Source organism: Nicotiana tabacum, chromosome 16, assembly GCF_000715075.1.
Source record: "Nicotiana tabacum cultivar K326 chromosome 16, ASM71507v2, whole genome shotgun sequence".
NCBI classification, from domain to species: domain Eukaryota; kingdom Viridiplantae; phylum Streptophyta; class Magnoliopsida; order Solanales; family Solanaceae; genus Nicotiana; species Nicotiana tabacum.
In genome coordinates, this window is record NC_134095.1 from 140,854,140 (window position 1) to 140,926,228 (window position 72,089).

At 36.9% G+C, this 72,089-nt stretch overlaps 1 protein-coding gene and 1 pseudogene across 1 annotated transcript; one reads left to right on the plus strand and one right to left on the minus strand.

The window, feature by feature from the left end:
- Window positions 1-24,923: 24,923 nt before the first annotated feature.
- On the plus strand, window positions 24,924-31,074 carry LOC107814899 (two-component response regulator ORR21-like; the record flags this gene model as incomplete). The annotated part of the gene is given in 6 exon segments (NM_001325936.1): window positions 24,924-25,143; window positions 26,966-27,118; window positions 27,190-27,588; window positions 27,681-27,757; window positions 28,157-29,347; window positions 30,792-31,074. Coding segments are annotated over 5 exon segments (1,965 nt in total). The 5' UTR covers window positions 24,924-24,998.
- Window positions 31,075-33,006: 1,932 nt separating this feature from the next.
- Window positions 33,007-38,236, minus strand: LOC107814896 (putative late blight resistance protein homolog R1B-8; annotated as a pseudogene).
- Between the last annotated feature and the right edge of the window lie 33,853 nt (window positions 38,237-72,089).

The window sequence follows — 72,089 nt, forward strand, 5'->3', positions numbered from 1 at the left end:
CCGCTTTGAGCATAAGGATTAAACCATGTTCCACCTTGAAAGTTGCAGCGCCAATGGCCGGATGTACAATAGCATTTGTATCCTCAATGTATTCCTCTATGTCCGCAAAAGGATTTTCTTCCATTTCTGCCTCAATTTCTTCTTCATATTCGGTCATATTTTCCTATCAACACCAAGCAAAACAAGCAAAGTGTGATGGAATAGACTAAGACGTAAAGTAAAGCACACACTAATTAGTAATTTCAAAACCGTATTCCCCGGCAAAGACGCCAAATTTGATACGCTTAAATTACACTTTAATTAAATAGTGTAAGGCGGTCAGTATCAAATATAATAACCCAACAAGGTTGGGGTCGAATCTCACATGGAATAGGTGTGAAAAGGTTACTCAAATAGTGTGTTACTTGACTAAAGTCGTAATTCTATTCGGTTAATGGTAACAAGAGTATGATTTGAGTTTTGTTTGAAGAAATAACTAATTGTGATATTGAGAATGTAAATAATTTGATAAAAGAAACCAAGGTTGTGTCCCCTTCAATGAAGTGTAATGCTATCGGTGTTAATATGATATATTTCTAATGGAAGGTTCTTTTGATATGCAAATGATTTCTAAATGACTACCCAATATTTTTCAATAATTGGGTAGTATTTCTTCCTTATGATTTTTTCAAATATAAAAGAATTGCAATAAAGAACAATCACTATATGCCAAATAAAACTCACTTATTCCTTAGCGATTCTATTAAATAAGGTTTAAAGCCTTGAGTCTTTGATATTTACTTCTACCAAATTCTAACTCACTTTCCCAAGCAAAGTAAGAATTTAATGGCACTTGTTAATGTTTGCAACCACCAACAATAAATAAAGAATGAGAAGTAAATAAATATCAACCAACCATTATACATATATTCAATGTTAAACACCCATTAACATAACACCCATTTAGGTCCACAACCTTAGTATTTAAAGTTAGCTACACATACTAGAATACAAAAGGATGAGAATATTTAATGCCATAAAACTTACAAAGTGCAAAATTCTTGACCCAAAAGCTTCCAAAAGAGAGGAATATTAAAGCCTTGTATTGTAGCTCCAAAATCAGACAAGATGCCCCCACAAATCCCCAATAAATCTATTTATAGTGGGTCAAAACTCAGGACAAAAATACCCTTTTCGGTTAAATATGCGACCGCATATGTGTCGCATAATAGACATGCGGTCCGCATTCTTGACATAGCCATTGCATCTTCTAACCCTAGTTTCCAGGCCTTCATCGCATTCACGTTCTGCGGTCCACATTGCAGATATGCGATCGCATTTCGCGTCGCATTTCCCACCTTTAGCAACCTTTATGTCGAGTTTGCGGTCTATTATGTGGCTCGCAAACAAGTTATGCGATCGCAGACTGGACCGCATTTCTTGCACTGGACTTTGCCCAAAATTCTGTTGTGGTTAGCGATTCCCTGGAGCATTTTGCGACCCACATGTTGGATTTGCGATCGCATATCCACATTTGCGAAGTATTTTGCTCTTTTCTTGTCTGTTTGTGGCTTTTTGATTTCATTTCCATGCTCCTAAGTCCTTAAACCTCATATACTGCAAAAATATTAAAATTACATAAGTATAAAAGATAATTGCATCTAAAACAAGCTAAAATCTAAGCAATTTGTATCAAATGTGCCGCAATTCTCCGACACATTAGGTTGCCACCTTGTGGTGTACATCATACTTCGCTAGCAACTTCTCAAAGGCTCGATTACAGAAGTGAGTGCCTTCGTCACTGATAATAGCTCTCGGTGTCCCAAAACGAGTGAATATATTCTTCTTCAAAAATCCCACCACCACTCTTGCATCATTGGTGGGAAATGCTGTAGCTTCTACCCATTTGGACACATAATCTACAGCAATAAGTATGTAGTTATTACCAAAGGAGCTAACGAAGGGGCCCATGAAGTCAATTCCCCAGACATCGAACACTTCAACCTCTTGAATTGGGTTCATGGGCATCTCATGGCGACGGGAAATGTTCCCGGTTCGCTGACATTCATTACAGCCCTTCACCCGTTGATGTGCATCCTTAAATACTGTTGGCCAGAAGAACCCGACCTCTAACACTTTTGCGGCCGTCCTGACTCCTCCAAAATGCCCTCCATACTCTGATGCGTGACATGCCTGCAAAACAGAATATTGTTCTATCTCGGGGAAACACCTTCGAATAATATTGTCAACACATATTCAAAACAGATAAGGTTTATCCCAATAATACATGCGACAGTCACGATAATCTCTTTATTTGTACAGAAGAAAGGTCATAGGGAACTATACCGCTTGCCAGGTAATTTGCAAAGTCTGCATACCATGGCACTTCCTCAAGACTTGTAGCGAGCAGTTTCTCGTCTGTAAAGGTTTCCAAAATATCCTCAACCTCAACTGAATTTTCAGCTCCCTCAAGTCGTGATAGATGATCCGCAACTTGGTTTATTGTGCCCTTACGGTCACGAATTTCAAGGTCAAACTTTTGCAGTAACAACACCTAACAAATCAGGCACGGTTTGGACTCCTTCTTCTCAATCAAGTACCTGAGATCTGCATGATCAGTATATACAATTACCTTAGATCCAATCAGGTATGATTTGAACTTGTCGAATGCAAATACCACAGTCAACATCTCCTTTTTAGTTACAGTGTAGTTCAGTTGGGCTCCACTCAGCGTTCTACTGCCATAGTAGATTGGGTTATTAGCTTGTCTTTCCACTGTCCCAGCATTGCCCCCACTGCATAGTCACTGGCATCACACATGAGTTCGAATGGTTGCTCCCAGTCGGGGGCGACAATAATGGTTGCTGTAACTAGCCTATTTTTCAACTCCTCGAATGCTACCCTGCAATCATCAGAAAACAAGAAGGGGTGATCTTTTTCTAACAACTTACAGAGAGGGTTAGCAATTTTTAAGAAGTCTCTTATGAATCTCCGGTAGAAACCGGCATGCCCGAAGAAGCTCCTGATTGCCTTGACTGAAGTGGGAGGTGGCAGCTTTGCTATCACGTCAACTTTAGCACGGTCCACCTCGATTCCCTTGCTTGATACTCGGTGTCCCAATACTATGCCCTCTTGTACCATGAAATGACACTTTTCCAAATTAAGTACCAAGTAAGTCTCAATACATCTTTTTAGCACACGGGTCAGATTTATAAGGCACTCATCGAATGAATTTTCCACCACTGAGAAATCATCCATGAACACCTCCATTATATCTTCGACTATGTCAGTGAATATGGCCATCATGCACCTTTGGAATGTGGCAAGTGCATTGCATAGGCCAAAGGGTATCCTCCGAAAAGCATAAATGCCATATGGGCAAGTGAATGAGGTCTTCTCTCTGTCCTCTGGTGCAATGGAGATTTGATTGTACCCTGAGTACCCATCCAAAAAACAGAAGTGAGACCTCCCTGCCCAATCTGTCTAGCATCTGATCAATGAAGGAAAGTGGGAAGTGGTCTTTCCAGGTAGCCAGATTTAATTTTCTGTAGTCCATGCAAATTCTCCAGCTTGTGACGGTTCTTGTAGAGATTAGCTCATTTTTATCATTTTTGACCACCGTCATTCCACCCTTCTTAGGAACACATCGCACCAGGCTAACCCAGTTGCTGTCAGAGATTGGGAAAATGATTCCCGCCTCCAACCACTTAATCACTTCTTTCTTCACCACTTCTTTCATGTTGGGGTTCAGCCTTCTTTGGTGCTCTCTAGAAGGTCTGTGTCCCTCTTCCAGCAAAATTTTATGCATACAATATGCCGGGTTGATCCTCTTAATGTCTGCCATGGTCCACCCAATGGTAGTCTTGCACTTCTTAAGTACTTGTAAAAGTTATTGTGCCTGCACATCTAACAAACTAGATGAGATAATAACAGGTAATGTGGAGTTAGGTCCTGGGAACTCATACCTGAGATGGGCAGGCAGAGGCTTCAATTCCAGCTTTGGTGGTTCTTCTATGGATGGCTTGGCTGGAGAAGTTTCTCTATTTTCCAAGTGCAGGGGCTCGAATTCAAGAGTTCTATCCCAAAACCCTCTGCCCTCTAAAGCCAACACCCATTCTGCCAGTTCTTTCTCATTCACCTCATCTAAATTTACTAGACATGCAGCAAGAGGATCCTCAATAGTTAGCATCTCATCATCAGCTTCTACGATTACATCCACGACATCAATAAGAGAACAATTGGCGAATTCACTTGATCGCCTCATAGATTTCTGCACATTGAATGTTATCTCCTCATCATTCAACCTCATCTTGAGCTTCCCAGTCTCACAATCAATGAGAGCTCTCCCAATGGCCAAGAATGGCCTTCCCAAAATTATGGGAATTCTTCATCCACCTTGCAATCTAGAATCACAAAATCTGCAGGGAACAAAAGTTTCCCTACCTAAATCAACACATCATCCAAGATACCAGAGGGTCTTTTCACGGTCCTGACAGCTAGCTGTAACAACATAGAAGTAGGTCTATCTCTTCCAATCCACAACCTCTTATAGATCGCTAGGGGCATAAGATTTATGCTAGCCCCCAAGTCACAAAGTGCTTTGGCAAAAGCAAAGTTACCAATGGTGCAGGGAATTATGAAACTCCCTGGGTCAGACAGCTTCTCAGCAATTGGTCTAGTCACCACCGTACTGCAGGTCTGAGTAAGAGTCACCATGGCCAAGTCTTGGAAATTGAATTTTCGGGACATCAAGTCCTTCATTATTTTTGCATAACTAGGCATCTCCTTCAAAGCATCAATCAATGGAATATTTACCTGGATTTGTTTCAGCATCTCCAAGAATTTCTTGTATTGTTCCTCTTTTTGGTGCTTGGCCAGCCTCTGTGGGAATGGTGAGGGGAGTCTCTTCGTTCCAATGATTTGGGTATTTTCTTTGTCAGCTACCACCTCAACTACCGGTTCCTAGGCTGTCTCAGCTTCTCTCTCAGCCTCAATCTGTATGTTATATTCTTCATGGGCAGGCTGTACTGTCACCTCTGTTAGTTTCGTTGACTCATCTAGCTCAATGGGCACTGGTACATGTGTCTCAGCTTGTATTCTTTCTCGATCCTTGTATTGCTCTAAGTCTAACTCTCTGCCATTACATTGACTCACTGCCATCGGCTGCTTCGAGCCTTGATCTTTTGGATTTACCTGTGTGTCTACAAGCAATGTCCCAAGAGGACGATTATTCAAAGACATCGAAATCTGGCCCATCTGCACTTCAATATTCTTAATAGCTGACTCATGTGCATCTACTCTTTCACTCATTTTTGCATTTGACCCAATAACCTGCTGCATCATTGCCTCGAGTCAAGCAAACCCATCTTCTTGTCTTCCACCATGCTGCTGCTGTGGAGGATGATAACCCTGCTGCTGATGTTGATTATTATATCCCTATGGCCTTTGGTAAGACACTATATTATTGTGAGGTCTCATACCTCCCATGTTTCCATTGTTGAGTTGTGGCTGGACTGGCCTGTACGACTGATTTTGTTGGCCCCAATTTTGACCACCCTATCTCTGGCCTCCATAATTAGACACATAATTCATGTCCTCAGGGTAGTGATGATGATCACTTTCACCATTCCACTGGTTACCAATTGGCTAACTAATGCAAGATGTGCATAAGCCTCCATTGGTAGTATTTACAATATGTACCTGCTGTTTCTGCCCTGACTCTTTCACCTTTTTGGTGAGTATACTCATCCGTGTCATTAATGTGGCCATGTTTTCAGCAAGAGTGATGGATGGATTTAAGGGCACTGAGTGAACCACTGGAGTGATCGGTTCATTCTTGGTTGTCCACCCCGAATTCTATGCCATCTTGTCAAGCAGACTCTGGATTTCTCTCCATGTTTTGCTCAATAATGCTCCACCAGCTGAAGCATCAACATTACCCTTCACACTATCTGCCAAACCCATGTAAAACCGCTGCCCCAACATCTGATCTGGAATACTGTGGTGCAGACATATAACCAGCATCCCTTTGAATCGTTCCCATGTTTCTTGCAGTGTCTCCATTGGTCTCTGTTTGAAACTCAAAATTTCATCAATTTATTGAGTAATCTTATTGGGTGGATGAAACATGTTCACAAATTGCTTGACTAACTCCTCCCAAGTCGTTATGGAATTAATGGGGAGTGAGTTTACCCAGGTCTGGGCAACTCCTATCACTAAAAATGGAAACAACAACAACTTTATTGCTTCCTGAGTTACGTTGGGCTGCCTTTGAGTTTTACAAATTGACAGGAAATTCTTCAAGTGCTGTTGAGGATCTTCGATTTGTGACCCCAAAAATAGTCCCTTGTTTTGCAACAAGTGCAGCATGTTGTTCGTGATTTGAAACGATTCAGCTTGTATCTACGAGACTAAAATCGTTGTGGCCAAGTTCTCTGTTGTGGGTTGTGCCTAGTCATATAGAGCAGCTTCTGGCACAAGAGGTGCCACTGGCACTAATGGCACAACTGGGTCTACTACATGATCCCCCATGTCTGGTTCGAATTGTTCAGTTGTTTGTTATTGTTTTCTTTTCCGGTTGGTCTGACTCAAAGCCTTGAAAACTTTTTTGGGATCTGATAATGCTTCAAATACTTCACCAGTTCTCGATGAGTTTCTAGGCAAGAACTTGTACAACCAAGTCAACAAACGTTAAAATTTCAATGTATAGATTGGATATAGAGAAAAATGACTCCACTAAGAATTTTTGCATTTCTTTCAATTGTAATTGATAACACAGTTAATTCCCCGACAACGACGCCAAAATTTGATCATGCCCAACTATGCCTTATAAAAAGGACTAAACGGACGTTGCAAATATAATCAGAGTATTTAGCCCAGAGTTGAACCCATAAGGAATTAACCTATCAATTACTCTTGTTAGACTTACTAAATTCTATGGAATCAACTTCCCAAATGTTTTGAATAACAATTGAGGATATTTCTACTAACTATACTGATTGCAATTAAGTAACTAAAGACTAACTATGATTAAGTTGTAAACAATTAAGAGAAGGATCTAAGGATGTGATTTCCCCTATTGATGAATCCCTTCCTGTTATGTTTCATACAGATTTGCATAATCATCTCTATCGATCATAAGCACTCTTATTACCGTAAATCTCCCCCGAGTAATTATGACAATTTACTAGACGTACTCTTCCGAGTTACGCTATCTGGCTTTGATTACAGCTCACTTTAGATCATACCCAAGGCTTCGTTATCCGTAATCCTGCCTTTAAACCCTCGATTATTGATCCCTCATATACTTTGGGAGTGGTGATGTTCAACAATTACCTAAATATGCACTCTATCCCGAGTAATACATACTAAATAGGCACAACTAATTGAGGATCCTATCAATTAACTACAACAAGAACGTAGTTGAACAAATAGAGATTAAATCAGGCAACTTATATTAACATAACATGAAGCTCATCCTTCAATGGGTTCCATCAAAACCCTAGACAAAATATTTAGCTACTCATAGCAAACAAGATAAAACTACAAAAGTATTCATAACGTGCAATTGAAATAACAAAAAGAAGATTGAAAAACTCTAATGGTTGATTGCTCTTCTCACACTTGTTCTTGCCTCCAAATCAGTCTAAAAACAAGCTTAACCTTTTCTTGGGCGAGTTTGTTGAGTTTATAAAGGGTTGGGATAAGTTTCCCCCGATCTACACTTTAGTCCCCAAATTCTTGGCAGTTACACAGTCTGCCGCGACAGAACGCAGCGTGACCGCGGTGAAACACAACTATTCTGCCTCGCTTGCTTGGCCTACTGCGGTCCAGCCACGGTCGACCGCGGTTGCGGTGGCATCCAACACAGTCCTCCTTTGCCTCTTCCTTGCTTATTTTCGCTCGGGTTCTTCTTGATTGACCTTTTACCCATATTCTTGACTCCAAAACACTCCATAGTCTCTTCCTAACTTGAATTAGTCCATGCGAAGCAAAAGAACACCAATTAGAGTATTTTGTTATCATTTAGACTTTAAAACAATATTAAAGCATGGCATATTTAGAGTGTAAATATCGTCTATATATCCTATTATCAGGCTTAATCCCAAAGCCTTGTCTATTCTTGTTACCATCTTACTCAACTTTTCTTATCCTTACTCCTATCTACCTAAAACTTTTTGCTCTATGATACTTTATCTTGCGACCTACACATATCTATATATTAGTCGCAACATTCGTTTAACTTACTAGCACCATAGATTTCATTTCGTGCCTTCTTAGTTTTCTTTAAATGTAAACAATTACTTTTCCTGGTCGTTCTGCCATTTGTTGCATGTATACTTGGCTTATCTTAATGCCTACGAATATTGGAATTCCTTGTAACTCATATGATCTCAAATATACTTTTGATTTTTTTTCTTCCCATTCATTAGCCACTATAAGCGCCACTTTCTTATGGAGTGCATCCAATATTATAGTGAGACTGTTGTTACCAAACCAATTCTTCTTCAGGTTAATATGCTTAGGTTGAAGCCCTCTTCCTTATTTCCTAAGCTAGTCTTTTGTGGTAGTACTTAGGGGAGATCCTCTAACTCCTGTAAAGCTACAAGCTTATTACACCGTATACCCGAAGAAATTTTTGATGTTGTCACTCACCTATAATTATCTTTTATTTTCGTAACACTTATACGGTACCTTTAACAACCTCAACTCCTATCTGAATATTTCTCAAGGATTACGACGTTATATCTGCGAGACTGAATTCATCATTTTGGGTTTCACTACGGTTATCTTGAACAATCTGCTGATTTGTCTGTATCCTCTTGTCTATCCATAACTAGGCTCTTCCTCAATCAACTACTAACTACTCGTTGGTCCATTCTCATATCTATATTCTGCGTAATCCCTCTTGGGTTATGTCCTTTGTTTTAACTTACCTCTTGCACTGGCTCCTAATGTATCAAGATTCTCGCACTTATTTATCAACAATATCCTAGCTGGGAACTCTTACTGCCTCTCCCCGGCGTCGTGGTTGCATAACTTTCTAGAGTCGCGACATATCGATAGGATCTGAATAAAGACAATCTCATTCATTTCGCCTTTCTACCACATTCTTCCTTTATTATTCCATAGCCACCTAAACCAATAACTCCGACTTAATACCATATCACACCATCTTCCCCCCCTTTAGGAGAGTACTAAGATTTAGTGCTACGAAGATCTACCTATAGATGTTTTACCTCTTCATCTTTGACGTCTTTTCACATCATCAATGATCCTTACTCGCCTTATGGTAACCTTTCTGTACCAGGGATAATTGGATTTCTTACACACGAAGGTGACACCTAGTGTAACTGGCACACTTAGTCCCTTAAGATTAACTCTGCTTAGAGTGCTTGCTTTAGGGAAGCGTCTTCCTAAATGACCTTTAAAGGTTATTCTTTTGTTGTCTATTCTATTATTGCTGAAACGCAATCTCTAAAATTTTCAGATGTCGAATATTATCAAATCTTCCAATTCCTAATTCATGTTCAATACATCTTGTTCACTAGCCCATGCTGATTTCTATTACTCAGGGGTTTAGTGTTTCCTTTTGGTAATCGCGTTCGACTCACCAACTCATTTCTCGAAGTGAAGGTATGAAATTATGGCTTATACTATTTTATTTTCTCAAGGCATGTCACCACTTGTATTTTTCTTCACTTGACTATAGATCTGTCATGTCATGTCATATTTTGACTTACCGTTATCACCTATTTATCATATCTTACTCATAATACTTCATTTACTCTCTTCTTATTCTCCAGCTAATATTTCTATCTATCACTTTATTCTAAAAAATTCAACAAAACGTTCTTTCACTTTTAGCTCCCTTTGCTTCATCTCACTAGCTCTTCAGGATGCCTAACATACTTTCTCCTTCTTTTTTTTACTAGGGACGAGATTCATACTAAGGTAAATATTTATCCCTTCTAGGATTCCAGTGCCAATCTTCTAAATTTTTCCAGACATTCTAGTATCATATCTAAATGTACTATTCTTGATTGCACCATTGGGGTGTCTCACAAGGAGAACTATTATGACATTTGTAATATCCTTCGGATATGTTAGCTAATGATAATAATCCATGTATCATTTTGGGTTACTCTAAACCCAACTGGATCTTGCTATCCCCTTCTTCTCCTAAATTATATCTGTCAACTCCATAGGGCATAACTAAGATGGGTGTGGCCAATTGTACATACCTTTGTTACTGTTGAAGGTAACTCAAAATGCTTATATTTCTCTGCCTGAATTGCAAATATTGATAATCTTCATTAGTTGGGTATCTCGTACTCTTTTTCAAGTTGTTTCTTTTACTTATTGAAACTTGTATCCACCTCCTAATTCACTCGTCGCTCTTTACCATATGGGTAGATAGATATTCATGCCTTGGAGCTCCTTATCGAGAAGCTCACACATCTTAGTAAACACATGATCTGATGAAGATCTAACATTTACGCATCATAAGCATGATGCAAAATCAAGTTCCTCTGATCAACTCTTCCACAACCACATTCAATCTCTTACCAATTGTATTTCTGGATGTAGGTATCCTTGTATTATGAATAAAATAGAATTTAGGAGTTTGAATCCTTACAACTGAGCTCTACTACACGATCTAGAGTAAGAAAGAAAGAGTGAAAGTCCTAAATGCCCTGTAGCATCCTGCTTATAAGTGTGGTGCACAACACACCCATAAATAAGACTCTACTAGACACGGCTTGTAGATTCCCTAAGACAAAACTGCTTTGATACCATTTTTGTCACGACCCAAAGCGGAGGGCCGCGACAGGCACCCAGTACATTACTCAACCAAGTACTAATGTAACGTATCTTTCTTATCACACCATCATGGGTAAATGGTCCAGAAGGGCCATCATGAGATAACCAGAATAAAACATAAGGGAATACTCGACATATGATGACCCAACATTATATACAAACTTATACATGTGACATACATGCCTATAAGGCCGAAATGATCATTTGGACACTCAAGACATAAGACGACAAGACCATACAAGTACCCATATATATGACATCTGTCTACAAGGCTCTAAGAGTACATAAACATCATAAAGGTTGGGACAAGGCCCCGCTATACCAATCAATACATATCCAAAGCATACTGACCAAATAAGCAACTCCGGAGCAAGTGGAGTGCACCAACACCTTCTACTGAGCTGATAGCCTACTAAGAGGATTGTTAACCTATCAATCGGGACCTGCAGGCATGAAACGCAACATCCCCAGGCAAAAGGGATGTTAGTACGAATAAAGTACCCAGTGTGTCAGGCAGGAAAGCTTAAATATGAACAATAATGTAAATAGTGGTAGAGAAGATACAACCTGTAACATCTGAGTGCCTCTAAAGGATACTGACATGAAATGCATGATACATATATATACATAAAATTTTAAAAAGCATAAGCTTTTGTGGGCATCATCATCATTATATCGTACCCGGCCTCGAAGAGGACTCTGTAAAAACGTACCCGGCCATCATAAGGCTCGGTAGAATCGTACCCGGCCACGTGGAGCTTAGTAAAACCCAACTGATCAGTGGTTGCACAATAAGTGCCGTACCCGACCGACTATAGCGCGGCTCGATAGAGTAAAATAGATACATATATATAATGCATGCTAGACTCATGGAATCACGTTCTAAACCTTTCGGAATGACATAAGGTCGTCGTACCATCCATTAACATTATTGACATCTATACCATCAATATGAACCTCAATAGGATTTAAGGATCATACATTATTGCTTAGAATAACTTTATAAGGAAAGAACAATACGGGCAGCCTTAGTTGTTAGGAGTAGATCCGTTGTGAAATAGCGTATCGTTCATGTTCATTTCATTTTAGATCATGCCAAAAGAAAGAAGGAAGTGCCTTAACATACCTTAAACAAGTTGAGTACTTAATACCTTCCAAGCAACTCTTCAAACAAGTCAACTCAATCTATCATAGCATAAGGAGATTCAAAATCAGTGTTGAGCAAAGGCTAAGTCTGTAACTTAAGCTAGTATCTCATTTACGTAAATTTGGGCAGCATATCCCTTGTAACAAGGGCCTCCTCTAGTACCATATACCAATAACAACAGCCAGAGAAATCCAGCGACACATAAATATCAATAACATGACACATATAACAACAACAAGTCACAACTACTTCACGACGAGCGACAAGCTCCGATTGGAATCCGTATAACCTATATCACCCCTTATATACTTCTTACATCAACTTAACAGCGACATTAACATGATAATGAATTATTTCATCAATGATTCCATCCTTATACCATATATATATAACAAAGGAAACTATCCACAACTCCAACTATCTTCAATTTAGAAACTTTATTCACTAGTTCATGTCTAGTCCAACTATTTAACTTAATCAACATAACAATATAACCTTAAGCACCTACAAGAACACAATACACATACCTCCTAAAGTAGCTTCAAGTCAAAATCCAAGTTATATTTAGCTTACAACAACCCTCAATGGCAATACAACACCATAGAAGTGACTTAAGCTGATCCAAGTATTATCTTGTAGTTTATCATCCTAACAATTTAACCAACATACAAGCAAGATTAATCATAATTAGTTGGCTATTATACTCACCTTAGCCAGTAGAAACAACTTAAAATTTTAGCACAAAACAGCCCACAACTATCCTCAATGACAACACAACCCCAAGGAGGTGTTATTCTTCACTAGAACTAACTTTTGATGTTGAAATATGGTGCAATCCATTTGCAAGACTTGAAATAACCTAGGGTTGATAGGAAAACCATGGATATTATTTTACAGAACATAAACCACTTAAAACAACCTCCCACACGACCTGGAACCACCCACAAATCAGCAACAACAAGAAGAACAAGAAACTTACTAGCGCCACGGGATTCCCGACACTTGATTTGTGTTGTTTGCCCTTTGTTTGGGTCTTGGATCATGAGAGAACCTTGATAGAGTGTTTCTAGGATTCTATGGTCTGAATATACTGAAAATAATGACTTCAAACGGGTTTGAGGGATCTTATATATATCCATATGTCTTAAACCGCCTATGTGGGCCCCATAGAGAGCTGCTTGGAGCAGTATCGCAAAAATGTGAATATATCCCTGCTCCGATATTGTATAGATGAACGGTTTAATGCATTGGAAACTAGACTCATATATCTTAAATTTGGTAGGTATATCACCCAATAAATCTAAGTATATTGGGAGAAAATCTCAGTTATATTTGACCTAATTTTAAGCACATTATGAATGTAACTTGTGATGACATTTGCCAGCTTTTGTTCTACAGGTTGCTTGACTTCAAAATATAGCACACGACTATCTTACGACTAAAATAACACATATCATAACCTCCTTATTATGTCAAGAACAATAGTCTCACCCCAAAGTACATGTTAAAACATTCCAAACTTGTCGACTTTCGACGAAACTTATATTCTTCAATTGGTTTAGCTTCTAAGCTTTCCAACCCTCTTGGTACTCGTTATTCATGATCTTAAATATTTGTAACTTCCAAGTTAACATGATTAAATTACTTTATTTGCTTCCAAATATAATCTTATTTCTGATCTTATGTCAGTTGACTTACGACGTACTCTCACTTACAAAAAAATGGGGTGTAACATCATTCCCTCCTTTGAAACATTCATCCTCGAATGTTGACGGCTGCTGCTGCGTCTTCATCGTCAACCCGTTGCCATGACTGCCATGGCTAGCACACGACTAGCAGCTCCGCCAACAAACCTTCCCAGCTCGTTGCTGCTACCTCCAGCTGCCTCGTCGAGCCCCCAGGTCCAGCAGTAGTAGTGGCTGCTATTTCACTGCCATCTCCGAGCTCCAGCCCGTCTCCAAATGGCACTTATCTGTCTCTTAAGAAATATCTCTTATGAATACTTTAATATCGTCTTTGCCATCTAGGGAGTTGTTCAGTAAATAAATCCAAAGGCTAAGGCATTTTCCCTTTTAGGCCACTTTCTCATGCCACGACTTGTTGTCGAAATTCTTCCAATATTGTAATATTTTCTACCTTCTTTCATGCAATATGCACGATTCTGACCTTGTATGTGCGCCTATGCGACTCTTCTCTCCTTTTTCCTCTAGCTTTTAGCGAATCTCTAAGCCTCACTTTGGGAAAATATACAGAAATTGACAAGTTGTCCCTCTGGGCATCTATAGGTGTGCTAAAGTTCTTCGCTCGGTACTTTGTCGAACTTACGACTATTGCTATACCTTGCTTCATAGCCTCGATTATCTATGCTTATGGTTCTACTACATCTAGGTAGGTTATACTATATCCTAACTCTTACTTCAATTTATTATTACCGAGGTCTGCTACCCAAATCCAGGTTACTCTCTTGATGCTTATCCTATATGTATAAATCTAAGCCATTTAATGCTTCCTTACTACTGTTCATCTAAATAATGGCATTATAATCTCCTCTCATACTTTGGAACTTTTATCCATCTATTGTTGATTCACCTTAATGTTGATCTATAATCTACCACTGATAACTTGAAACCTCTTATGTAATACATTGTCACTAGGGCTCACGTCTCATCGGGGAACATCTGAAATGGCTTTCCTTATCCACCTAGGGACAATACCATACTTCAATAACTGTATTTCATAGAATCCCAATGTGATTCGTCTTATGGGGATATTCTAATCCCGTGCCATCCATGAAATCTCTTCTCCTTGAATCATTACTCAATCGAAGTCCTAAATATCATCCTTTTATAGTTTACCACAATTACATCCTTACATTACGACCAGGGCAGCATTCCATCTCTTTTAAATACTCCTACTCTTAGACTCCTCCGTATTAATTCAAGTTATACTGAGCTTTCTATAACTTACGGAAATTGTCATATCTCTTGTTTTGATGGGCTTTGATCATGCCCAACTATGACTTATAAAAAGGACTAAACGGACGTTACAAATATAATCTATGTATTTAGCCCTGATATTCAAAATCAGTGTTGAGCAAATGCTAAGTCTGTAACTTAAGCTAGTAGCTCATTTATATAAATTCAGACAGCATCTCCCTTGTAACAAGGGCCTCCTCCAGTACCATATACCAACAACAACAGCCAGAGAAATCCAGCGATATATAAATATCAATAACAAGACACCATAATAACAACAAGTTACAACTACTTCACGACGAGCGACAAGCTCCGATTGAAATCCATATAACCCATATCACCCCTTATATACTTCTTACATCAACTTAACAACATCATTAACATGATAATGAATTAGTTCATCAATGATTCCATCCTTATACCATATATTTATAACAAAGGAAACTATCCACAACTTCAACTATCTTCAATTAGAAACTTTATTCACTTGTTCATGTCTAGTTCAACCATTTAACTTAATCAACATCAAGATAACCTTAAGCACTTTCAAGAACACAATACACATACCTCATAAAATAACTTCAAGTCGAAATCCAAGTTATATTTAGCTTACAACAGTCCTCAATGGCAATACAACACCATAGAAGTGACTTAAGTTAATCCAAGTATTATCTTGTAGTTTATCATCCTAACAACTTAGCCAACATACAAGCAAGCTTAAGCACAATTAGTAGGCTGTTATACTCACCTTTGCCAGTAGAAACAACTTGAAATTTCAGCACAAAACAGCCCACGACTATACTCAATGACAACACAACCCCAAAGAGGTGTTATTCTTCACTAGAACTAACTTTTGATGTTGAAATATGGTGCAATATATTTGCAAGACTTGAAATAACCTAGGGTTGATATGAAAACCATGGAGATTATTTTACAGAACACAAACCACTTAAAACAACCTCCCACACAAGCTGGAACCACTGAAAAAACAGCAACAACAAGAAGAACAAGAAACTTACTAGCGCCACGGGATTTCCGACATTTGTTTTGTTTTGTTTGCCCTTTGTTTGGATCTTGGATCATGAGAGAACCTTGAGAGAGTATTTCTAGGGTTCTAAGGCATGAATATACTGAAACTAATGATTTACTATACTATATATACATCTTATATATATATATATATATATATATATATATATATATATATATATATATATATATATATATATATATCCATATGTCATAAACCGCCTATGTGGGCCCCATAGAGAGCTGCTTGGAGCAGTCTCGCAAAAATATGAATATCTCCCTACTCCGATATCGTATATATAAATGGTTTAGTGCGTTGGAAACTAGACTCATAGATGTTCAATTTGGTAGGTATCACCCAATAAATCCAAGTATATTGGGAGAAAATCTCAGTTATATTTGACTTAATTTTCAGCACATTATGAATGTAACTTGTGATGACCTTTGCCAACTTTTGTTCCACAGGTTGCTTGACTTCAAAATGTTGCACACGACTATCTTACGACTAAAATAACACATATCATAACCTCCTTATCATGTCAAGAACCATAGTCTCACCCCAAAGTACATGTTATAACATTTCAAACTTGTCGACTTTCGACGAAACTTATATTCTTCAATTGGTTTAGCTTCTAAGCTTTCCAACCCTCTTGGTACTCGTTATTCATGATCTTAAATATTTGTAACTTCCAAGGTAACATGGTTAACTTACTTTATTTTCTTCCAAATATAATCTTATTTCTGAGCTTACATCAATTGACATACGACGTACTTTCATGTACGAAAAAAATGGGGTGTAACAAAAAAACTTTCAATTCAATTTGGGAGTATTATTAATTAAATTTCTCAAGTAGAAAATTTAATTAATAAATAGAACTCATAACTCCGTAATGAAAAATACAAAAATATAAAGATACTATTAGGATATTTATATATAAGATAATCATATTATATATATAACACAAAATAAAAATTATTAAAAATATTGGTAATTTTTTTACAAAAATAATAAAAGACTTATCTCTTTATACTTTTGATGAATTCAAAATTATAATTTAGTAAAAAAATTACATTATTTAAATTTTCAGTAAAATACAAAATGAGAAAACTAATCAAATATAACAATAGAAAGAACGTACGAAGAGAAGGGGATAAAGATAATTTTATGATATTTATAATTTGAATTAATTATAAAATAAAAAATAAGTAAATAAAATTCTTGAGCTCAGGAAATTTATTCTTGATCTACCTACTTTACAAGATGATCTGACTTCAAGACTAATGCAATTGTAATGCACTGATGGAAGATTCAGTATCAAGAAGCTATACCAGCTGCAGATTTCTCAATTCCAAAAGGTGCACTGGGAGAGCCTAACCTTACAACCACATTTACATCTTAGATCCAAGTTCAACTTATGGCTGGATGTACAAGGTAGATTACCTACTATCGTGAGGTTATAGAAGTTTGCTATTCAAGTACCCCAAACTTGTGTTTTCTATGGGCTAGATGATGAATAGTTCGAGCATTTATTCTTTGGCTGTGGTTATACAAAGAATATTATGGCAGAGGCTACTGACTTGGCTTGGATGTCCGAGGCAAATAACTAAATGGCAGGAAGAGATAAATTGGGTGTTCACGTGTGCCAGGAAGAATAAAGGCTATGTGACAATTATCTCGATTGTCTTTGGAATAATGGTATATATGGAGAGATAGGAACAAGATCAGATTTCAGAGTGGCACCTCATCCCCAGATAGACTTTGTAGAGAGATTGTAGTCCACATACACATCAGAGGCAACTTATACCCCAGCTGGTAGAAGCACTTAGAGGCATTGAACCGGTTTCCATATTATTATTTTAGTTTCTATGTTATGTCAAATGTAAGTTTCTGCAAACTTGTATAGTCAATATGATGCGTATAGGATATTGATGGCATCAAAATCTTGTACTAATCAAAACTTTTACTAGTAAGTAGAAGATAGTAGAGTACTGAATTGTCATACATAGTAAAGGAATTGGTCAGGAATTCCTGGTTTGTAATTATTGAGATTATTGTCTAATTATGTAAAGTGGCTAGGCTAGACATTTAGTTTTAGTTAATTAGTTAGGTCGTGTATATACACTGTTTATAGATGTCAATAATAGCTTGAGGTTTCATTTCCCATTTTCTGTTTCTCCTTCTTCTAGATTGTTCTCTCTTTCTCTCTCTTTACAACGACCTTCATGGCTGCACAAGCTAAGCTTGGACCAGCCTTCATCTTGAACATTTAACATGGTATCAGAGCTTGTTGTTTCGATCTATCATCTCTCTGTCATCTTCTCTGTATCCGTCAATTTTGAGTTTTTCCCCAAATCAATCGATCGCTGAATCAGTTTTATTTTTTGCCCTAATTTAGTGTCAGGGAAGGGGATTTTTCTCCCAAAGTGTAATACTCACACAATTAACTTTAATCACTAATGGATATTGATGATTTGAGCGATGTGTCTAGCACAGATGTGCATTTCGGAGTTCCAGGAACTTTCGGAATTGATCCAGATGATCCCTTGTATTTGTACCCATCGGAAAATCCCGGTGCTATGCTTGTTTCCGTTCCTTTTAGTAGTGCTGGTTATCGTTCATGGAGGCTTAGTGTGTTGTGAGGTCTGTCAGTGAAAAACAAGCTAGGGTTTATAAATGGCGAATGCAAGCGCCCAGATCACCAGTCACTCACATTCCGTTAATGGGAACATTGTGATGACATGGTGACTTCGTGGATTCTTAATTCCCTGTCAAAAGAGATCGCAGACAGTGTTGAATATGCAAATGATGCTATGGAGTTGTGGATCAAACTAGAAGATAGGTATGAACAGACAAATGGAGCTAGATTGTACCAAATTCAAAAAGAAATAAACGATACATCTCAGGGAACTCTTGACATTACCAACTACTACACCAAACTGAAGAAACTTTAGGAAGAGTTGAGCACCTTGAGTAAAAAGTCTCAATGCACTTGCAATTGTACTTATGGTGCAAAGGAAAACTTCTACAAAGCTGAGCAGGACAAGCGACTAATACAATTTCTTATGGAGTTGAATGAAACCTACACTGTGATTCGAGGAAGCATCCTCATGATGAATCTATTACCAAACTTAGCTCAAGCTTTTTCTCTCCTAATACAAGATGGCAAGCAGAGGGAAATCAAGTCGCACACTTAGTTGTTCATTGAATCAACCTCTATGAATGTTGCCAGTTCTAGGCCCAACACCTATAGTACTAACTATTCACCTAACAACAACAACTATAGTGGACAAGGAAGGGAAGACCTATATATGATTACTGTAAAAAGCCAGGGCACACCAAGGATAAATGTTTCAAACTACATGTCTACCCTGAGAATTCTGGATATCCCCGCAATCAAAATCACAATCCAAGCCAACATTTCAACCATAATCAGGGATTCAACTTCAACCAGAATTAGGGATTCGATCGCAACCAGAATTTTAACAAAGTAAAGAGAATAGTGGCTAATGTATATGGAAATCAGTCTTCTGACATGCTATACAACAAGGGAGAAGAACAAAACGATTTGAACGAAGACTAGAACATCAGCTTGTCAAAGGAGCACTATGGACAGATCCTGACTTTGCTCCAACACTTTCAAGCTGGCAATGAAGGAGAGAATGCAACTGCCATCAATCCTATCAATGGGGTTGTAAACTTTGCAGGTATAATAGTCTGTACTTCCTCTATAGATTTTGGTGAATTGTCGTGTCAATGTCTCAAAAACAAGACCGATTCCTGAATTTTAGACTCAGGGGCGTCAAACCATATGACCTTCAATAAGTCCCTACTAACTAATATCATAATACTACCTTATCCACTCCTAGTTGTCCTACCAAATGGATATAAAGTGAAAGTAACAGAAATTGATAGTGTAACACTTGTACCTGATATCATTTTACATAAAGTAATATTTGTACCTTTTTTCAAATACAATCTAATTTCCATTCATGGTCTAACCAGTGTGAATCCTAGAAGTACACTAGCCTTCACTAATAACTTTTGTATTTTGCAGGCCCCTTCAATGAAGAGGCCTTTGGAGATTGGTAAGGCTTGTGATGGATTGTACCTTCTCTGCGCAAAATGTCTGAGAAGCAAGTATTCAGGTTCTGTTGTTAGTAATTCACTCTTCTGCCTTGATAATAAGGCTCACTGCACACACAACTCACACTGTCATATTGATTCATCTGTACATAGTTCATTGTCCACAAATAAGTGTGTATCTCTTCCTTCACCTGTAAATGTTCTATATTTGAATAATAAAAATCTTAGTTTGAATTCCTATGTATCATCTAATAATGATGTAAATGTTCTGTGGCATAATAGACTTGGGCATGTACCCTTTGTCAAAATGAGAGGGATTACCTCTATCCCTGTCTCTTTTCCCCAAAACAACTCTTTCTTTGTTCCATTTGTCCAATGGCCAGGCAGGGAAGACTGCCATTTCCCCAGAAAATAATTTTTTCCACAAAAATCTTCCAAGTACTACACATAGACATATGGGGACCTTACCATGTGGCAACCCATGACAACTATAAATACTTCCTTACACTGGTGGATGATTACAGTAGGTCTACTTGGACTAACCCTCTTTCATGCAAAACCAATGCTATCATAAAAACATTATTTCTATGGTTGAAACCCAGTTCAATACAAAAGTTAAAATAATCAGGTCTGACAATGGCTCAAAGTTCACCAGTATAGAGGCAAATATATTTTTCCAATCCAAAGGCATCATTCACCAAAAGACTTGCCCTTATACACCTCAACAGAATGGGATAGTGGAAAGAAAACACAAATATCTCCTGAAAATTGCCAGGGCACTTCTATTCCAATCAAAATTACATATAAGATACTGGGGTGAATGCATCTTGTGTGCAACCTATATCATAAATAGATTACCCTCTTCCCACAGTCATCTTAAATCTCCATTTAAACTACTTCACATAAAAAAGCCAACATACTCTCACATGAGAAGCTTTGGATGCCTATGTTATCCTTTTGTATCAAAAGTGCACAGAGACAAGTTTGAACCTAGAACATCCCCACACATATTCATTGGTTATCCCTATTGTGTCAAAGGGTACAAGGTTTTAAGTCTTGGCACTAAGAAGATATCTATTTCTAGGGATGTTGTCTTTATTGAGAATGTGTTTCCCTTTGCTATATCCCCTGATAATTTCTCATTTCCCTCCATTCTCATCTCTGTTCTATTCATTGATAATATTCAAGAAGGCACTGGATTTGCTTATGATAGTGATAATGGCACCAGTGTTACACATGACCAATCCCAACATTTTGAGTCCAATACTAGTTCTGAGAGTCCTTCCAACTCTTTGCCACAATCTGAAACACTTCAACCTTCAAGCCATACTTCATCACCAATAGCCCACCAGCCTGTCAATACACCTGTTGTCCTAAGGAAATCACAAAGACCACCTAAGACACCTGCATATTTACAAGACTACCTATATTCACTCCCTACACTAAGACCATTACCATCTGTTGCTCACAATAGTTCTGTTACACCTTTCTCTCTTAATGAACTATTTTCTAACAACCACCATATCACCTCTGATGTTTTGATCCTGAGAGTCAAAGTCTTGTAAGGGATATCTGCAGTGACAGTGAACCCTCATCTTATGAAGAGGCAGCTATGAATCCTGCCTGGCAAACAGCTATGAATCAAGAGTTTGAAGCATTACATGCCAACCACACTTGGGATTTAGTTCCCTTACGTGCTGGGAAGAAAGCCATAGGATGTAAATGAGTGTATAAAATAAAACATAAGGTAGATGGTAGTGTAGAAAGACTCAAAGCTAGGCTGGTTGTAAAGGGATACACTCAATAAGCTGGAATTGATTATACAGAAACCTTCTCCCAATAGTTAAGATGACAAATATGAGATCCTTAATAGCTATAACTGTGAAGAAAGGGTGGTACATATCATAACTAGATGTAAATAATACATTCCTACATAGTGATCTAAATGAAGAGGTGTACATGGAGGTCCCACAGGGTTTAGCAGTTGACAACCCAGGTTTGGTTTGCAAACTCAACAAATCTCTCTATGGTCTAAAACATGCAAACATGCAATGGTATGCTAAACTAACTGAAGCTTTATGTTCAAGGGGTTATGCACATTCAATGTATGACTACTCTTTATTTTACAAGAAAACTAAACACTCTTTTGTTTACATAGCAGTGTATGTTGATGACATTGTAGTTACAGGAACTGACATTATGGAGATCATAGATTTAAAAAAATTCTTGAACAATAGCTTTAAAAAAGGATCTGGGAAGGCTGCATTACTTCTTGGGACTGGAAGTTCTATACAAAGATAATGGTGTAATAATTTCCCAGAGAAAGTTTACTCTTGACCTGTTGAAAGAATACTGATGCATGGATCACAACAACTTCAATTCTCCATTGAACCCCACTGTGAAACTTAAAGCTAAGGAAGGAAAAAGGTTGCCAGACCCCACTTACTACAGAAAATTGATAGGAAAGTTCAATTTCCTCACCAATACTAGACTATATATAGCTTATAGTGTGCAACACTTAAGCCAGTTCATGGATGACCCTAGAGAGCCTCACTTAACAGCAGCTTTCCATCTGCTCAGATACTTGAAGAGGGACCCCATCTTGGGCAAATTCCTGTTTAAGGATCAAGATTACACAATCAGAGCATATTGTGATTCAGATTGGGAAGCATACCCAGATTCCAGAAAATCTGTGAGTGATTACCTTGTGTTGATGGGGAGCAATCCAGTTAGTTGGAAGTCCAAAAACCAGGATACTATCTCCCTCTCCTCTGCAGAGGCAGAATACAGAGCCTTAAGAAAGGTAGTGGGAGAACTGGTGTGGCTCAACAGATTGTTTGAAGAACTTACATCACATGTTCTCAAGCCCATTGCAGTGTTCTGTGATAGTCAGTCTGCTATGCATATAACCAGGAATCCTGTATTCCATGAGAGAACCAAACATATAGAAGTTAACTGCCATTTTGTAAGAAGCAAGCTACATGAGGGATTGATTTCATTGCACCATGTGGGAACAACATACTAGCTTGCAGATGTTCTAACAAAAGGAGTTAAGTATTCAGCAGCTCTACACAAGTTGGCAATGTTTTCCATACCACCAACTTAAGGGGATGAGGGGTATTGAGATTATTGTCTAATTATGTAAAGTGGCTAGTTAGATGTAAAGTGGCTAGGCTAGACATTTAGTTTTAGTTAATTAGTTAGACTGTGTATATACACTGTTTACAGATGTCAATAATAGTTTGAGGTTTCATTTCCCATTTTTTGTTTCTCCTTCTTCTAAATTGTTCTCTCTTTCTCTCTTTACAACGACCTCCATGGCTGCACAAGCTAAGCTTGGACCAACCTTCATCTTGAACAATTAACAGCAATGAACTTCTTGGTTAAATAGGAAGTTATTTTTACCAAAAAAAAAGTAAATACCACTCAAGAAAATTATTGATAAATTTAGACAATTTAAGGATTTTGAACAGTATAGCATAAGTTTTAAAAATATAAAATATTTCAAGAGTAAGAAAATTTATATTTGTGTTATGTTAAAAGAGAAGTGATATCAAATTATTATGCCAATTTACAAGTTAATAAAAAATCACATTAGTAAATATAGGGTACTAAATACTTGCTAATTTAATAAAGGGTAAATAAGAAACAAATAATGTATTTGATTGCTACAAGAGTAATACATGTGAAGAGGAGAGACATATGCAGAGGATAAATTGCGGGAATCGAGGCTGAGATGGTTCGGGCATGTGAAGAAGATATAAATGCACCGGTCAGGAGGTGTGAGAGATTGTCCATGGCGGGTCTGAGAAAGGGAAGAGGTATGCCTAAGAAGTATTGGGGAGATGTAATTAGGCAGCACATATTATTGGTTCAGCTATATGACCCACGATAGGAAGGTGTGGAGGTCGAAGATTAGGGTTGTAGGTTGACAGATAGTAGTGTGTTCCTCCTAGGCTTACTAACAGTACTAGACCTATTTTGTAATTTCTTATTCATGGTTCTTTATTATTACATGATGTGGCATTCACGCCCGTTACCATATTACATTGTTGTTACTATTCTTTGCTACTTGGTTGCTTTATCTCTATTGTTCTTTGAACCGATGGTCTATTGAAAATATCCTCTCTATTTGTATAAGATAGGGGTAAGGTCTGTGTACACACTATCCTCCCCAGACCCCATTTATGGAATTAATTTTTTGTTGTTGTTGTTGTCATATGATTTGTTTCTTTTGATTTTGTATATATTTTGTTATATTTTTACACATTGCATTAAAAAATAAAATAACAACTACTATTACTCCTCCCGTTTCAATTTATGTGAACCATTTGACTAGGGACAAAGTTTACGAAAAAAGAAGACTTTTGAACTTGTGGTGTAAGATGAGGCATATATATTTTGTGTGATTATAAATCATTGCATAAAGGTAAATTGTTTTCAAATAAAAAATAAGTTATTTATTTGGCACAAAATAAAAAAAATAAATTCATATAAATTGAAATAGTGAGAGTATAATAATATGATATATCGGATCATAATTTTATAAGATTAATATTTTTTCAAATTATGCGGGCGACGGTAATTTTCTGTAATAATAGAAGCAAAAACAATAAAAAAAGAAAAGACACAAGTCTTCTGCAGCTTCCTTTCTGCGTGTCTCTCGCGATACACTTATCCTTCCCCATTTAAGACTTCCTTCCTCTTTCACCCACCCCCTCCCCATTAAAACCCCCACCCCATACCCCAGCTGCCCTTCTTCTTCTCCACATTTCTCAGTCATTAAAACCTAATTTCACCTTCCCTTGCTCTCCGTACACTATTATTATACCTCAGCTCCGCTCTGGATCTAAACCTTTTTCTTCACCAGTGGATCACTTGTCATATGGTAGTAGTTCAGTGGCAATTATGTAATTTAGCTGTTTTGTGAAGGTGGGTTTTGTTATTTTGTTGGTGTTCAATGGCAAGTATGAGTGGCGATGGTGCCACTTGTAAGTCGGAAGCTACAGATACGTTTCCAGTAGGGTTAAGAGTTCTTGTGGTTGATGACGACATCGTTTGCCTCAGAATTCTTGAGCAAATGCTTCGCAAATGCAAGTATTCAGGTGTGTTGCCTCAAACCCCCTTCATTTCAATTGTGGGTTCGTTTATTTGTAATTTCTTTTATTTTACGCATGAAGTTATTTTGTGCATGTTAACGTTGGGAGGTCATCTTTACCTATCTTTACCTGTTGTAGCGGGTAAAATATCTTATTTTCAAGATTACTAATCTCACATTTTAAGGTGGCTTATCAGTAGATATTTGTTGGCTGACCTAATAGTGTAAAAGGTCCTTACACTGATGGTGTGCATAACTTAATGATATATTTGGTGGTTGCATAAGAAAAAGATAATCTTGGCAAAACATTGTATTATTTGTTGGCGGTGCTAAACTTAATACCAGCAAAGTTTGTGAGTGAATTTATGTACTATTCACGAGATAGAATGTGGAACAAAACTACCTGGTTGAGTGGTCGAGTGCTTCAAGCTGGTCTAGTCACCACCATCAATAAAAAAGGAATGTGGAATTAGATTACTTTTATTAGCAAACATGGATAAGACTTAAGAGTATCTAAAGGCAAAAATGCCCTTGAAGCAGGGAATCCTTGCACAATATTCCATGCATTATTGTTCACCATATAATAATGCTTTACCATTCACTTCATTATAATTTTTTCATTATTGACTGCACGGCTTTGCTTCAATGATAAGGACTCGATGCCTGAAGTATGACTTAGGATCACGCCACGAGGTCGATTTATGTCACTGACTGAAGCTTGGGATTTAAGTGGGAGCAGGTATAGGGTTGGGACTCCCTTGAACTTAGAAACTGCGTGCATAACTGGGGTTGGATCAGCTAACGGACAATGGACTTCTTGGTTGTAGAAAATATTCCTGCACTATTACTCGTATAACTTATCCCTATATTATAATATTTATATAACTAGTAAATGAACCAAATGACCCATTAGTGTTAAGAGGATTACTCATTGCTGAACTTCTTTTAAGTCGGACAATCTAACATGCTCTCCTTTATCCGAGCTTGTGACTGGGTCGACTGGCCATGCTTTATTACTAATTGATTTTATTATTTTATATGTTCCAAATATTGTTGTGAATTCATGAGCAGATGCTTTCAAGTCCATCATTTCAGTTGTGAGTTTTTTTTCCTTCTTAGTTTCTCTTTTCGGACCATGAAGTTTTCGCCTTCACTTGAACTAAAGTTACTTTCAAGTTCAGCTAGTTTTAGACTTTTGGCATCCGTGACTTTGTTATCCATATATTATGTTTCTAAGTTTCGATCAATCAGTCAATTATCCTAATACCAAACAACATTAGGGTCTGCTATATGAATGCTCCCAATGATTACACTTCAATGGGGCTCAATTCATTCAAATTGTTCATAGCAATGAAGAATGATTGGCTATTTTTATGTACTGCCTCCTTTAAAATTTACTACTCATTAGGTATAATTTTTTTTTTTTTGGGTTTTGTGTGTGTGTGTGATTGGGGGGGGGGGGGGTTGGATTTGCCTTGCCTTGACTTGACTTGAACTCGCTCTTTGATCAGGTGAGTTTGATTTTTCCTAGGTGTTACTAGAACAAAGGGAAGTGGGAGTTAGAAGATTGCGCTTCTTCCCTACTCTCTTAATACGATATCCTTATTTTCTTTAGTGGCATTTACTCTTCCTACCTCGCTGAAATTCATGGACTAAATGGCAGAATTATGTAGAGCCATGACAGCTGCAGCTTTGGATTTGTTACTGTACTTGTTGAAGTTTTATATCATCTTAATGGTTGTTTTCATGCATATCTATTGATTATAAAAATAAAATCTAATTTTGCACCTTTCATCTAATGCATTGGCTCTTTTTTTAATTGCTTGCAGTTACCACTTGTACCCAAGCTACGGTGGCATTAAACCTATTACGGGAACGGAGGGGGTCTTTTGATGTTGTACTGAGTGATGTTCATATGCCTGATATGGATGGTTTTAAACTTCTTGAGCTTGTTGGGTTGGAAATGGACCTTCCAGTAATAAGTAAGTGATGCTTCTCCTGCTGTGGCAATGCGATGCTTCATCTCTAAACTAAACATTTTGTTGTTCTACAGTGATGTCAGGTGATGGAAGAACCAACCTCGTCATGAGAGGAGTTCAACATGGGGCTTGTGATTATTTGATTAAGCCTATACGTGACGAGGAGCTAAAGAATATCTGGCAGCATGTTGTTAGGAAAAAATGTAGCTTCAGTAAAGAGCCTGAATATTCTGGCAGCTTGGATGATAATGATCGGCATAAACGAGGAAATGATGATGCTGAATGTGCTTCTTCTGTAATTGAAGGAGCAGATAGAGTGCTAAAACCACAGAAAAAGAAAAGAGATGCAAAAGAGGAAGATGAAATGGAAATGGAAAATGATGACCCAACTACTGCAAAAAAGCCACGTGTAGTCTGGTCAGTGGAGCTTCATCAGCAATTTGTTAGTGCCGTCAACCAACTTGGGATTGATAGTATGAACGTTGACTATTTGACTTTTGCAGTTAGCTCAAGTCATATTCTTTCTTATTTATGTTTTTAATTTGCTTGCCTTCTTCCTTTGCAGAGGCTGTACCTAAGAGAATCCTTGAACTGATGAATGTTCCTGGTTTGACAAGAGAAAATGTGGCAAGCCATCTGCAGGTTCGAATCTATGCATGTTATAGGTTGTCATTGTACCCCTTTTTCTACCTAATGCAAGTGTTCTGGTTGCCTTTTCAGGAAAATCAGGTAAAGATGCTAGATACTTGGAACTAAAAGGCCCATATCTTCCTAATTCACCAAGACGAACCTACATCATGTAGCTTCGTGTTTTATCACCCATAAACCTAAATATGAAATATCGTGTCCTCAAATAGTGTTTGTTTTAGTCGCCCATGAACCTTACTTGTGCCATAGTCCTTTCAAGTCCTTGTGGGCATGTCATGGTGCTGTGTGATCAATTATCTGTGTTAGGACGCATGCTGTTTTTGGTTTTTTGGTGATCGATGTCTTGTTTGAACTGTAGAATGTTGTAACTCTTTCTGTTGACAAAATATGCAGAAATTTAGGCTGTATTTGAAGAGGCTAAGTGGAGTAGCTCAGCAACAGGGTGGCTTCCCCAGTACCTACTGCGGGCCAATAGAACAGAATCCAAAACTTGGTTCACTAGGGAGATTTGACATTCAAGCACTGGCAGCCTCTGGTCAAATTCCTCCTGAAACTTTGACAGCTCTTCATGCCGAGCTTTTAGGTCGATCGTCAGGTAACCTGGTTTTACCATCAGTAGAGCAGCCGGATCTCCTACAAGCATCCCTGCAGCAAGCAAAGTGCATACCTGTTGATCATGTTGTGGCCTATGGTCAGCCTCTGATGAAATGCCCTCCCAGCATTACTAATCCTAAACTTCTTTCTCAACCTACGATGTCTGCTGAGGATGTTCATTCAGGATTTGGATCCTGGCGAGCAAAAAATATATGTATGGTTCCTAGCAGCAATCTCACTGGGCTAGCTGCTCCAGACAGCAACATGTTAATGGCAATGATGCAACATCAGCAACAATGGCAAAAGCAGCAGCAGCTGGAACAGCAACAGAAACAATCTGGTCTTTCTGAGGCCAACCATTCAATTAATGTGAAACCTTCTTGCCTTGTATTGCCTTCTCAATCGCCAGGTAATTTCCAAGTGGGAGATAGTCCTGGCTCCATTAGCCAGGCCTGCAGTTTGAGTAAATCTTCAATAATTGATTATAGAGTTCTCTCGCCACAGTCTAATAATTCATCAGCTGTGGTGCAAGTGTTAGACAGGGAACTCAAACCAGCATGTGGCTTAAACAGGCTCTCCACTGCAGCTTCTTTCACTCCTTTAGTCTCAGCATGCTCTGTTCATGCTGACAATAGTGTTGGTCTGCAGCTTCATAACTCTAGCTCGGCATTTGGTGCTTCTAAACAACTGCCAGGCTTTGTTCCTAACCATCTGGGCTTTCCAGTTTCATGTTATAGTAAACCAAGTCAGATTCTTGACCAGGGACCTACGAGAAATCCTGGAGTTGGTAAAGCTGCCTCCATTCCCAGTCGTTTTGCTGTAGACGAGTCTGATTCGCCAATGTGCAATTTCAGTACTGCAAAAGTTTATACTGAGGACACTAAAGTTAAGCAGGAGCCTAACATGAATATCATGGAAAATGCTAAAGTTGGACCAGCTCTTTTTCAAAACTTTCCATCTGGTGATCTTATGAGTGTCTTCAGCGACTAGGTAAAACTACACCTTCTATAACCTTTATGTATAGTTTGTCTTTAATGTCAAAAGATGAATGGTTATCGCATAAAAGGCTTTAGTTTGGTTTCTTTTTGATAAGTAAAGAATTAAAAATCATATCCACTTTACTGTTGCCTTCTCCAAAAAATAAATGAAGAATCATATTGACTTGTCAGTTTATACTATGATTGTGCAAACAAACGTGTAACCCAGTGGGATAACAGTTTCTCATTGTCTAATGCTCCATTTGTCCCATTTATATGCCACTATTGCTATTTGGGGGTCAAACGGGTTCCTTTTTTCTGCAATATTTTCATACACTTAAAAAGTAATTCCATTGTTAAAAATAAAGTAATTCCATTGTTAAAAATCATATTGTCTTGTCAGTTTATATTATGAATGTATAAACTAGAGGATAACCTTTGCTTTAGTGTGATAACAGTTCTCGCTGACTAAGTGCTCCATTTGTCCTCTTTTATACTATTACTATTTGCTGGTAAAACCGATTTCTTTTTCGATACAATATTTTCATACACTTAAAGTTATTTCATTATTAAGAATTTTGATTTATAGTAATATCTATTTAGCTTTTTTGATATCAAGTCTTATTTAAAGGAATTAAACAATCGAAGTTAGATTTCACAGTTAAACTTAGGTCTTTAGCCCTTGTACTACTTATACCCCCCACCCCCACCCAAAAAGAAAAAAAAAGGAAGAGAGAAAGAGATGCTTTTGCTCTTGTACTTCAGAATGCGTCACTCATTTTGGATAGAGGGGGTGTCAATTTGTGGCAGGCCGATTTTGTTGTCCAACTATCAGCTGTAACTGGGTCTTGGTCCTTCGTGTTGAACATACTATTTGTTTTGCTTTGACAGGATGCTTATGCACATACGTTATTTATGAGTCACTCGCTATTAACCAATTGGTCTTCGTAGGTTTTCTCTCTTCTCTCCCCTTCAAGCCCCTCCCCCTCACCCAAAAGAAAAGAAAAAATACAACTCGTTGAAGGTGATTTGTGAAATAAGTAGTTATCTGTGGATTGCTTCATATTTACCTTGCCATTATCCCATTTTCTCATATTTATGACATATGCGCATTGATCCCCTCATACATATTACACAACCTTCCCAATTTGTGATGATGTACTTGGTCATAGGGATGACTTTACTGCCTCCTTTTGAAATGTCTCACATACTTCCATATTAGTTTTCATGGTCATAGTGGTTATGCATGTCGTCCACTAAAGGATGGTAGAAGTTGACATTTCACTGTTAGGACTTAGGAGCTTTCAAACCACGTTTTGGCCTCAATCTCTCTGGAATAAGATTGTTGAGTATTGTTATGATGGTGATTGTTATGTACTATGGTTTTGGATCTCGTGTGCGCACGTGCTTATATTATAACTCTGGCAAATAGCTAACTTTAGTTTGATGTTCTGCAGGTTTGCCGTTTGTCGGGGAAGGTTTCAAGTTCCCCATGAATCATAACATTTAGTTCTGCCAGTAAATGTCTGCAAGATCTTATATTTATTTTACAGTTTCACCTATAGTGCCGAAATCCATTAATTGCAATGCCCTTGATTGCAGAAATGTAGGTAAAGGCTATTTGCCTGTGTATTTATAAATCTAATATTTTAGGAAATGAATGTGAATGCAGTGGAATATTTTGGAAAAGTTGCATGTATTCTTCTGCAACATTTTTCCCTTTCCACTACTTATTAGGAATAAATTTGTGTTAAGAATTTCAACTGACTAAAAGTATCCCCTTGATTGTAACGCCCCTTTGTCATTGTGCAGTTGTTCAACATTAGTCTTGTAATTTTGGTGGTTAAGCTTTTGCAGATAACTAAAACGTCCAATATAAATTGAAATGCATGCATTATTACTTTGCTGAAAGTGGTCATAGGAGACCATTTTCTCTAAATTTAATACACCAGCATTCTGCAGAGTATCAATAGAGCTTTACATTTGCTGCAACGTGATAGCTGAAGTCAATCATTTATAAACATCCGACTAACATTTCCAGTATGGCTCGAAGTCGTGGAAAGTTCAACTTGGTCTTTGAGTTGCTAGCCATAAGAATAAAAATATATACTCATACTTGCGGTATGTTGTATCAAATTAATAAATGAATTTTCTCTTTTATATGAAATTGCATCACTTATATTAATAAATAAACTACTATGATGTCGTTATTTGTAAATATAATACTTTACTTCCCCAAAAAAAAAAAATTGAAATTAACTGAACGATTTTGTTTTTCTTAACAAACTATAATCTCTTTATTATAACACGATGAAGCAATGGCCATGGTAAAAGTACCCTGCTGTGCTCTCCTTGGATTTGGCTTCTCTAGAACCAAGTTCAAATCTGCTATTTAACAAAATGTTCTTATTATAGATGGTCCGTGCCATGAAAATGTGAATTACACTAAGACCTGCAAAAAAAAAAAGAAAAAAAAAGTAAGATCTGCAGCAATCTTTATGTGTCTAGGAAAAGCCAGATCGAAAGAAGAACTCCGTAACAGCAGGGAGGGGTTTTGCCTCGAATCCAAATGATTTTTCTTCTTTCTTGTAAGATATTTCTAATTATGTGATCGAGGGATCATTGACTCTGAAACTTAAAGTAACAAAATCATGTCCTTAGGATAAAATATAAAAAAGGAAGCAAGGATAGAACAAATTATCGTGCAGAAACCTGAATTTTAGGAGAACATGATGCTTGTGCAAGAAGGCGCGGGAAGGCTCATCATAAAAAAACAAAAAGAGTAAGAAACGGCTGATAGACATAACTAAATCAAGTAGAAGCATGAAGTAATAAGTGTAGTTGACCATGTGACGGATGCAAATGTTTATGAGTTTAAAAGGGACTCCATAACATAACAATCCCGCCATAAATGCGTCTATTATTACGACATAAGAACTATTTTAATTTAACAATAGAGTACAATAAAGTTATGCTTGTTTGGATGATTGCTACTTGTTGTATTGCATCGTATTGTTACTTTAAATACGATGTTTGTTTTGATTGTTCCTTAAATTTTATTATTGTCATATCGTTAAATCCACCATTACGTAACGATAAAAAGTTTCTCTTTATGAAATGACTGAATTAGTGCGGTCGCGTTGTTATCTTATTTTTTTCCCTCATCTTGCCTTTCCTTATTATTAAATAATTTTATTTTATCCTTTACCCTACCTTTTTATAATAATTTTACCTCGTACCTTACTTTTTTTTAATAATAATATTCCAAGTTTATTCTTGATAGTGTTGGTGCATAACATTATGAAACAACGACAAATAATACAATCTATCCAAACACTGTATACATAAAAAAGATACAGTACAATACAATACGATATACATTATGAAACGATACATAACAACCATCCAAACAAGCAAATATTGTATTTAAAACAACAATATAATACAATATAAGAACACACAATCCAAACAGGCTGAAGAATCTATCTCATGTCTCCATAGATATGCAGTTTACCACCTTTAGGCCGCACGGTGATTTTCACATAGGTAGATTTATAGCTTGAGAGGTTTCTGCCATTTAAGAGAACAAAGACACAATTTATATATGACATAGATAAAGCATATATAGGTGAAAAAAGAAATCAAACACATTCGTGTATACTTACAGATTCATCAATTTGAATAAAGTGATGTGACATCAAGTCTATCATATCCCGCAATTTCCTTTACACCGTCCTTAAGCTTCATGGCTGAATCAACAAAGTCACTCATCATATGAGTCAAGTGAATGGACTTTAAAGAGATAATATCCCCAAATTCAGAAGGAATCTCCTTGAGCTTTTTACAATCTTCTAGTATTAATTCCTCAAGCTTTGGAAATGTATCATCTTTTACTTGCCATTCGGAAAAGCGCACAGCGTCCAAACTCAATATTTTGAGATTTTCAAAGCTGTCATCTCCTGGAATCCACTTATTCTCAACAAAATAAGACCATTGAAACTTCAGTAATTCAAGTTCAGGCAATGCTGCAACTGCTGACAACAAAACAGGTGTCACAGGAAAATAATACAAGCGCAACTCTTTCAAGCTCGTAGGGAAGTGATATTAGAGAGAAGGTGGGACGTCGATCATTCTAATATACTCGCCTTGTAAAGCAGTGAAAAGATTCTGCCAGGAAAGTTCGGAATATAAAACAAAAAGTAGAGATTCAAGTTTAGTAAGGACATCTAACTTTGGAAACCAATTGCGGTTTTTAGGAGAATCGGATAGTTGCACAAAGGTACATTCAAAGTGCTGAAGATTTGGAAACCTCTGCAAAACATCTGTTGTGTCTTCAGAATATGGAATACCGACGTGGGATAAGGTTCTCAAATCTTCTAACTTTGAGTTCTCTTCCGATACTGCTGGCTCATGCATGTCCTTGCTAAAGAAAGTACAACTCTTGGTGATGCTCACATGTTTCAGCTTTGAGAGTTTCCATATTCTAGGCAGAATTACCAAGTTGGATTCCGATTTCACCTCCAGAGTTTCAAGATTCCTTAGGTTCGACCACGAACATGGGAGACCTTTCTCTTCAGTCCAAATTTTTAGGAGCCTCAAATGAACTAGATACCCTATTTCATTCACTGAACTATCTCCCAGAAGAACGTCGCCCAGTTGCAACACTCTAAGAAGCCTCAGATGTGTTATGTGATAAGAGAGAAAAGGGATCAAGCAAACCGCTCACTTTCAAAGAGATAACATGTTTCCTACTAGAAGATTTCTCATTTTCAGAATCGAACAAATTAATACATGAGTAGTTGTGGTCGAGTTGGTGGTCATTCATACTTTGAATGGTTAAACAACGGTGCATGAAATCTGAATCATGAACTGGAGTACCTGTACTGATGAAGTTGAAAAACCTTTCCTTTTTGGCTGTTATTGAACAGAATTCATGCACAATATCATGCACAGAGCAAACCCTGATGATACGAGAAAAAACTGCTTCCTTTTCGAAGACCATTACCAGGCTACTGGAAATTAAAGCATCCAAGTAAGTTTTAGTTGCTTCCTCTAAGATCTTCGATGGAATATCATCTACAAACCCTTCGGCCATTAGCAACCGTATCAACTCAGACTCTGGAGTTAGTTTGTTGTTTTGAGATCCTGCAAAGTAAAGCAAGCACGGCTTCACGTTGTCTGGTAAATGGTCATAACTCATTTGCATAACCTTCATCATTTGCTCTTCGTCCTCGAAAACAAAGTATTTCAGGTTACCTAGGATTTCAAGCCATGAATCCTCTTTCTCTTCTGTCCTTCTAATAACTCCAGCGATCAAAACAACAACCAAAGGAAGCCCTTGACATTTCTCAACTATTTTTTGTCCAACATCCAACAGTTCACCAGGGCATTTTTCTTCTCCAAAGACCTTTTTTTCAAATAACTCCCAACTTTCTTCAGGTGTTAAAAATCAAAGGTTGAGAGGAGAAGTATGACATTTGACTTTCGAAGCCACTTCAGCGCTTCGGCTAGTTAGAATAATTCTACTTCCATTCATAACATCAGGAAAACCCGCTGTTAATTCCTCCCATGATGCAATGTCCCACAAGTCATCCAGGACGATGAGGTACCTTTTCTTACGTAGTTCTTTTCGAAGCTTATCAGCAATGTCATTATGACCCTCCCGTGGTTTGTCTTTAGAACCAGTAACTTGATTAAAAATGTCATGCAACAACTTTGACTTGTTATATTTTTTTGAAACAGTGCACCATGCCCGAACGTTGAAATGACGAGCAACTAATGTATTCTTATACACTTTGTTGGCTAGAGTAGTTTTACCCAAACCCGGCAGTCCAACAATAGAAATGACATCACGCGCTTTTGGCCCTTTAATAATCTGTTCATGAATGATCGAATGCTTTTCTTTCTCAAGCCCTAGGTTCAATAGGCTCGTTGGAAGAATTTGCATCAAGAGGGTCTCCAATCTTAGCAGTATCCTCCAGCAGTAAACTGGTAACTTGTACTTCTACCACGATAAGCTTGATCTTATCGATGACACTGGGAAGTGAGAAAATAAGGTGCGATAGAGCATTATCTCTAACAAGAATGGAATTAATGACATGCTGTACCTCATGTGCCACATCTAAAGCACGCCCCCAAAGACCTTTAAGTGATCTATTGTCATCCATTGTTTGCTTAACTTTCCCGAAAAACGATCTTAGGAATTCAAGGTCTTCTTTCACTATCTCAATCTCTTGCTTTAATATCAAAGCAACTGTGGAAGCATTGGAATTGAACAAATTGTTTAAATGTCTGAGTAGAAGATCCATGAAGAGTATTCCAGCACCCATTGGGAAACAAAGTTGAGATGAGTCTGGGGCTTTCAAATGAATCTTGAGATCTCCTTTTATTTGTTCGATTTGTTGCAAGAAGTATGGAGCTGCAAAGTTTTCTTCATTTGAAGAGCTCTCCTCCAACTTGCGAACCAGAATAGACATCTCCCTAGTAAGTACACAGTACGTTCCAAGATATCGTTCAATTTGTCACAATAGATTAAGCACCTTGATATATCGGTGAAAAATATCAGTAGGAACTCCATCATGACATTAATGCTTTGAATTGGAGCGTTGACAGCCATTGCACCTGCCATGCGTCCTTTGAGAAGAATCAGATATCTTCCAAGAATCTGTGGTGTTGCTTCTAGGAGTTGCTTGACGAACCCTTTTACTTCTGTTGAAGTTGAATCTTTCAGCTTCGTAGAACAAATGTACAGAACCTCTAGCTCAACAGGGATTATCTCAAAGAGTAGAGAAGCGAACTTGCAGCAGTAATTTTCATCATTATCACCAGCACCAGCACCAGCACCAACATCCTCCTCATCAGAGTCATCCTCCTTGTCCTCCACCACCATCACCACCTCCTCTTCTTTTTCGTTACACTTTTCATTCGTCCAAAGATCAAGACAGAACTGTCTTACTCTATCAGCTGTATGTTGAAATTGAGGAGAGAGATATTCAATTGTCTTGTTCCAGATGCATCCTTTAATTTTCAACTCACTGAAACCTCTTAGATGTGTACATACTTCCAGAAGAACTCTGTATTCGTTCATCAGGGGGAGTATCAATTTAGCACAACACCTTGGTAGTCGTAAACTATAGAGGCTACTGAGGAGGGAGTCTAGGTATTCAAACATTTGCTTGTCTGTCATGGCGGCACTTGGTAAATAATCATTCTTTGAACTCACATAACTTTTGATATCTTTCAGCAGACGAGAGGCAAGATGATCCAACTTGGAATTGCCAATCTGGACGCGTATTCTTAGGAACATCAGTTCCATTATTAGCTTTTCAATCTCAGCCAACTTTGAAACAATTTGTTCTTCATTCTTTATTCGCTTCAAACCATCCATTAAATCATCAATATACCTGATGATTATACTTCTTTTTAATGAAACCTGATAATTCAAAAACCAAAGATCAGGCTCTTACTTCCCTATATTTTGTCTACGTAAGACTAAATTCCTAAATAATCATTTAAACCAAAAAGAGAAGAACAAGACGACACGTTCTACCCTGAGTAGCCCTCAACTTGTATGCTTCTTCAGGTATTGCGGTTAAGGTCACAGTTACTAAACTCAACTGTGGCACTAACTGAAGCATACAGACCCATGCAACGGAATAATAAGTAATCCAGGAACTTAAGTGCTAAGATGCTCTACCAGGGAAGGAAGAGTACATTGTAGGGCTGTCGCATTTGGCCCAAGCCCAAATGACTCGCCCAACCCGCCCAAGATTGGGCTGGTTATTAACCTGCCCATTTATTGAACTAAACCCATCTCAACCCATTTCAAAGTCTAATGAACATGTTTTCAGAAATCAGAAGAATAAATTTGTGTTTGTCTTTTTTGATGGCATTTTGATGTATAACCCTTCTATTGAGGCAGAACTTGCATCATATAGAGGTAGTATTGGAACTATTTATGAAGGAAAGGTTGTATGCCAAAAGGTCCAAGTACTCTTTGTCAAAAGGAAATGCGGTGCCTAGATCACATAATTTTTGGCACAGGGGTAGCTTACTGATGGACAAACAATAGGAGCAAAGGATTCTTGGCCTGTTCTTGGAAAATATAAGAGCTTAAGAATTTCTAGAGACTCACTGGTACTACATAACGCCTACCATATATTAGGGATCCATAAGCAAATTACTCACTGAATTAGTAAAGGAAGGGGCTTTCCAGTGGAGTGAGGATGCAACATAGGTCTCATTAAGCTCAAGGAGGCCATGAGAACAGTATCTGTGCAAGCTTTAGCTGATTTTACCAAGGTTGTTTGTGATAGAAGGGTCTGACAGTCATTCTATTGGCCCAAAATGAAAGCGTCTGTCAGAATGTGAAGTTTGTTAGGAGACTAAGAGTGAAATAATTCCTTATCCTGGATTACAACAATTCTTAAAGATAGCTTCTCAAGCTTGGCAAGTTATTGCTATGAGTTTCATAGAAGGATTGCTCACATCACAATTTGCGCATTGCATATGAGTTATGGTGGATAGATTCACTAAATATGGCTATTCTGATCCATTGTTGTCTCTCACCCTTGTATTGCAGTGGGTATAGTTGATATATTTCTTGAAAGAAATAGACGAGTTGCATGGGTTGCCAATCAATAATGACTGACAGAGACATTAGGGTTACAAGTACTTTATGGCAAGCCCTTGTTCGAAAGGTTGGGAACCACACTAAACCTTAGTACATCTTACCATCCACGAATGGATAGTCAACCTAAAAGGCTGAATAGATATTTCTAAACATATATGAGAGCTATGACCTTTCTTATAAGTACAGCTGTTGTCAACAACCAATTCTATAAGCCCACCATTGTTGAAGCCACCAACCTATTCTAGAAGTCACCATTGTTGAAGCCTCCATTGTTGAATGAAGAATTCAACCACCAACCACCTTCTTTAAGGCTATAAATAGAGCCTTATGTTTTACACAGAAACATCAATCCAGAGAGATTGAAATACAATCCAGGAAGAGATTGTGAGAACATAAAGAGAGTTTGGTGAGGTTTTTTGTAGAGAGAAATTCTTGGTGTAAATTCTCTATAATTCTATTCTTGTGAAATAGAGTTGTTTTTCCTCCCAAATAATCTTCATATTGATCCGAGAATCACAACAAGTGGTATCAGAGTCTTCGATTCTGTGTTCATCGAGAAATATCGGAACACTGAAAATTTCAACCCGGATTTACGTTTTTCGAAAACGTGATCTTCGGTGTGTTTTGATCATTTCATTAGATTCCTTGCGTCGATACGAATTCAACGCAATTTTCCGGAGGCCAAACAAAGCTAAAACGAAGAAGTTATGGCAATTTTTTTCTTCTGCCCAAGGAAGAAGATGATGAATAGTAACTGCCCAGTCAGCGCCACGTCAGCATCCAGTCAACATCTAGTCAGCATCCAGTCAGCGCCACGTCAGCATCCAGTCAGCGCCACGTCAGCATCCAGTCATCATAAAATTTTTAGAAATTTATGAAATAACCCCTAAAATTACTAAAATTATAAATCTGCCCCACAAGTTCAGTATATTTTCGATTTAACCCCAAAAGTTTGGTGTAAATTTTGAAAATTTTCTGGAGGCCCTATTTTGACCCAAGAAGAGTCAATCCTACCATTTTTCACCATTCCGGACGTGTTGGTGAGTTCCGTTTGGTGAGATTCTGCTCCAAAATTTTGACCAAGCCATTTTAAAGACATAATGGAAGAGTCATCATCATCTGGAGCTATGATAAAGCTTACTGCCACAAATTACACATTGTGGAGACCTCGGATGGAAGATCTCCTCAGTTGTAAAGATTTGTTTGATCCCATAGAAGCAAAGGGTAGGAACCCCGATTCCACCAAAGAAGCAGAGTGGAAGAAATTAAACAGAAAAACTATCGGTCAAATTCGACAATGGATTGACGATAGCATTTTTCATCATGTTGCACAAGAGATAGATGCGTATGCCCTCTGGGTGAAGTTAGAAGGGATGTATCAAGCCAAGACCGCTAGGAACAAAGCCTTGTTGATGAGGCGTTTGGTAAATTTGAAGTTAAAGCACGGAACTTCAGTTTCCGAGCATACCAGTGAGTTTCAGAGCTTGATAAATCAATTATCGTCTGTTGACATGCCGCTCGGGGATGAGATGCAAGCCCTACTACTTCTTAGTTCTCTTCCTGATAGCTGGGAGACGCTGGTAGTCTCTCTCAGTAATTCAGCTCCTAGTGGAAATCTGACCATGTCTATGGTTAAAGATGCCTTATTTAATGAAGAAGCCAGAAGAAAGGACATCGATCATGGTGAGTCGCATGCCCTTATTACAGAAAGAGGTAGACAACAAGAAAGAAGTCAAGATAAGAGGAGAGGCAGAAGCAAGAGTAGGGGAAAATCCACGGATGGTAGGAAGTCATCATATGCGTGCTACCACTGTGGAATAAAGGGCTATTTAAAGAAGAACTGCAGAAAATTGCATAAGGAGAAGGAGCAGTTGAAGCAAAAGGATGGAGATGCATTAGTCACTACCCACGGAGAGGTAGCCATTTGTTCCATCCAAGAAGAGACATGCCTTCACGTCTCAAGTCAAGAAGAAAACGAATGGGTGGTAGATACTGCAGCATCATACCACGCCACATCCCGAAAAGATTTCTTCACAACATACAAAGCAGGAGACTTTGGAGTAGTGAAGATGGGGAACACTTCTTCCTGTGAGATAGTTGGAATTGGTGATATCAAAATACAAACAAATATCGGGAGTACAATGATATTGAAGGATGTCCGTCATGTGCCAGATCTTCGTCTAAACCTATATCAGGTATAGCTCTTGACAAACAGGGCTATGAAAGTTGTTTCGGAAAAGGCACATGGAAATTGCTGAAAGGGGTTATGATTCTCGCTCGAGGACATATTTTTGGCAACTTATATAAAACTCATGTGAAGGTATGTTCAGACAGCCTCAATGTTATGGAAAAAGAGGCGTCTCAAAACCCGTGGCACTAGAGACTCGGTCACATGAGTGAAAAAGGGATATCAATTCTAACGAAAAAGCAGCTTATCAGAATGGACAAGAATGCTGCTTTAGACCCTTGTAATCATTGCTTATTCGGAAAGCAACATAGAGTCTCTTTTACATTTTCTTCAACCAGAAAATCAGAGTTACTCAGTCTGGTACACTCTGATATTTGTGGTCCCATGGAGGAGAAGTCACTTGGCGGCAATAGGTATTTTCTGACTTTCATTGATGATGCTTCTCGAAAGGTGTGGGTGTACTTCTTAAAGACAAAGGACCAGGCTTTTGATTATTTCAAGATATTTCATGCCATGGTAGAGCGTGAAACGGGAAAGAAATTAAAATGCCTTCGCTCAGATAATGGAGGCGAGTATACTTCCAAGGAGTTCGATTCCTATTGCAAGAGACAAGGGATTCGACATGAAAAGACGGTCCCACGCACCCCACAACACAATGGAGTAGCCGAGAGAATGAACCGGACAATTATGGAAAGAGTCAGAAGTATGATCAGTATGGCAAAGCTGCCTAAGCCATTCTGGGGAGAAGCTGTTCGCGCCGCCTGCTACCTAATCAACCGGTCACCATCAGCCCCGTTGAATTTTGAGGTTCCAGAGAAAATATGGTTTGGTAAGAATCCCTCATATTCTCACTTAAGGGTATTCGGTTGTTTAACACATGCACATGTATCCAAGGAGCTCAGGAAGAAGCTTGATGGTAGAACTATACCATGTATCTTCATAGGCTATGGAGATGAAGAATTTGGGTATAGATTATGGGATCCAATACATAAGACGGTGATCAGAAGTAGGGATGTTGTATTCCACGAAAACCAGACAATTGAAGACATTGAAAAGCCCACAATGTCTTATGAAAGAGGTTCCAATGCCCAAAAAGTTGGTCCAGATCCACTACCATTGCAGTTTGACACAAATAGCATGTGGGAGCATGAAGCAGTACCAGAAGCAGAACAGGAGGATGTTTGGCAGGGGGAGGCACAACCCCCTCAGGAAACTACAGAACCATCACAGGGGAACGATGATGGTACACATCCTGAAGCTAATATTCAACAACCTCGTCGATCTGAACGAGGTCAGATTCCATCAACTCGATACCCAGAAACCGAGTATATTCTACTTTCTGAAGATGGAGAACCAGAGAGTTTCCATGAAGCTATATCTCATACGGATAAAGAAAAATGGCTGCAAGCAATGACCGAAGAGATGAACTCTTTACAGAAAAACAACACTTATGAGATTGTGAAACTTCCACAAGGAAAGAAGGTACTGAAGAGTAAATGGGTATTCAAGCTGAAGAAAGATGGCAGCGGAAAGGTGGTGAAGCACAAAGCCCGGTTAGTAGTCAAAGGATTCCTACAGAAAAAGGGAATTGACTTTGATGAAATATTTTCACCAGTTGTAAAATTGACTTCAATCCGCATCATCCTTGGATTGGTAGCCAGTTTGAATTTGGAGCTTGAACAAATGGATGTCAAGACAACATTTCTTCATGGTGATCTAAATGAAGAAATCTATATGGAGCAGCCGGAAGGTTTTGAGGTTTCAGGAAAAGAAAACCTCGTCTATAAGCTTACGAAAAGTTTATATGGCCTAAAGCAAGCACCGAGGCAGTGGTACAAAAGGTTTGACTCATTTATGGTAAGTCAAGGACTTAAAAGGACTGCTGCAGATCAGTGTGTTTACATTCAGAGATTTTCGGATGGCAATTTTGTTGTACTTCTACTTTATGTAGACGACATGTTGATCGTCGGACAAGATGCAACAAAAATTAGACAGTTGAAGAAAGAACTCTCTAAGTCCTTTGAAATAAAAGACTTAGGTCCAGCTCAACATATGTTGGGATTGCAGATAACTCAAGATAGGAGAAACAAGAAGTTATGGCTATCTCAAGAAAATTACATTGAACGGGTGATCAAACGGTTCAATATGAGTAATGCCAAACCGGTAGGTGTCCCTTTGGCAAATCACTTCAAGTTGAGCAAGAGTTTGTGCCCCTCATCCAAGAAAGAGATTGAGGAGATGTCTACAATTCCATATTCTTCAGCAGTTGGAAGCCTGATGTATGCCATGGTTTGCACGAGGCCAGATATCGCACATGCGGTAGGTGTGGTAAGTCGTTTTCTTTCTAACCCTGGAAAGAAACATTGGGAGGCAGTTAAATGGATTTTTCAGGTATCTTAAAGGTACTTCAAAATCAAGTCTGTGCTTTGGGAGAGCTGATCCAGTCTTGGAAGGCTATACAGATTCAGATATGGCCGGAGATCCTGATGGAAGAAAATCAACCTCATGATATGTTTATACTTTTGCAGGGGGAGCTGTGTCATGGCAATCAAGATTGCAGAAGTGTGTTGCACTATCCACAACTGAAGCAGAGTATATTGCTGTAGCGGAAGCTGGAAAAGAAATATTGTGGCTAAAGCGGTTTCTCCAAGAACTAGGGATAAATCAAACAGAGTATAAGATACATTGTGATAGTCAAAGTGCAATTGATTTAAGCAAAAACTCAATGTATCATTCTCGGACAAAGCACATCGACATTCGCTATCACTGGATACGCGAGGTGATGAATCAACAATTGTTGAAACTAGTGAAGATCCATACGAAGGAGAATCTAGCAGACATGTTAACAAAGGTGGTCACTCAAGAAAAGTTAGAGCTGTGCAGAGACATAGTTGGAATAACTTTCAAATAGTAGCTGCGTTGGAATGCAGCTGAAGGGGGAGAATTGATAAGTTCAGCTGCTGCCAACTACCAATTCTAGAAGCCCACCATTGTTGAAGCCACCAACCCATTCTAGAAGCCACCATTGTTGAAGCCTCCATTGTTGAATGAAGAATTCAACCACCAACCACCTTCTTTAAGGCTATAAATAGAGCCTTATGTTTTACACAGAAACATCAATCCAGAGAGATTGAAATACAATCCAGGAAGAGATTGTGAGAACAAAAAGAGAGTTTGGTGAGGTTTTTTGTAGAGAAAAATTCTTGGTGTAAATTTTCTATAATTCTATTCTTGTGAAATAGAGTTGTTTTTCCTCCCAAATAATCTTCATATTGATCCGAGAATCACAACACTTTCTAGAGACCTAAGAATTGGGCAAAGTAGCTGCCCTTGGCGGGTGGTGGTATAATACCAACCATCATACTTCTATACAATGTACTCCTTTTCAAGCCCTATATGATTGATCATCTCTTCTCCAACTTTCTGTTGGTCCACACATAGCAGTACCAGCACTTGAAGATATGATTCGACAACGATATACTATATGATGTAATTACTAAAGGAGAATATGAGCCAGGCTCAAACTACATTGAAGTGAATGTTTACTTTAAGTACTCTGATGATGGTAGGCTAGAAACCCGTTATTTAGTCATATTTTGCACTCTAATTACTGCACTTTATTTGTGTTTGAGCTTAAATGATGATCTGCCTTATTACGTGTTTTACGCTTTGCAGGAGATGATTCCGAGTTAAGAAGATATTTTAGCTAAATTGAATAATTTGGAGCTTTGAAGTCTGAGTAAAAATCCAAGGAATTAAACTGAGATCGCGTTTGGAGGTTGAGGACCAAGTTTAAATATCAAAAAATGAGAAGAAAATTTCACTCTGAGAATTTTGCACTACCGCAACGCGCGGCGTGAAATTGCATTGGAGCATGCCCGACAAAAATCTTCTCTCTGAACTTCTCCACCGGTGCAGCGCATGGTGCGTCGCGCTTGTGCAATTTCATTGGAGTATTTTTCCACTTCGACTTACAAAAGGTAGTTCCATCCGGACATGCTTCTACATGGTATAAATACACCAAAAATACGATTTTGACCTACTAAGGATTTGAGGAGCAACTAAGGCAAGAAGACACAAGATTTCAACCAACAATCGATCCAATATAGGAGTCTGTAACGAATTACTAACGTTGATTAACCTTTTGGAGATGACTTTTTCATTGTTATGGAGTAGTTTACTATAGGGTTTGACGGATTTAGTGATTGATTGATATCTTTCGGTTTAAATTTGGTTCAATCATATGAATACATTGATGGAGCTTTGAATTGTTGCAACTTTATTCACCGATTTATTTAATCGAAAGACGAATAATTTGGTGGTTATCTTTACATTATTTGGGTTGGTTTAATTTGGTGATCCGTCTAAGTAATCGATAGAGCTTTCTGAATTGTTGATTAAACTAATCTGGAGAATATTCGAGGAATATTTTCTTAACACTAGTCCATTAACGTGTTCTTGTATATCTTCACAATGCTTCATATTGGTTTATTCTGTAGAGTTCAGATTTAATCGAACGAGGGATCTTAACCTTGCGTTTAATCTAATTTTTGAGTGAATTTGTGAGAATCATTAGAATCTTAAAAGTAAACTTAACCAGAGTTAGATCTTGAATAGCTATCCTACACATATCCCGTTGCAGCCCTTATTTCTCATATTATTTACAAATCGTTTTAGTTCAACTCTCATTCTATGTGATCAAGTCTACTTATTAGTAATCTTAATTTAGTAGTTAATTTTAGTAGTAATCACTTCAAATCAAGTGTTGATCATCCTGAATAACAAATAAGTCAGAAATTACTCGAACATTACTCAAATACAAACCCTGTGGAGACGATATTTTACTATACTATCTTTGACTATACTCTTCCAAGGAATTGGTTCCATACGACCCAGAATTGGATAAGCACCCGCGATAGTTGAGAATGGAGAAAGAATCATGCAGATCATTCTTGGGGCAGTCTTCGACTCAAGAAAAGATAGTGCACCACGAAGATGAGGGAGTGGACTTAGCTGCAAGAGAAGCAGCACAACAGAGAGAAGTAGCTGCATGGGTAGCGGATGAAGCAACCCTTAAAGCTATTGACAAGACTATCGAAGGGGATGGGGGTCGAAGACTCAATCTAAATTGACCCCTAGTTGAAGACGAGTTTGAAAACGCAGTCACCAGGCCTGAGAGATCGTTGGGAGACTATGGCAGGTCGATCGACAACCAACAACATTAGAGCGTGAGAACTTTACCCATAGATGCTTATAATTTTGAACTCAAGTAGGGAGTCATCCAAACAATTCAGAACAATTATATCTTCATAGGAAAACCAACAAAGGTCCTAACAATCATCTGATGGACTTTGATGGGATCATGAACACTTTTCGTTAAAATAGAGCATCCCACGATGCTATATACCTAAGAGCATTTCCTTTATCACTAAAGTATGATGCAAACCGGCAGCTACAGATTCTACCTTCTAGTTCTATCCGTACATGGGAAAAGATGACAACAAAATTTCTAGACAAGTACTTCTCTACTACTAAGACAAGGAAAATGAGAATGGAGATTCATAACTTCTATCAGGGTAAGGTAGAAACCGTGTTCGAAGCGTAGGAACAACTTAAGGAGCTCTTAAAAAGATTCCCACATAATGGAATAGAATAATGGATGCAACTTCAGATTTCTGGGATGGCTTAACACTTGCATCAAGAAGGGTACTAAATAGTGCAGTGGGAGGTCCGTTGACGAAGAAAAGTCTAGAAGAAATTGTCAATTTTCTAAATGAACTATTTGAAGATGCAGATATATGGCCTACTGATCAAGGTAAATGAAAATTGTTAGCAGGTGTGCATCAAGTAGAATCTTCTATTGCAATGTAGGTCCAGATATCAGCTATGGATAAAGATATCAAGAAGTTGTCTTTAGCCAAGGTACAAAGTGAGTCGCAAGCAACATGTGATGTTTGTGGAATGAGATACCCTACACATGGGTGTTAAGCTTCACCTGAGGAAGTTAATGTTGTGGGCAACTATAGAGGAAACTACCAAGATGGAAACAACTTCAACGCTATGGGTTAAAGAGATCTGGGCTTCTCATGGAGTTCACTAAGTGGGAGTTTGAACTCGTGGCAGCAAAATAATCTTAGGCCCTAGGGTCAAGGACCTCCATGTTTTCGGAACTAGCCGAGGTAGTAATACCAGCAATACCAGCCACAATAGTTAAATCAGTATATTATGGAAGATCTCATGAAGGCTTTCATTAACAAGTTTGAAGAGAGGTTCGATACTCACAATTCTGCTATTCAAAATCTTGAAAGGAAAGTGGGTCAAATTGCTAACATGTTGTCTGAGAGGGCTCCAAGTACTCCACCATTTGACACAGAAAAGAACCTGAAGAAGACAATCAAGGCTGTATCTCTGAGAAGTGGAAAAACATTGACTAATCCAGCTGTGAAAATTAGACCGAGGTGGTGAACAAGCAGACTAATACAATGGAGGAGCAAAACAATGAAAAATAGAAAGGCGAGAGTAGTGGGGTACAAAGGATATTGAATAGAGTAGACACATGCCATCTTTACCATTCCCTCAAAAGATGAAGCGGGAAAAACTAGACAAGTGCTTTAGGGTAGTTTTTTGGAGATGCTCAAGTAGCTATATGTGAATATTCCCTTCATAGAAGTTCTTACTCATATGCCTTCTTGTGCTAAGTTCTTGAAGAAAATCTTGTCTAGAAAGAGGAAGTTAGAGGAAACAACAATGATCAAGATGAATGCCCACTATAGTGCCATATTGCAAAATAAAATTTTCCAAAAGTGTTGGGGACCTAGAAAGCTTCACTATACAATGCTCGTTGGGAGTGAGAAATTCGATAAGGCTTTATGTGACTATGGTGCTTCTATAAATCTAATGCTTTTGTCTATGTTCAAGAAACTTAATGGTGAGCATGGAGTGATCAAGTACATACCAGTGTCCTTACAACTAACTGACCAGACCACCATCTTACCTAAAGGAATCATTAGAGATATTCTAGTACAGGTCGACAAGTTTGTATCCCTCGTAGACATTATTGTGGTGAACATGGAAGTGAATAAGGAGGTGACTCTAATTCCAGGGAGGCCTTTTCTGTGCACAGATATTCTTGATATATATGAGGGGAAGATCATGCTCAGAGGGGTAACAAGAAAGTGATTTTTCAGATGAAGAGGATGATGAAGTACCTCAATGATGAGACATTTGCTTACTCGTGTTTCAAGCTTGATGTTGTTGGGGAGTTAACTAAAAAATACAAGTTTTATAAGCTCGTGGGGACACTCTAGAGAGGTGTATTACTTAGACTAGCACAGTGTAGGAAAACGATCCTGAAAAAAATAAAGAGGTTGAAGATCTTGAGACTGAGAATCAAGTAGTTGATAAGGAGGAACTCAAAAAGGAGGTGTCTAAGCCTAGTGTAGAATTGAAAATTCTCCCTACTACTTGAAATATGTTATTCTTGAGACTAACAATTTGCCTACGATTATTTTTGCTTACTTGATAGGTGCATATGAACAAAAGCCGGTGAGATGCTGAGGAAATACAAGAAAGCCATTGCCTAGACCATACCTGGTATTCAAGGAATTAGTCCGGCCATTTATATGCATAATTTTTTTTAGAAGAAAATAACAAACCGGTGGTGCAACCCCAATGCAAGCTGAATAAAAATTTGGAGTAGATAGTTCACATTGAGATTATCAAATTGTTAGATGGGGTTGTGATTTTTTCCATTTGTAATAGCCAATAGATCAGCCCTCTGCAAGTTGTACCTAAGAAGGGGGCATGACAGTCGTGAAGAATGAAGGCAATGAATTGATCCCAACAAGAATAGTCACAGGGTGACGAATGTGCATTTATTATAGGAGGCTAATAATGCAACAAGAAAAGACCATTTCTCACTCCCCTTTATTGATTAGATGCTCGAGAAAGTGACAGGACATGGTCCTTATTATTTCTTGGATGGATACTCGAGCTATAATCAGATACCCATTTCCCTAGAGAATGTTGAGAAGACTACTTTTACTCGCCCTAAAAGTATTCTTTATTACATGAGGATGTCATTTGGGTTGTATAATGCACCAACCACTTTTCAGAGGTGCATGATGTATATCTTTTCAGATCTGAATGAGAAGTGCCTAGAGGTATTTATGGAAGACTTCACTCTATTTAGTGATGATTTTGATGAATGCTTGAAAAACGTGGAGCTTGTGCTTAAACATTGCGAAGCCACTCACTTTGTTCTTAACTAGGAAGAGTGTCACTTCATGGTGAAAGATAGAATCATTCTGGGCCACAAAGTGACTGCACATGGCATTGAAGTGTACAAAGCAAAGGCTGATGTAATTGCTAGACTTCCTCCACTAACTTCTATGAAGAGAATAAGGAGTTTCTTGGGCATGCTGGGTTCTATAGAAGGTTCATCAAAATCTTTTCCAGCATTACCAAGCCATTGATTGTATTGCTAGTGAAGGATGTCAAGTTTGTGTTCACTGTGGAGTGATTGAAGGCATTCAAATTGATAAAGGAAAAACTTATTACTGCTCCTATTATGGTGACACCTGATTGGAGCCATCCATTTGAAATAATGTGTGATGCTAGTGATGTAGTTGTGGGAGTAGTTCTGGGGCAAACAAAAACTAAGATGTTTAGGCCAATCTATTATGCAAGCTGAACATTGAATAATGCTCAAGTGAATTATGCTACTACTGAGAAGGAGTTTTTTTTACTGTGGTCTTTGCTTTGACAAGTTAAGATCCTATCTCATGGGGAGTAACGTGATTGTGCACTCTGATTACTCAACTCTAAAATATCTGCTGAATAAGAAAGAGTCCAAACCGCTTCTGATGCAGTAGGTGTTGTTGCTCCGAGAATTTGACCTCGAGATAAAGGATAAGAAGGGAACTGAAAATCAAGTCGTAGATCATCTATCTTGACTTGAGAAATCTCATGTACAGATAGTGGAAATAACGGTAGAGTTCCCCGATGAGTAGATTTTCTCTATTGCTGCGGTCTCTAAAAGACTGCATTGGCATGCTGATGTAGTCATTTTTTTGCTAGTGGATGGGTGCATCGCGACCTCTCTCTCGATCAAAGAAGGAATCTTCAAGGCAAGGCAAAAATTTATTTTTGGAATGACCCCTTTTTGTTTAAATTATATGCAGATGGTGTGATCCGTAGATGTGAACCGGAAGGAAAAATGATAAATATTTTTCTCATTGCCATAATGCAGCAACTAGAGGATACTATAGCATAAATCGCACTACAACAAAGGTCATGGAAGCCTGTTTTTATTGGACAACTTTATACAAAGATGCACATGCGTATGTAGCTACATATGACAAGTATCAAAGGGCAGGTAACATTAGCAAGAGGGATGAGATGCTGTTAAACTCTATTCTTGTATGTGCAATTTTTTATATTTTTGGGGCATTAACTTCATGTGTCTGTTCCCATCATCTCATTCTTATGAGTATATCCTAGTAGCCGTTGACTACATCTCTAAATAGGTCGAAGCTATCCCTATTAGGACCAATGATTCTCGGGTGGTGTGTGAGTTCTTACAGGAGAATATCTTTACCCGCTTTAGGACACCTCGAGTGATTATCAGTGATAATGGGTCGCACTTTGTAAACAAGCAGTTTGCTGCATTATTGTCTAAGTATGGGATCACACATAAAATAGGAACCCCGTACCACGCCCAAACTAGTGGGCAAGTTGAAATGGCCAATGGTGAGCTTAAATGAATTTTTGAAAAGACGTTTAGTGCTTCTCGTAAGGATTGGTATGTGAAGTTAGATATGGATCTATAGGTGTACAAAACCGCGTTCAATACAACCATAGGGACATTACCTTTCAAATTAGTGTATGAAAAATCATATCACCTACCTATTGAGATAGAATATAAATCTTATTGGGCAATTAAGTTGCTTGATCTTAGTCTTGTAGGTGAACAATGGTTATTGTAGAGGAATGAGTTGGAGGAGTTTAGACTGGACGCGTATGAAAATGCACGAATTTTAAGGAAAAGACAAAGATGTGGCATGATCGTCTGATTAAACCTAAGGAGTTTCATGAAGGGAACAAAATCTTGCTATATAATAGTAAACTTAGGTTGTTTCTCAAAAAAATTAAGTCAAGGTGGACGGGTCAGTATGTGGTGAAATATGTCTCACCGTATAGCGTAACTGAAAATCAAGATGAGGGAGGGATTGAGTTCTTTAAACTGAATGGGCTTTGACAAGCAATCCTCTAGCATAGTGATCAAATGAGCCTAAGTAACGGAGTCAAACTGACGACTATAACTTAGAACTACTCCTAACCCTTTTTCTTGCTTTTGTAGAATAGTTTAGATGATTATAGATCAGAAATAATGATATTTTAGGAGTTTTCATATTTGTAAGGACATGTTTTGGAATGAATTGGACAAGCAAAGAAGTGCAAAACAGAGTTGGGGAGCAACCTAGTAGCAAAAGAGCAAAAAAGAGCAATACTCCGAGAAAAGTATACTAGCGCGACGCATGGAGAACCACAAGACGCGACACGCTAGGTCACATGCAGAATTCTTACAAAAAGCAAGTGTCTGAAAATGTCACTACCGCCACGAGCGGGGTGCCGTATCTCGTGCCTTGATAGTTTTAAATTTCATCAAGGTTTGATTTGAAAAAAATTAATTTCTTTTTCTTGTTTTGAATGCACCTCCAGACCCCAACCCCCGTTCTTTGCTGCCCATCCCCTTCTTCTTTTCCCTATTCTCTTTCTCTTCTCTCTAACTTCTCTTATCCAAAATTCGTCCCTTCTTCTCTAAATTCTTTAACCTCAAGTCTTCCCATCTTTCTTCATATTCAAGGTAAGTTTGTTTTTCTTCTTTCTGCATCATTGTAGTATTTTGTAGTAGTAGTTTTAATTTTTCTTAATCCTAACTATTATTTTGTAGACATTTAGTAAATTGCTCACACTAAGGCCCAGATTGTGCTTGAATTTTTTAGGATATATATATATATATATTGATGGTGTTGGAATTATTTTGTGATGAAGCTTGGCGGGGGGTGCTTTTTGAAAGAAAATTGGAGGTCTTGTGAGATATATTTTATGCATTTTATGCTATTGTTATGCTATGGTAATGTTATGGTTGTTGTTGAGTATGAGATTGGTCTATATGTGTGGTGGTTCTAGCCCGCTTTGATTTGAAATTATAGGTTGAACTTATTGACTACAATGTATTTGATAAAATACCCTAATGCCATTAAATTTATATTTTATTGCTAATTTGGAGGGTAATTGCTCTGTAATGAATTAGTGATGGATGATGAGTGCGGGATTTGTGGTCATGTGCTAATTTTGTGACATTGTAAAATGTTAACCCCGAGTGCTACTCGATTGACCACCCCATACTATTCTGTTATTAATTACTAATTGCGATGTCTGATTCATGCTATATACTTGTGTAGTTTTGTAGTGTAACTTCTTAATTTTGTTAGGGGTAAATTAGTATAACTTCTTGATTTTCTTTTCTTAGTTGCTAGTTTAGCATCTTGGTTTTGTACATTTTCATAATTTGGTGTAATTTTTGTGTTGTTGTTGTAGTAGCATTCCGGTGGGTTGGTGATGACTTATGAGTTGCTTATAATGGGGAAGTCTCAGTCCCCGATATCCATTGTACTTGTGAACATGACAATGAGTGTGAGGTGGCTACCCCTTTGGTCTTGCTTTTGTTCTAGTGTTGTGGATAATTGTGTTCATTTTGTGCAGGTACATTGTCTCATCATCCAAGTAAGCGTGCCTATACTGGGTTATATGGGTGGCCTCAAGTAGTATCAGAGGAGGTAGTTGGGCAGAACCCGCTGCCCTGATGGAAGAGGAGATGGAGCAAATTGACCCAATGCTGACGTGGTCCCTAAATGCAGGATTGGCATTCAGACTGTCCTAGCTTGTGCTAGACATTGGTTTAAGACCTTTGTTCTTGCTGTATACCTGGATTCCCAGGTTGCAGTTGATGACAGTAAGCTCTCTAGGAAGTATTTTTTGATCTACAATAACATCCGGGTCTTGGACTTTGAGAGTTTGTTCCGTCTCGGTGATGCAGTAAACGTGAACTTGGTTAAGGAGTTATATGTCAACTGGAAGCCCATGGCTATTTTGGATGCTGTGTATTAGGTATAAGTGCGAGGAAATATGATCCCCTTTTCCTATTAGGTGATCAACCAAGTTTTGGATGAAAGAGTTGGGCAACAACTTGACGAGGATGTGAGCTATTTTTTGTTTTTATTAGACAATATTTGGCTTGTAATGATCTTAACTCTAGTTCTAGTTGGTATATAATAGTTAGTAATTGTAATTGTTTAGTTTCAACTTTTTTCAATGATGGATTTCCTCGACTGGATTCTTGAGGGATTTGTAGTGGAATGAAAACATACCAAAAAAAAAGAATTTTGAAAATCCAAAAATAAGACTTTTTTTTGTTTTCTCAGATAGCGTAACAATTCCCCCTTAATGAATTTTGTGCCGCAATTCTTTTATTAGGGTTTCTTTTGCTTGAACCGGGTATAATTAGTTTTTTTTATGGGAATAAAGAAGTCTTGTGCGATAGTGCTAAGTGGAGATAACTTGTCTTGTCTTTGTTGCATATTGTGAGTAGTAGTGCCTTATTGTGATGCTTAGGCTCATTTCTTGACTCGTGTATACGCACCTTAAATTATTTGATTTCAACTTTTCTTAACTGCTTTGACTAGAGAATTGGGATATATCCTATCCTGAGTGAATTATGTGCCAATATGTGAGTAAGGTTTGTTGATATTTTGTGCATGTCAGTTGATGTATAAAACTTGCTCTGTGTGTTTGCAAAATAAAATAGCAGTCTTGTTCAGTCTAGAAAGTGATAGATGAGTTTTTCTATTGATCCAGATATATGCCTATTACCCACCTAATTGTATGTATCCTAATTAGCCCATTTGAGCCTGTAATCCTATCATCTTTGGCAACCATACTATAAGTCTGACCCATTTGTTATTGACCATCTATTTAAACCTTTTACCTCTCTTGAGCGCTTAAAATTATTTTGAGCTTGTTAAAAGTTAAGTAACTGCATTGTTGAATTTTTGAGTGGAACTGGAGGAAAGGAGATATGTGCACCGTTTCTAAAGAAAGAAAATAAGAGCCACTTGTAGGGAATTGAAAAAAAAAGTATGCTAAAAAAAATTAAAACTTAGAAAGAAAAGAATATATTAAAAAGAATTGTCCTTGCTAGTGGTAAATCTTACTTTGTTGTGCTTAAAGAATTAGGAGCTTGGTGTTATTATGGTGTGGAGGTTGTGGTTTGGTTCAACATAAGTGTGGGGTTGAATTTTGAAGTTGTATGTAACACCCAAACTTTAGTTAGAGTCCCACATCGGCAAAACACAAGAGGATTATTGGGTATAAAAATTAACAAGCCTTAGACCCTAATGATACGTTTTAAGCTCGTGAGAGACTAAGCTCAGAGGGGACAATATCACTAGTGGGCTGGGCTGTTACAGATGGTATCAGATCCACTCTTGTGTCAGCCTTGCCAATGGTGGGCCAGAGTTCAACTAGTTAGGCAAATCCCAGTTAGGTGGGGCAAACCTCAGTGCTGAGTCTAAGTGAATCCCATGTGGTGGGGCAAATCTCAGCGAGGACGTTGAGTCCATAAGATGGGGTGTATGTAACACCCAAACTTTATCCAAAGTCCCACATCGACAAAACACAAGAGGGATGTTGGGTATATAAGTAAACAAGCCTTATATCCTAGTGACGCGTTTTAAACCCGTGAGGGCCTAGGTCCAGAAGGGACAATATCACTAGTGATTTGGGCCGTTACAGATGGTATCAGAGCCACTCTTGTATCAGCCTTGCCGATGGTAGGTCAGAGTTCAACTGAGTTTAGGCAAATTCCGATTAGGCGGGGCAAACCTTAATGCTGAGTTTAGGCGAATCTCATGCGATGGGGAAAACCTAAACGAGGACGCTGAGTCCATAAGAATGGGTGTATGTAATAGCCCAGAATTTAGATAGAATCCCACATCGGCAAAACACAAGACGGATGTTGGAAACCGTTCATTCTGTTGATTAAACATGTATCGAAAACTTTGTATATGTTATCTTGATGATTCTGCATGTATTTAGTCGGAAAATTGCAAAAATACATACCAATGAGTTGACCTTTTCATGGTGTCAATTAGGTCCTTAATCCTTTCAGTCCGTGCATTAATTAATGGTTAGTGATAGGTATTATTTGAAAGGCTAGTCCTATCAAAATCTCATATCAGATTTGGTTCAGAAAATTGAAAAAGGAGTACTAAAATGGCATTTATTTTTCTACCATCTAGTACTATTATTTATGGCAATTCAATTGTTGCTCTTGAATGAAGAGCCTTCATGTATTTAGTATTAAGTAAAAGCAAAACAAATAAGGAATATCATACCATTGAATTACCTAGTTGAAGTACCTGCTGTGTGGGACTTTTCACTTTGAATTAGCCATGTGAAATTTGTGTTTTTGGTTCATAAGCATTCTATTCTCATAATATGCTTTCACTTGTTGAAACTGGAAAAGTGATTTTTTATCTACTTAATATAGAAAATTAGTTTAGCCCTTATCCCTTATATTGATATACTTCTACAAATTATTGTGACATATATTGTCACATTGAGTGGTTGTAGTCATTCTTAATGCTTCTTTGGTCCAATTTCATATATGGCTGAACAAGGACAAGTTCGAATTACTCCAAGTGAGAGTTTTCGAAGTCAAGGAAGGGGACAACGTAGAAGGGTACGTCATCGCAGGACTTTTTTCTAAAATAATTCAGACTCGGAGCCTGAAGTCATCAGGAATGTCCCAAACGGAGACAAAATGAATTATGGGATCGAAGGGCTGAACGAAGGAAAAGAGAAAAGAAATTTAGGAAGTTTAAGGAATTTAAAATTGGCCCTGATGTTTCCATTCCTGAACATGTACACCTATTTAGGTTAAAAAGAGCTGAATTGGCTAATTACATAGAAATTACTGATTGGGAAGCATTATCTATTTTAGCGGACTCTCTTCGAGGGCCTTGGGGTGAAATTTTAATCAAGATTTATCATGATGTTTGGCCTAGTGCACCTTTTAGCATATACGAGCAAGAGTTAGTATTCGATTGGTACATGTATGTCCTAGCAAACATGTAAATTGTTGTTATGTGTTTTATCTTAATGAAATTTAAATTGTGTTATTTGTCTCATCGATTACATACATTGTTTATCATTTTCTTTTGTGTAATGGATTGAGACTTGAAATAAATCACACACTAAGAAGTGATTTTAGTATTAATTAAAATATTTAGATATAGATGATGAATAAAAACGTAGTGACCATTCGATTCTATACTAAATATAGAATTAATATTATAATTAATTTACTTAAGTGTGTAATCACATGCATAAATTGACTGGAGTATATATTGATGAGTTAAACTTGTAGTATTGTTTCTAATATCAGACATGACATCAAAAAGTATCATTGTTGACTTGAACAAGGGTGACAAACTGAATGGTGAAAATTACGACATCTGGAGTCATAAGATGTGGTATGTACTCGAAGACCAAGATGTTCTTGAAAGTATTAACCATGTTATGAGTCACGCAGAGGAGGGTAACACTGCCCAACATAGGAGGGATCTGGAAACTTATAATATTTGGAAAAAGAAAGATTGCACTGCACGTGAAATTATTGTAAGTTCAGTTGCTGATGATCTCATCCACGAATGTGAGCAATATTCTATTGCTCAAGCCATGTAGGCACATTTAAGAGAGACATATGGGGGTACGACTATGACTCGCCTTCGACAACTGACAATCAAGTTTGACACATACAAAAAGCATCATGATCACGATGTCAAGCAACATCTCAGGGTGATGTCAAATATGATTGCTCAACTCAAAAGTGCTGGCCATGTCCTCTCTGATGAGCAGCAGGTTCAGGCAGTGATTACATCTCTTCCCAATAATTGGAACATCTGAAGGTTAACTTATCCTACAATGATAACATCAAAACTTTTGCTGACATTGCCCATCATATGGAGCTTGAAGACGAGTAGCTTGGTGCTTCTAAAGCTCTACTTAATGCCTTTGGGGTAGAATCAAGTGGTACAAAGAGATCAAGCTTCAAGCGCAAGAGAAACTGGAAAAATGACGGAAAGGGTAAGGAGACCGGAGAAGGACCCTCCAAGAAAAGAAACAAGCCAAATTCCAAGAAAGGAAAACGGTTCCATAAGAAGAAAGACAAGAGCAAGATGAATTGCTACAATTACCAAGTCCCAGGGCATTTTACTCGTGAGTGGACTGAGCCGAAAAAGGTAGCATTTCAAAATGCATCTCTTAGTGCTATATATGTTTCTAGCAATATTTTACTAACTAAATCTTGTCCTATGTGGATTGTAGACTCAGGGGCCGTCGGCCATGTGAGCCACGATAGAGAAGCATTTATAGAGTTTTATCGAGTTCCACCTGGATCAAAGCATGTATATGTGGGAAATAATGTAAAGCTTGAAGTCAAAGGGATAGGCACTTGCAGAATGGACATGCGTGGTGGCCGATCTTTGATATTGCATGAAGTCCTGTATCTTCTAGAGATTCGACGAAACTTAGTCTCTTTGTCTATTCTTCTAAATTTAGATTTCAATTTGAACTTTAGTCGCAATGGTCTTAGAATTAGTCAAGACAATGTTTTCTATGGTTTTAGACATCATTATGATAGTTTTATTGTGTTAGATTGTAATCCTTCTACGTACAACTATTATTTTGACCATTGTATTATGGCATGTTATTCTAGTAACAATGATGTTGATGTTATTACACGACATGCAAGATTAGGTCACATAAAGCAGGATCGAATGAATAGATTGGCTAAGGAAGGACATTTAGGTTCTTTCTCTAAAATAAAAATGCCAACTTGTGAAAATTGTCTTGCCGGATAGATTACATGTAAACCATTTGGAAAGGCTAAGAGAGCTGATTTTCCATTGCAATTAATCCATTCTAATATCTGTGGTCCAATGAATGTGAGAGCTAGGTCTGGTGCTTTATATTTCATTACATTTATTGATGATTTCACACGCTTTGGTTATGTCTATTTGATTTCTCATAAATCTGAAGCACTAGAATGCTTTAAGAAATATTTGAATGAAGTTAAGAATCAATTAGACAAAAAGATAAAGACCTTAAGAACCGACATAGGGCGTGAATATCTTTCAAAAGAATTTGAAGGATTGTGCAATGAAAAGGGAATCACCAGACAGTTAACTATTCCATACACACCTCAACAAAATGGTGTAGTAGAAAGGAGGAATAGAACACTACTGGACATGATAAGGTTCATGATGGCGCAGGTAAATTTACCTATCTCTTTTTGGGGAATGCGTTATTGACTGCAACCTACATATTGAACAAAGTGCCTTCTAAATCAGTTTCTTCCACTCCTTATGAGCTATGGACTGGTCATAAACCAAACTTAAGGATTTATGACCTTGGGATCGTGCTGCATATGTAAAAGATTCCTGTAGCAAGTTTGGTAAATTAGATCCAAAAGGCAAAAATTGTATCTTTATAAGATATTCAGAACATTCCAAAGGGTATGTATTCGTTGCTAAATTAGAGGATGGAAGTGTTGCTGAGATTGAATCACGAGATGTCACATTTCTGGAAAATGATTTTTCAAAGAAGGGCAAGGTAAAGAATGGAGAGCCTCTTTATGAAATGTTGAACTCAGATAGTCAGCAAGTGTCTTCTAACACAGTTAATATTCAAATTGATCAAGATCTTATTCTTGATCCAAGTGGAAATGGGAAAGGGAACTCTCAATCCCAAAATCCTTCTGACGAACCTGAATTTCAACTACGAAAGAGTGCCAGGAAAAATATACCCAAATGTACTTATGAAATTGAAGATTATATTTTCTTGGTATCTCCCACAAAAATGGATGAGCCAAATTCTGTGACTGAGGCTTTATTGAGTCCTAGAAAAGATGAGTGGATGAAAGCAATGAAATAAGATTTAGAGTCCATGAAAACCAACAAAGTATGGGATCTAGTTGATCTTCCGCCCGGGCATAGAAACATTTGGAACAAATGGGTTCTCAAAGTTAAATGCAAAGCAGATGGGTCAATAGAAAGATACAACGATTGGTGGCAAAAGGCTTTACTCAAGAAGCTGGAGTATATTATGAGGAAACATTTTCACTAGTTGTGAAGTTTACCTCAATTCACTTACTTTTGGCTATTGTTGCACATTTGGATTTGGAATTACATAAAATGGACATGAAGACAGTTTTTCTCAATGGAGAACTAAACGAAGAAATCTACATAAAACAATCTGTAGGCTTTATCGTTAAAGGCCAAGAAAAGAAGGTCTGTAAATTGAAAAGATATATTTATGGCCTGAAGCAATCTTCAAGGCAATGGTATTTGAGATTTCACAGGGAGCTGATCTCATATGATTTCACCATGATCAATGAAGACCATTGCATTTATGTAAAGAAGTCCAGTGGGATGTTTGTAATTCTTTCTCTATACGTGGATGATATTTTATTGGTCGGAAATAATTTAGAGTATTTGAAAACTATCAAGTCATGGCTTTCGAGGTCATTTGAAATGAAAGATATGGGTGAGGAAGATTATATCCTTGGAGTTAAGATCCAAAGAGACCGTTCCAAAAAGTTATTGAGTCTATCTCAAGAAACTTATATAAAGAAAATTTTGGAGCGTTTTCGCATGAACAGTTGCAAATTCATGGATACTCCTATAGCGAGATGTGAAACTTTAAGCCTTGAAATGTGTCCCAAGACTGAAAATGAAAGGGAAGACATGTCTCGAATTCCATATTCAAGTGTTGTCGGGAGCTTGATGTACGCTATGATGTGTACTCGTCCCGAGATTTGTTATGCCGTAGGTCTGGTTAGCAGGTATCAATCCAATCTTGGAAGAGATTATTGAAAAGTTGTGAAGAGAATTTTCAGATACCTGAAGGGAACTGTAGATTATTCACTATGTTATAGTGGAAATGATTTATACTTGAGGAGATATACAATGTTGATTAGGTTGGTGATCATAATAATAGAAAATCAACATCCGATTATGCCTTCTTACTTAATGGTAGTGCTATACCATGGAAAAGTAAGAAACAAATATGTACATACCTTTCAACAATGGAAGCTGAGTTCATAGCTTGTGTGTCTGCAGTACAAGAAGTTGTTTGGTTGAAGAGATTCTTTGAACGTTTGGATATTACAAAGAACTCTCAAGGTCCCATAACTCTATATTGTGATAGTCAAACAACTATTTCATATACAAAAGATCCTAAATATCACAGCAAGAACAAACACATTGCCATCAAGTATAACTTTGTAAGAGACATGGTAGCAAGTGGAGAGATAGATTTACAGTACATTCCTACGCGAAACATGATAGCTGATCCTTTTACAAAGGCGATATCTAGAGACATGTTTGAGAAACATGTTATGTCTCTAGGTTTGCAAAGGATATGAACATATTTATGTATTTTAAAATGACTTTAGTATTATAATATGCTCATCAATATTTGACTCTTGAATTATTCTTATATCTCGTATGTATGTGGTGAATGTTTTGTTGATAAAGTGTGTCGAGCAAGTCGCGAGATTGGCTCTCTCACACAAGAAATCACCTCTTACATTAAGAATCATGAAGAGACGAGACCTAATAGAACCTTGGATAATGCGGGGTTATTTTTACTTGTAGAGGTCGTTCTTGACAATTTACGAATTTCACTATTCGATTATAACTTGTTTTGTAAGCCAAATGCGAGTTTCTATAAGAAGATGGTTTGAGGATTATTGATGTGAGAAACTCGGGTTAGAACACTGTAACATGTGTTTCATACCACGTGTGCTATCGACCATGAGATAATGGAAGAATGAATCCCTGCTTCTTCATTGTGTGAGATCCCAAAGAAGTTAGAGTAAGTTTATTTGAAATACCCTTTGACCTTTTACTGTCTCATGAAGTGCCAATCAGTGTTGCTGCTTTAGCATGCCACTAATAGCTATGAGTGATTCGGCAATGCAGTGCATGTCTAGGAAAGCAGTTGATTTGGAATGGAAAGATTCGAGTAAAAAGGGAAGATGACTAGAATTTAGTAATTTAACTTGTATTCATAGGTCGACCATTACACTTACCATGAGGGTATTGGGTGTAATTGTGGATACAATGTTATATTTGAACTCGACTTCACCTCTTTTCGAGGATGATGGATTGGATAACTAGCTACTAGAGTAGCCAAAAATGTCTGGGGTATTGCGAGTAATAATAAGATCCTCATGGTAGTAGTGAATCCTTTCCGCATGTGATTGGATTTCTACATAGAGCTATTAAACAACCTTAAAGGGTTTAAGAATGTTATGATTCTTAATGCTCGCAGGTCGCACAAACTATTTGCCAGTATGAATTATGTGTGTGTTTTCATGGCTGTTACTAGTTTGGATCTAGTCCACCTGTGCGAAGTGGGAGATGTTGGATATTAGGTTTGGGTCGTGGGTTTTCCATGTGGACTGACCCGACCCATTTTAAAAGAGATTTAACTTAAGGAGGTTACTAAGAGGTTTTATCACTCCTAAAAAATTACCGCACATTATTTGAGTGATGTGAGAACGTGGAGTGGTGGTTTTCATCGGTATTTTTTCCTATATTCCTCTTCTATATATCTGTCCTACAGAAGAACTCTCAAGTTTGAATTTTTTTTCCTCTTCTTCTCCCAACAAAAGCACACGTGCAAAGAAGGAAAGCTTTAGTTTGTGAAATAAATTTTGTTTTCAAGAGATTCAAATTCGACTTGGGGCAATTCTTTTGGTGGTGAGTTCAACAATTCTTCCGCTGCGTTGACAGGTACACTAATGTTGTTCTCGCCCCGTGATTATTTTTACTAACAAGTAGTAATCATTTCAAATCAAGTGTTGATAATCCATAGCAAATAAGTCAGAACTTACTCGAATATTGTTTAAATCCAATCCTTATGGAGATGATATTTTGCGATACTGTTTTTAACTAGCGAGCATTAATTTTATGTTGTGTTTTTCACTCATCATAGTCGCTTGACTACTGAAAGACAAATTCATTTCTCTTCCCAATTAATCAGTAAAACATCCTTATTTCAACAATTGTTCTGCATTTTTGTTTCTAGTCCATTACGACCATTTACAAATGACACCAGTAATGCTTCAAATTAAAATATTATGTAGAATTAGTATTCCTCAGTTCCATTTTGTTTGATACTATTTCCTTATTAATTATTTCAAGTTGCATATTATTATAACTCATTAATGAGACAACTGATGATAGGTTATAATTGCGTATTTTAATAGCTTATTACACTCTAATTTACTGCACTTTAATTGAGTTTGAACTTTAATCGCTAGTGTTTTGTACTAATTATGTGTTTTATGCCTTGAAGGAGTGATTCCGAGCTATGTAGATGTGATTGAATAAATTAAAGTGATTTAGAGCTTTGAAGTCTGATTAAAAGCCCAAGGAATCAAGCTGGGACCGTGTTCGGGGATCGACGAATGATAGTTAAGAACGAAACGAAGAATTGAGCGGGCATACGGTGCATTATCTAGTAAATTGCACATAACATTTCGCTCAAAACTCCGTTTGGGCTCCATAATATATTGTTAGAAAGCTATTTGAAAGAGCTACAACTTTTATGTTTTGTATTTTCACGAGTTCCCATTACCGCGGAGCATGGATCGGCGCGCGTTGCACCGCAGCTGTGGAAATTTCTGCAACTTATCAGAATCAGCAATCTGAACTTTTCCATTGCCGCCCCCGCATGGCGTATCACCCCATGCAGTGCAGTAGTGCAAATTTTACAGAGTGATTGTCCTATTCGCACGTGAGAACGTGTTTTCATCTGGGCCTGACTCTACTTGGTATAAATACATGTAAAAACGCTATTTTGAGGATGTTGGACATACTTTTGACATAGATTGGACCTAAGGAGGCAGAGACACAATAGGAGCAAGGCGGAGAATTCTTCTACGAGTTTTTCCTTCCTCTTCCTATTTTTTATTATTGGTTATGACTCTTAATATTGTAGTTTTACATACTATTATGAATAGCTAATTTGTTATCTAGGATTTTGATGGAACTTTTTGTAAGATAAATTCTTGTTATATTTTTATATAATTGAGCCGTAGTATTTTCTCTATTTGTTCAACTATATTATTCTTGTGGTTGATTGAAGGGCCCTCAATTAGCTGTGCCTATTTAGTATGTATTACTCGGGAGAGAGTGCATATTTAGGTAGTTATTGAACAACATCACTCCTGACATGTGTGAGGAATAAATAACCAAGGGTTTAAAGGTGGGATTAGGGATAACGAAACATTGGGTGCGATCTAAGTGAGCCGTAATTAAAGCCAGCTAGCGTAACTTGGGGGAGTATGTCTAGTAAATTGTCGTAATTACAAAACGCAGAGCGCTCATGATCGGTAGAGAATACTTAGGCAAAATTATAGAAGACATAGCGGGAAGGATTCCGACAATTGGGGAAATCATAACTCTAGACCTCCTTAATCTTTTCTCCAACACGTAGTATCTTTAGTTATTAATCTATTAATTTAATTATTTAGTTAATTAGATATAAGAATCTTAATATTTATAACTTAGGTATTGTTCGAGCTTGTCTTCTTAGCAATATTGAACAATTTTAGCTAAGCGTTAGTTCTTTGTGGGTTTCGACTCCGGACTTGTAAACCGAATTATATTTGCAATAACCGCTTAGTCCTTTTTATAAGGCATAGTTGGACGTGATTAAATTTTGACGCCATTGCCGGAAAACTAACGGTGGAGTTGTAGGTGTACATATTTCTAGGTTGCAAGTTTGAACTGTTATTTTTATTTTCGTGTATTTGATTTTTTATTTATTTTTAATTTTTGTATTTTTGATCTGAGAGACATGACATCTTGGAATTATGAGAGTTTTGATGTTGGTAATTCTACTTTTGATCCTCGTTATGCATATTGTGGAGGAAACCACACATGGAAAAATTATCAAAATATTTCCGAGAGCGAGTTATGTGCACCAACTCAATCTTATGTGTGGAATGTGTGGTGGTCAAGATGGTCACTTTCATGGTTGTACTTATATTTCTTATCTTCCCCCAACCCCTTACGTTGATAGTTCTTCTTTTTCTTGTGAAGTTAATAGGAATAAAGAACCCAGGTATGAGGACATAAAAGAGATCGAGGATATGATAAAGTGACTTATGGAACAATATGTTGAGATACAACTGCATGTACAAAGGCAACAGGAAACTATTCACAACTTGGACGCTCAAGCGAATAAATTAATTGAACCTTGTAAAGCGCAACAAGTTGACATTGTGGATTGTAGCCAATATGAGTATGAATTGGCTGCAGAAATTGCCATTATACTAGAGGATTTGAAAAAATACGAGGATGAGCTAGAGGAGAAGGCCAGAGTAGAACACCAACAATAAATCGAACTAGATTTTGAGGATGCTGATGTCGTAGAAGAGATACTAGAGTCAACCAAGGATATTGAGGATACATATTTAGTTGACTCTAGTGTCATTAGTGTTAAGGATGTTGACAGTCCCAATGTTTGTATAGTTGAGCGCATTAGTCCACACTCCAAGCATTTTTACACATTGTGTATGGATGATGATACGAAAGTAGAGTCGTCCGAGCCACTTAAGGAGTCAAGGAGTAAGAAACAAGATGCCTACATTCTGAAATTCTTCATGCTAGAAAGTCGGGAATACACATCTCATCCAAAGGCCAAAAAGTGCAGAATACTACATTATTTTATTGGGCCAGTTAGATTCGTTCCTCCACCCCTGGAGCATAGCCGAAAACTTGATGGAGTTCAATTCATAAGTTCAAAGTGGAGGCAAAAAGTAATTCGTGTCGTGTCGCGACGTTAAATCAAGCGCTTGTTGGGAGGCAACCCAGCTTTACTGCTTTGTTTTATTTTTGTATTTTTTTATTGCATTTTTTTTGTTGTGTCGATTTTTGAGTTTCTAGGAGCATGGAAAAAAAAGCTATTGGAAAGATGCAACAGCAAATCAGATGGTTGGAACTAAGTGTGAGGTACCCGTACGAAGGACCAAGCCCGGGAGAAGTCTGAGTACCCCATGAATTGCTAGTACTTCGGCCTTTGGCCTACCAGGGAGTTTCTTTTACCCTCTTATTAGTATGGTGTGAATTGGGGACAATGCACAATTTTAAGTGTGGGGTGAGGAGATTGTCTGAGTGACTTTCTATGCTATTTTAGTGTGTTAGTTTAATTGAATATATTTTTTATTTTTTTAGAAAAATGAAAAAAAATATTGGAATTTTCCGACGATGGATATCCTAGACAATTTTTTTAAGGGATTTAAGTCTAAAGAAAAAAAAAAGATTTTCTTTGTAGGTAGTGTAGTAATTCCCCCTTGGTTTTTCTTTGTGCCGCAGTTCTCTTCCTATGGTTTTTTTTGAACCGGGTGTAGTTAGTTTAATTTTTTTAGGAGTAGGAGCTATTGTGAGATGAATTGAATTGCAGCGATATCTCTTAACTTTGTTATGCCTTGAGAATAGTGAGTACTTTGGTTGTGATGCTTAGGCTCAGTTTTTGACTCTTGTATAAGTATCTTAAATTGTATAATTTTAACTTTGCTTAACTGCTTTGACTAGAGTGTCTTGATGAATCCAATCTTGAGTGAATTATGTGTCATGTGTGTGTGAGGTTTGGGTGTTATTCTGTGCATTGCATTTGATGCCTAGAACTTGCCCCGTGTATTTGCAAAGCGAAATAATAGTTTTATTTAGTCTTGGAAGTGATATAGGCGTTTCTTTGTTGAGCCAGATATATATATTTTACCCGCCTAATTGTTATGTATCATAGTTAATCCCTTTGAGCCTATAATCCTATTTCTTTGAAAACCACATTACAAGCTTTACCCATTTGTTTGGATTAACCATCTCTTTGAAACTTTTCACCTCTCATGAGCACTTGAATTGTTATGAACATTGTAAAAGTTAAAGTGGGGTGGTTGGTTTGGATTTTGAGTGGAACTAATGAAATAAGGAGAAAGGTGCACTGATTTGAAAGAACAAGAACCACTTGAATTGACATAGAAAAGAAAAGAAAAAAAATAGTTGTAGTGTGTGCAAATTTTCATTGATAAGTGGTGACTCATGATGTAATTGTGCTTAAATAATTTGAAAGTTGATGTATATCGATGTGAAAGTGGAGTCATGGTTTGACATAAGTGTGGGTTTTTCATGTTAAAGTATATGTATTAAAGTGCTTAGTGGGGTGTAGTCACTCTTATATCGAAATGTATCATACCCGACCCGTAGCCTACATTACAACCAATTAAAGTCCTAATTGATCCTAGACTGAATGAGCTTGATTAGTAGAGTAGTACACTACATGCAAGCCTATGGTGCATCTTTTGTGGCATATGAATGTTATTTATGAGAGTGAGTGAATTTTTTCTATCTTGAGTTCCTAATTGTTCTTAAATTTTATGGTGTATGGAACTACTCTCTTTTGTTGTGTGAGGGTACTTGATTCATGAAGGAAAGGTAATACCAGTGACCTCTATATTAGAGTAAGTAAGTAAGTTGTGAATAATGTGTGGTACTTGTGAGTCAAATCTTGAGGTGAAGATGTTATACTTTTGTGCTTAGTTTATTTTTAATTTTCTTGGAGTGATGAGTGAGGAGAATTGTTTAAAAAAGGTCGTGTCAATATAAAATGTAGTTTGATTGCTCGAGGACGATCAATAGTTTAAGTGTGGGGTGTTGATGATCGGCTATAATTGCATATTTTAGTCGCTTATTACACTCTAATTTACTGCACTTTAATTGAGTTTGAGCTTTAATCGCTAGTGTTTTGCACTAATTATGTGTTTTATGCCTTGAAGGAATGATTCCGAGCTATGTAGATGTTATGGAATGAATTCAAGTGATTTGGAAATTTGAAGTCTGATTAAAAGCCCAAGGAATCAAGCCGGGATCGTGTTCGAGGATCGACGAATGATAGTTAAGAACGAAACGAAGAATCGAGCGGGCATACAATGCATTGTCTAGTAAATTGCACATAACCTTTTGCTCAGAACTCTATTTGGGCTCCACAATATATCGTTGGAAAGCTATTTGAAAGGGCTACAACTTTCATGTTTTGCATTTTAGCGAATTCCCACTACCGCCGCGCATGGAGCGACGCGCGGTGCGCTACAGCTGTGGAAATTTTCTGCAACCTATCAGAATCAGCAATCTGAACTTTCCCATTGCCGCCCCGCATTGCGCGTCGCCCCATGTGATGCAGTAGCGAAAATTTTATAGAGTGATTGTCCTATTTCGTGCGGGAGAAGGTGTTTTCGTCTGGGCCCGACCCTACTTGATATAAATATATGTAAAAATGCTATTTTGAGGAGGTTGGACATACTTTTGACACGGATTGGACCTAAGGAGGCATAGACACAATAGGAGCGAGGCGAATAATTATTCTACGAGTTTTTCCTTCCTCTTCCTATTTTTTATTGTTGGTTATGACTTTTAGTATTGTATTTTTACATACTATTATGAATAGCTAATTTGTTATCTAGGGTTTTGATGGAACCTTTTGTAGGATAAATTCTTGTTATGTTTTTATATAATTGAGCTGTAGTATTTTCTCTATTTGTTCAACTATATTATTCTTGTGGTTGATTGAAGGGCCCTCAATTAGTTGTGCCTATTTAGTATGTATTACTCGGGAGAGAGTGCATATTTAGGTAGTTGTTGAACAACATCACTCCCGACGTATGTGAGGAATCAATAACCAAGGGTTTAAAGGTGGGATTAGGGATAACGAAACCTTGGGTGCGATCTAAGTGAGCTGTAATTAAAGCCAGCTAGCGTAACTCGGGAGAGTATGTCTAGTAAATTGTCGTAATTACTCGGGAGAGAATTACAACACGCATAACACTCATGATCGGTAGAGATTATTTAGGCGAAATTATAGAAGACATAGCGGGAAAGATTCCGATAATTGGGGAAATCATAACTCTAGACCTCCTTAATCTTTTCTCCAACCCGTAGTATCTTTAGTTGTTAATCTACTAATTTAATTATTTAGTATTAGATATAAGAATCTTAATATCTATAACTTAGGAATTGTTCGAGCTTGTCTTCTAAGCAATATTGAACAGTTGTAGCTAAGCCTTAGTTCTCTGTGGGATTCGACTGCGGACTTATAAACCGGATTATATTTGCAACGACCGCTTAGTCCTTTTTATAAGGCATAGTTGGGCGTGATCAACAACCTTTTTATAGTCACACAAAAAAAGTTTTAACATATTATTTAAGATCGCAGGTATCAAAATGTTATAGATTATCACAAGTTTTAGATTTTTTTATTTGCTTCGTAAACTTAGTCTCGAGTCAAACTATGCGCGAAACAAAAATTGAAACTGAGGGGTACAGACTGCCAGCAAAATGACGAAGTTTGCGTAATTTTCTATCATCGTTAACTTAATACTATTAATTTGAACATGCAAAAGTATTGGTACACATACCGATGGCTTGCTTGTTTCTCCTCTATATCTCCTTCGCCATCTTCCTTTTCCCATTTAAGCTGGATAACTGGATTTAAACTCCAACCTCGAACAGTGTCCAATTTCGCTATTTCTCTTCAAGTTCTGGAGATCTGATCTTTCAACAAAATAAGGAAGAAAACAGAAGACGATGTAAAAGCAATTGCAAGAAGAAGTACTAGCACATATTCTCTCTCTCTCTCTCTCTCTCTCTCTCTCTCTATATATATATATATATATATATATATATATATATATATATATATATATATATATATATATATATATATATCTTACCATGAGAACTGAGAAGATCGAAATACAATGATGCACTTTTTCATGTCTTTTTATATATTTTGAATTACTAGTCTCAATGTTCGGACAAGACCCAGAAATATCTTGTGTCACATATCTATCTATCTATATCTATATTTATCTATACTATATTAAAAACACGAAGGCCCTTAGTGAAATATCGTTCGCCTTTTCTACCCCTTTAAAATAGAATTCACAGTGGACAAAATAGTCACATAATTATTTCCTAATATTTAACATTTTGAAATCAACTAAAACATTGTTCATTAGAATTTTCCTTATTTGATTTGTCATGTTAGAAGTCCTAATAATTAGGACACAAGAATCAAATAAGATTTACTTTTATAAATTTTTTACCTTTTAAATTAATGAGCTTTATTTTACCATAGTTCTGAATTGAGAATATTGCTTCTCTATAAGTATTTGTTCATTTATTTTTATTTGATATTAAATATCATTCCCAATAACAACAAAAATTATTTTAAAAGTACAAAAGTATAGAAAGCAAGCTTTTTTTCTTATAAAAACAACGACGAAAACATTGTGTAATTTTTGTCTTTTTATCAATTTGCCTCTTTATTTCCCTTTCAAACGAAAGTAATTGATATTCTTAAATTTTAATGGGTAAGTTTTCATTTAACAACTAAATATATCTATTTTATTTGGTTTAAATGATAAAATTTCAGTCTAAACGTTGACAAATTTATCTAAAAAAGAAGAAATATACAGTTAAAATAATTAATCGATACATCTAAAAGATATATAAAAAGAAACATTATGTAGTTTGTACTGCATTATTTTGCTTAAAACTTTTTCTTTGACAAAAAATAATGGAGCTTTAAGCAAGTATATTTATATATTTTTAATAATGGAGCTTTAAGCAAGTATATTTACATATTTTTTCTCCCCCAAAAAATATACAGTTGAAATAAAATAAATAGTTATTGCATGTAAAGGAAAAATAAAAATAAAGTATACAATTGCAACTTCATTATTTTGGTTGTACATATTTTATTAGGCAAAAAAATAATGGAGCTCCAACCAACTTCTTTGTACTAGTTTGACTCGAAAATAAAAAATATACAATTAAAATAAATAGTCATTTGTCTAAGGAAAAATAACAAGAAATACATTGTTGGTACTCCATTATTTTGGATAAAACTTTTTTTGTTTGGCTCAAATGATGGAGTTTCAGTTAAGATTTATTACAAATTTGACCCCAAAAAAGAAATACACAGTTGAACCATAGCCATTGTTTCCAAATAAAAAAATTTAAAAATATAAAATTAAATGGGATAAGATATGTATTGTATTAAGAAGAAGCAAAAAGAAATACACAATTCATATGAATAAGTATTGTATATGACTATGTGATAATGACGAAAGATACTTTATCTGACAACCACTGTCACACGCCTAAATGAGTATGTCAATGCGCTTTGTCATGTAAGCGACCATGGGATATCTACTATCAAATAATAAAGTTCAAATGAGTAACTAAGACTACGAGCAAGTTAGGTGTGTAACTAATAAGATGTGCCAAAATTAAAATTTTCTTAACATAAACTCCATGTCTTGCTCATAATTAATATATCCTTTCAGAATCTATTAACATTAAGAAATTTTATGACAATCTTAGACTCTTAGGGGTGGTTTGGTACACGGGATAAGGTGGAATAAAGTGTGGTACTAAATTTATACTATGTTTGGTTGGTAGTATAATGGCTGGTGGTATAAATTTATCCCGGGATAAATTTATACCAACAACCAAACATGGTATAAACTTTGTCCCAAACTTAATCCTGAATATTTCATCTTATTCCACCTTATCCCCTCAAATCTGGTATTATTTTATCCCACCTCTTACCCGAGATAAATTAGTCTAAGGATTATAATCTCAGGATTATAATACCAGGATAATTTAGTCCACGTATCAAATGACCCCTTACTTCCATAGAAAGAAATTTTCAAATGTAAATTTATGTACTATGATAGAGAAAGAAAGCCAATTACAAAACAAAGGAAGAGCAGATTAATCAAAACATAAGAATTGAAACTAATACATTTGCAATAGCATTTTTTATTCTGTTGAAAATAATTATTGTTGTATTTCTTATTGGTTAAGAAAATAAAACAATTACATTTTGGTCGTGAGAAAAAAAGACTGTTTTTGATAAGTTTTTTTTGAATGAGATGATTAAGGACATATAAGTGGAGTTTCTTACTTTATTGAGTTAGCTAAATAGAATCAACAATTATTATTTTTAGAAACTTACACTTTTGTTAATATTAATTTTAAATTCAAACAAAAAAATTAATATAATATTTATTTAACTTTTCAAAGTTTTATATTTATTGAGATAAAATACACGCGCAACGGGCGTACCTTAAGACTAGTATTATATTAAAAGCACGAATCCCCTAACAAAATATCGTTCGCATTTTTTACCCTTTAAAATTAAATTGCACATTGGACAAACTTGTAATTGTAATTTACTTATTTCCCTAATACTTAGGACTTTAAAATCTACTCATTTTGTTTATCAAATTCTTCCTTGTTTGAACTATGGGGAAACTCCTAATAGGTAGGAATCTAAAGTTGAGTAAGATTTTACTTATATAATTTTTTCCTTATTTAAATTGTGTAACTATAATGAAAACGCTATTTCAAAGTTTGTCTTCATTTTAATTCGTTGTAGAACGAACCACGCAAGAATTTTATCAAACATGCCAAATTCCAATTTTTTTTGTCGATTTCTTTTTTAAAATATGTGAATATTTTTAACTTTAATTTTTCTTATGAGCATGAAGAGTTAAGGTGACTGAAAATTATGCATTTTAATAGAAATTATTTAATCGTTAATGATAGAAAACATGTACATCATATTATATATTAAACAAAAATTGTCCATTTAATTATTTATTAAACATTTATAACTTTAAAATTAACTACAAAATTTTACCATAATATGAGCTCCTAAAATTTAGAAATTCAAAATCGAATGATATTTTAGTTTATATGAATCATTTCTTATTTAAATTGCATAAATAACTATATAGCCCCTTAATCTAATTCATAACTAAAGAAAAATGGGGAAATTTTATTGTAATTCCTTATTTATCAAGATCTAATAACAATTATGAATTTATTGACAAATGCAAACACTAAGGTATATTATCTCCTGGTTAAAATGATAAACCTAATCAAAAGTATATTGTCAATTCAAATGAATAACTGTGAGTTTGGATATGATGATGACCAAGAATACTTAAAATGACAAAGTTTACAAAGAATAAGTAAGAACTAATTGTTACTAAAATCGATAATATCAGTCGATACTTCTTTTGTATTCAAAGATATTTTAGGTTCTTAGATTTTGTAAATATATACGATGTTTAGATCTCTTTTTTAATGTTACTCTCATTAACATTAACAATTTAAATTGATTGAAATATTAGCTAATAACCAATACCCAATACCCAAAAGAGAATCTAAAGTTTTAAAAGAAAAAAAAAAGAACATAGTTTTTGGAACTTTGGTATGAAGAAATACTTAGATGAAAAATTTAATAGTAAGAGAAAAAAGATGCTATAGAAGACAAGTTTGGTCAAAGACAAAAAATTTGAATATGGAGAAATCATCTATTCTTTAAAGTTTGATTTAGAGATAAATGTTAAGCTCAAAGATACACTAGAGTTAGAGTTTTTTGTGAACGACGATAATAGTTTAGTAATCACAACTATAAAATTGTGTATTTGAAAAGTTTTATATATTTATTAGGAGAGAAATAATTGAAATTCTCTTATTAATTCTACTAATGTTTAGATTTTAGTTTAGTGAACTTCGAATTCAATTAGACTTATGTCCACTTAATTTTTTTTTTTTGATAGATTATATTCTTCGTATTTAAATTACTTATGGCATTTTTTTGAGACGCAAAAGAAGTAGCTATAGGTTAATTAAAATCGAGTTAAATGTATGTGTTGTTTGG